General features: G+C 44.8%; 2 protein-coding genes and 1 non-coding gene across 3 annotated transcripts; 1 reads left to right on the top strand and 2 right to left on the bottom strand.

Annotated features, from left to right (window-relative positions):
- Nucleotides 1-5,915: 5,915 nt before the first annotated feature.
- On the bottom strand, nt 5,916-8,572 carry LOC123445141 (NEP1-interacting protein-like 1). Its single transcript, XM_045122083.1, has 5 exons — nt 8,230-8,572; nt 7,613-7,791; nt 7,222-7,305; nt 6,406-6,573; nt 5,916-6,305 (listed from the first exon to the last, which is right to left on the bottom strand). The coding sequence occupies exons 1-5, from the start codon at nt 8,399-8,401 to the stop codon at nt 6,162-6,164; spliced, it is 747 nt and encodes a 248-aa protein (XP_044978018.1). The 5' UTR covers nt 8,402-8,572; the 3' UTR covers nt 5,916-6,161.
- Nucleotides 8,573-16,866: 8,294 nt separating this feature from the next.
- LOC123440635 (mediator of RNA polymerase II transcription subunit 10b-like) lies at nt 16,867-18,949 on the top strand. Its single transcript, XM_045117199.1, has 5 exons — nt 16,867-17,081; nt 17,199-17,279; nt 17,376-17,478; nt 18,331-18,420; nt 18,878-18,949. Exons 1-5 carry the CDS (start codon nt 16,867-16,869, stop codon nt 18,947-18,949), a joined length of 561 nt encoding a protein of 186 aa, XP_044973134.1.
- A 41,194-nt stretch (nt 18,950-60,143) lies between these two features.
- TRNAY-GUA lies at nt 60,144-60,228 on the bottom strand. The gene is given in 2 exon segments: nt 60,144-60,179; nt 60,192-60,228. It is a non-coding gene; the product is annotated as a tRNA-Tyr (tRNA).
- Nucleotides 60,229-65,710: the final 5,482 nt, after the last annotated feature.

Below are 65,710 nucleotides of genomic sequence, written 5' to 3'. Positions count from 1 at the left end.
TTTCGCATAGATCGGCGAATAGGAAATTCCGTCTTCTTTGGGAAAGCTGCTACCTGTCAGAGTTCCTCGGACGCACAGTCTGGTCGTCCGACTGGATCGGCCTTGTTCTTTTTTTCTCTTTTTCTGATATTTTTCTTTTTCCGCTTAAGTCCTTTCTCTTTTTTTTCTTGGTTCGCTTAAGTCCCATTATTTTCTGAAAGCATGAACATTTTTTTTAAATGGAAAAAAAATTGAAAGGGTGAAAAAACATTAAAGCACAAAAAAAAAATTCAAATCGGAAGCTCGGACAATTTTCTAAAGCATCAATATTTTTTGAATCTTGAGACAAGAATATTAAAATGTAGAACAATTTTGAAGAACCCTGAAAAAAAATTGAAACCACGAAAAAATAATTAAAGCACAAACATTTTTTTAATCTTAAAAACTATTTTTGAAACTGAAAACAATTTTGAAAAATTCTGAACAAATTTGGAAGCGCGAAAAAAAAATAAAGCACGAACATTTTTTGAATCTTCACAACAAAATTCTGAAATGGAGAAGAATTTTGGAAAACCTCAAACAAATTTGGAAGGGCGGACAATTTTTTGACTCGCATACATATTTATGAACCTTGAGAACTAAATTTCGAAACGGAGAACAAATTTGAAAATCCTGAATAAATTTGAAAGAGCGAACATTTTTTGAATCTTGAGAACAAATTTTGAAATCAAGAAAATTTTGAAAATTAATGAACAAATTTGGAAGCACGAACAATTTTTAAATAACGGTTATTTTTTTAATCTTGAGAATAAAATTTTGAAACGGAAAACGATTTTGACAAACCAAGAAAACATCTGAAAGCGCAAACAACTTTTTAAAGCAAGAACACTTTTTGAATCTTGAAAGTTAATTTTGATACCGAGAATAATTTTCAAAATTCCTGAACAAATTTGGAAGCGCGAATAATTTCTTTAAACACGAACATTTTTTGAATCTTGAAAACAAATTTTTGAAACAAGGAACAATTTTAAGAACCCCGAACAAGTTTGGAACCGCAAACAATTTTTTAAAGTATGAAGTTTTTCTGAATCTTAAGGACAAATTTAGAAACTTAAAACAATTTCTTGAAAATATAGAACATTTTTTTACAATCAAGAACATTTTTTAAAATACTGAACATTTTTGGAAAATCCAAAATCATTTTTTGAAACAGAAAAGAAAAAGGAAAAATGAAAGAGAAAAGAATAAAGAAAAAAAGAAAATCGATTCCAGGAACCTTCTGGAAGTTTTCCAAAACCGAAAAACATCGATTCAGGAAACCTTCTAAGTTTTTTTAAACCGGACGCTGCAACCCGCTAAATGGGTCAGCCTATTTAAAATCGCTCCCTTTCTCGCTCTGTGCGAAGCCCCGACACTGTTTTGCACAGAGCGGCGAATAGATATTCACTTATTTGGACCCGCATTCGTTTTTACTTATGCTTTTTTTCCTTCAAATAATTCAAGATATGAAAAAAGCCTACCATTTTAAAAATTTCAAATTTTTCAAGAAACAAAGGTTCAAGAAATCATAAAATGTTCGCCGATTCAAAAAAGTAAGTGATTTAAAAAATCTCATATTAAGTAAACTGTTCGTGATTTTGGAAAAAGTATTGAGAAAATAAAAAACGTTCATGAAATTGAACAAATGTTCACAAATTCATAAAATGGTCAAAAAATTCAAAAATTCTTCGTGAATGACAAAAAAATAATCGATTCAAAAAATGTTTGTTGATTCCAAAAATATTCATGTATTAAAAAATTGTCAAAACAAAAAATATTCTTGAATTCCAAAAATTGTTTCTAATTTTCGAAAAATGTTCATCGATTAAAATTTTTATTCCCGATTTTGAGAAAAAATGTTTGCAATTTCATAAAATATTTTTGAATGTGTAAAGAAAAAACACGAATTTAAAATAATCACGATGAAAGATGTTCGCAAATTCATAAAAATTTCATGATTTAATAAAAATGTAAATAAAATAAAATTAAGAATAAAAGTGAGGAAAAACAAACATGAAAAAAGGAAAAGAAAAGAAAAAATGAAAATGAAAGAAAAGAATATAGTTGGAAAAAGGCAGGAAAATGAGAGATAGAAAAACCGGAAATAGCTAATGGGTCGGCCCAACTATACATGTGGAGGCATGGGGTACGCGCATGGTCTCTCTCATACACACACACATCCATGTACTTCTGATTCCTCCATCTCCATGCATGTTGTTTTAGGGGTATAACCAAGTTTTATTGCTCATAGTCCACATAAAACCTGGTCCGGGCAGGGTTAGGCTTTGTGTTCGGGCCAGGCTCGGGCTTTAATTTCCGGCCCATCATGCACGTTGGGCTGGGCTCGGGCCTGAGAAAATAGGTAGCTTACATGGAGGCCTGACCCGACCCAGTCCAAAACTGCTCTTTTAGTCCCTTCGGGTCGGGCTCGGGCCTAACTTTTTGTGTTTTCGCTCGGACCGGGCTCGGGCCTAGACTTTGACCGTCGGGCTTTTGCAAGCCCGGTCCAAAGAATGCCAAGGTCTGGTCCACATGAAGTCTACAAAGGATTCATTTGGTTGGGTCATCGAACTGTGCCTCCCCTGATCAAGGGAATTGAAAAACTTGGCTAACCTATCGATGTCGCTATTAGCATATCGGCCTTCAAAAGTAAACTTGCAATTGAAAATTAAAGCCTTATTCTCAATCTTAGCGATGATAATGACGTAAGCACCGTTGTTTCCATAAATGAATGTCGTTCACAATTTTCTTCAAGTCCGAGGCTATTAGGAAGCTTTGTATCATCAAATCATCCGCCAACGAAAAGGCTTCGCGACATGCGGTGGCTTCCATTGTTGCAACATCATCAATTCCATAATCACCAAGGAAGAACTTTCCATAAACTTTTCATCCTTGATCCCTCGATGGTGTATATTGAATTTTTGTGTGCCCCTCTAGAGATGACACAGGAGGATCCGCACGCCATTCACATTCGCCTTCCCGCGGAACACCAAGACCACACTGCTACATAGCTCTCTTGCTTTGGTATTTACCTAGCTTTCCCCTGCCTTGGCTAGATTGCACTATCTTTCGTTTCTTGCCTCTCCGACCATTTCAAGAAAATCTTGGAACTAAGAATACAATTGTGTATTTACTTTTTACATTAAGAATATAATTATGTATGTTCTTGTCGTTTACGGAGTCGTCTGTGGAGACTTTGTCAATATCAAGATGATGTGAATAGGGTGATCGTGCGTTCATTGGGGTAAGTGTATGTGCGTATGTATAAGTACTCCCTCCATCACAGTATATTGGGCGTATCTTCATAACGATAATTTTTCACAATCAAAAGAAAATAAGGCGCATGACATTAATTAGCCTATTAATTGGGTTTTTTAAAAACCGTCTCCATCAATGCATGCGAGGAAGTCGCTCGTTTAGTGGACGTAAGGTTACTAATGCGTCAGTTTTATGATTAATTATGTGCTTGTACAACTCGTCGTCTCGGTTTTTCTACCAATAAAAAAACATCTAAGTCCGAGAGCCCCATAAGATACGACTAATATACTATGATGGAGGGAGTATGTGTGTATTGTGTGCAATTATGTATGCGAGACATTCTAGGTCCTGCTCATAGTCCATATTGAGAATGGAATAAAGATGATTTATGAAACTCTTGTACATGAAGTAACGACAACGTCGACCTGTCACCTTACCATCAATAGCCATAAAACATGGTTATTAAAACCCTGATGCCTGTAGCTATCTTGTAGTAGTATCAATCAATTTCGCTGTTGCGAAGCATCTTATGTGAGAAGGGACGTCACTTTTCTCTCTATAAACAACATGATGGAGAGGTTTCGTTTGCTCCCGAGAAAAGAAAATGCCGCCACTTCCACTAGCAGCCTCACTTTCCGTTTTCTTTCTCAGAAACGTCATGAAGAAGCTCTCCCAATTCCAAGAGTTTTAAGAACATGGTATATTCATTTGGAACAACTGTCGTACCCCCTCGTCGCTCGCCCCACCAGGGGGGTAGGCCAACACTAGCCCCTAGCCGCCTCGATCCCATCCCTACTTCCCCTCCATCGTCGTCAGGGGACAATGTCGAGCAGAGCCCATGCGTTTGACGATGGCGGCTGAGGGTTGCTCCACCTTCCTGGAGTGTTCGACGGCGAGGGCGCCAGTTCCACGGAGGTCGGCCTCTTCCTCGATCCATGGCGGCACGGTGGCTCCTGCTGGAGGCGTTTGTGGTGATATGGGGTGAGATGGCCAGAGGATGGTGGTGGGGCTGGGCGTGGCCGGCGGCGGCCGACTCGGATCCTTCTTGGCCGGGGATGACGGGCCAGATGGTGGGTCCTCATGCTGGTGGCGGTGGATCTTGGGATCCCGCAACCGGGGACGTCGCAGGATGCGCGTGGCGGCTGGAGATTCCTTCAACGTCGACGGCGTGTGATGCGGGATCGCGACGGTGGTTGCTGTTGTATGGGCGACGACAACGGCTGGCGCGACAGTGGGTGCTCCCTGTAGCGCCCCGAAATCTGGGCAGCGACCCCTCTTCATCAACGATGGCGGACTCCAGGATCGTGTCGGCGATTCAGTGTCTGGATCTCGAGGTGGTGACGGCCTTATGAGGCTGGTGGCGGTATGGGACGTCTCTTCCATCAACATATCGGGTTTGATGCGGCTCGACGGGTGATACATGTGCCTCATTCGGAGTTGTCGGGCGATGTGTGTCGCTGGCAGGTGAAGCGACGTATGGATGTGCTACGGCGGATGCTACGCACGACGTTTTATATGAAGACGTCAAGTCATGCTTGCTACCGGCAGGTGATGCACGCTGGCTCTGGCGGTGGTGTCATGTTTAGCTCGTTGTTCTCGGATCGAAGGTGGTGCGACAGTAGTGGGAGGCAGGCGGTATGAGACGTCTTTATCTTTCGTTAGCTCCTCTAGAGGTATCCTGCTATCGAGGTGTCGGTAGACGGATAAGGGCGGATGGTACAGACGGCTTCAGCAACGAGTTTATGCGCTCCGGTGGAAGATCTTTGATCACACTATGTTGTCGTGCGCCTGTGTCGTGTCCTTGCTGAAGGTGGTGGATTGAAGCTTGGCTTTGAGGATGAGAATCCAGAGTTCAACCTTGTGGTGGACTCGCCATCTTCAGCGCACTGCGGCAATTCCTTCTTGACGGTGTAGCCCAGGAGTTGTGTATTTTTCGTTTATGTGGTGTCTTGTATCATAGGGATTAGTGGCTATCTAGGAGAGGTACCGTCGCGAGGTATATGGCCTCGGGGTTTATTTTCTGTTTTATTTCTGAATTGATGATGTTCGGCTGTTGTATTTTGCCTTATTAATAATATAAGACTGCATGTATCATTCTGATGCTGACGGTTATCTTTTTTTTTAAAGAGGTTTAAGAACATCTTTAGCAGATAACTCAAAACCGGTCCTGTAAAAATAACATAAAGATTCCTAAAACGAACTTGCGGTATCACAAGACATGGGATGAGACAAGATCCCATAAACTCATACCATAAAAGTTTTTTCTTTTTTCATTTTCTGCCCACGCTTCTTCTTTCTCGGGATGCACATATGGACAAACTCGAACTCCGACCGGCCAGAACGGTGCCGTTCCGGCCTGCCGCCTGCTCCGGCGCCGCAAAAACTCCATATATGAGGTATGCTTGCTCTAATACACGGGAACCTATAACAAATTACTGGCCTGCGGGATCTAATCGGTGCTTTTTTTTTCAACCCCTATTGTAAATTTAAAGGTTTGACCATTTTAACGGAAGCTGCTAGAGAAGCAGCCGTTGATTTCAAACACTTGCTGCCTGACCAACCAATGGCGGCACAGTACAATTAACACCAACCTTCAGTTGCAATGTAAGACTCACCACTACTTGCAGCAGTAGACAAGATTGCAAGCTAATTCACCTTTACAAAGTCAGTATCAGTAGCTATCAGCAGAGAAAAACATGGTCCATAATTCTGTAGCTTGTTAGTCATTTCCATTTCAGATAATGCACATATCACGTTATTGCTATGACAAAGAAACGTGCAGCCGGAAACGTTGCCCCACTCCACAGACTGGCAAAAGGAGGAAAGAAAACATCTATGTATACACGACTATTTCACGATTATGGAACGCGAGCTCGGGCATTCGACTATAAGCACATGTGGTCTATATGAACACCACCCCTGCACAGTGGGCAGGATGAGTTCCTCTGAAGCCAGTCGTCGATGCATCGCACGTGGAAAATGTGCTGGCACTGAGGCAAGGCTCTCACAAATTGCCGCGGTCCGAAATCCTGGTCAGTAGTTTAGCATGTCGTCAGCACAGGCAACTCATTTTTTGGCTTGTATTTACCGGGGGCCTGAGAATAGTGCATGTCAAGAACACTAACTAACCTGAAGGCATACTGAACAGCAGGTCCTGTCAGTTTCCTGAGCAGAATCGGTTGCAGCGCTGAACCTGATTGCTGGGATCTTGTTGATCAGAGCTGCTGACATACCGCCCGTACAGCCGGTTTCGAAAAGGTCATTGTTGTCAATGAAAGGTGTACTCATTAAACTCATCTGCATTAGACAAAACACTGAATCAAACGTAGCATGGTGCATTTTCACCTATCCTATAAAATCAGATAAGAGTATGTACACTGAACGAAACATTCTACGGTCCTAAATTACAGATGGTGTGAAATGATCCACTTACAAGTTTAATCTTGGATAACAATATTTTGTTTCTGAATTTACAAAGATCACTTACCTTGAGTATTTACCATTTATGCTGTTATATAAGATAGTTTGCTAAATAGCATGAGTGTTTATTTGTTTTATATTAAGATAATAGCACGCATACATATCTGAAGAATTCCGTACTTTAGATGGGAAAAAGAAAGACATTTATGATTTGATCTCTCTAGCCCCACAATCTAGTTCTAGATATTGCTATGACTAGAAACTTCCTTTGCAGGAGAGTACTGGAATGTTATTCTCCGTGCACCTAACCATTTTAATGCTAAGAATCTGCTACATCATAAATTCTAGGTTTGAAACTGTTTTACACTTTTACTTATATTAGATGAATATAAGATTTATTTTTCATAGAATCTGCCACGGTTACTAGGTATCCTACCATTTTAGCCATTAGAGAGCATGGATATCACCACTACCAAATACCAATCATTATGGTTTTACAACCAGCTTATATGAAGAGCTATATACCTGACTTTGTACTGCACGCTGCAGTGCTGGACTGACTTTCTCCCAAACAATTCGTCCACTGAAGAGGCTAGAGATGATGTCTAGCTGAAAGACCCAAACAGAAGATCAGAACAAGTAAAACATAATTCTGCTTATGAATTGCAGATACACCTATTCACAAACATGTCCATAACATAGTGCAACAACGAATGAAAGGCAACATTATTTCCTTGAGAAAACATTTACTTGTAGCAAATGTTTCCATGGTTTCCTAAGTTAGCAAACTTCATAATTTCTGCCAGTCAACATCGTAGTGAGGTACGTGCTTGGGTAGGTACACGAAAATGATCCTCCACCTTTCTTGATAGTACATAAAAGAAAAGATGTGGCCAGATGATTCTTTCATACTCACCACAAAGAGGAAGCTATATTTTCCGGATTCGGTAGATCTCCAAATCTCGATGCAGGATTCGACAGCCTCAATGGAGAAGACTGCGCCGGAGACTGCTCCCACGCCGGCGCCGCGGAGCATGCCGCTTTCGGTGGACATCCCCATGAAGGCACCGATGAAGATCCCGACCAGTGAACCCACTGAAAGACAGAAAACTTTCAGATAAAACTGTACCAACCATTACACGCTACATGGGCTGGCTACTCATGGAACAATTGCAATGCAAATATGCAATACAGCAGCGAATTAAACAACAGAGAGCGAAAACAGAGGACGCCAGGGTGATCGACCTAAACCTGTATAAAAATGATAAGTGTAAGGTTTTAAGATAAGCTGAGCATGTCTCGTGATCCAATAATCCTGCCTGCAGGATTGAATTGCTGCCCACATGGTCATCCAGAATACCTACACCGGCTACCGGGAAGCAAAGAAAATTTTGGCACAGGAACCCGAAATTGCACCAGAGAGGGTGCCGTTCCACCTAATACTGAATTGGTAATCGGACGCCAATGTTACGGGTAGCAAAACGTTGAGCAGAGAAGGAAGGGCGAGGAGCCAAAAACAGGGCGCGCACGCACCGACGGCGAAGGCGAACGTGAGCAGCGCGCCGAGCGCCCGCCCGAGCGCCGCCGCGACCGTGGCGCCGCCCCTCCCGAGCGCCCTCCACGCCGCGCCGAAGCGGCAGCGGGGGCTGGAGGACGCGCCGGAAAGCGAAGGAGGAGGAGGAGGGGGCGCCGCCCGACGATCCATCAGCCAGCGCCCTCGCAGGGGTACCCAAGGAGCAAGCGTGGAATGGTTCGGCGGGTCGGGGGGCGCGTATATATACCGGCCGGGGACGCGGGTGGAAGGGAAGGGAAGGGAGGGAGGAGGAAATCTTGAGGGGCAGGCAAGGGAGGGAGGAGGTGGGGGAGGGGAGGGGAGAGTCTTGGGGCGAGACGGAGCAGAGGAGGGGATGGCGGAGGAGATGGGGAAGGGCGAGGGATGGGGGCGCAATTAATGGGGAGCGGAGGGACGAAACCGCCGTTGTTGTTTGCTTGGAAGCGTGCGATGGATGGCGTTTTGGCTCCGGTTCGGTCGTGGTCTGGTCAGGGTTAGGGCTGCGGCACGCTGCCTGCCGAATGCCCATCAGGCTGAATCTTCCTTAGTTGAAAGATTGACTCGATTTTATCTTCATTTTGAAAAAACCATCACCTCAATATATCTGCATCTCCCCGCAAAACAAAACAAAAAACTGTAAATGTACCCTTATATACTGTACTCCCTCTGTAAATAACTTGAAATATTCGTCGGATGAGTTCGGTTCGACCGATCCAATTTGATAAATTCGAATGTTGTTGACCATTCAATCTCTTTCAGTGTCGGGGCTAGGTAGAAACTGTTGGGGGCCAAGGCTAAAACATGAGTGTCTAAGGTGTAAAATGCTAAAAAAAAATCCTCACCTAAGCCCTCTTTAAAAAAATCTTCACAATTTGATACAAAGTTGGGGGGGCCGCAGCCATCATGGCTTATAGATAGCACCGCCATTGATCCCCTTTTTGCTCTATTTCATCAAAATCTTCCCTGTCATATGATCTAGAAGTTTCTATGATTATGATTTTGTACATTACTTCTCATGGAAAATGTATTTAGCTTGTCCACTACATCCTCGGACTTCTCTTACATTCTAGACTCTTCCATACATGAAAGCAGATAATTTCTTCCTCGTGCACAGTTCATGTACTAGGCACACACAACTTACTCCCTTCGTAAAGAAATATATAAGCATTTAGATCACTAAAGCCGTGATCTAAATGTTTTTTTGCTTCTTTACACATGGAGTACTAGTTAAGACGAGGTACATGCCTCGTATCCACGTCCATGTTAGTTTAACTATGATTGTTTGATTATTATTTTTGGCTTATAAAACTAAGTAGAGCAATGTAGTACTATTGCGGAATGACACACATGTTATGTACATAGAACTTTTACCTTTGAGAAAATATTATAGGACAGTGGCGGAGGTATGTTGGGGGGGGGGGGGGGGGGGGCGGGGGCGCAAGCCTTGGATCAATTGTTGAAGATTTTTTTAGGGAGGCTTAGGTTTGAATATTTGTAGCATTTGCCCCCACCCCCCAAACGCTGGTGATTTGTTTTTCATCCGGCGCAAGCCTTGGATCAATTGTTGAAGATTTTTTTAGGGAGGCTTAGGTTTGAATATTTGTAGCATTTGCCCCCACCCCCCAAACGCTGGTGATTTGTTTTTCATCCTTCCTATTGATTTTCGGCTAGCTCCGCCACCGCTATAAAAGGTGGGGCTCTGCCATGCCCGACTATAATTACCTAGTTTAAAGGTGATTTTAAATCAACTGCATAGGCATTGGTTTTTTAGGGCTGTCAGGTCAACGTATGTTAAGGCTTGTGTACCTCTGTATATTACTTTTTTTTTGGATGGTCAACACGAGCCGCATACTAGTTTGTGGTTGTATTTGTACGAGAGCGAATGTTATTTGCTACTTACGACGGTTTCATGATTTTTCATGGGTAGTTTCAGTTTTCTCTGGTCTAATGTGGTTACTGGTAGTGTTCGGCCTTCAAATATAGAGTTTTGTAGGATACCCAAAAAAATTTCCCTCAAGTGAATGATCTATGGTTTATCAATCCGTGGAAGGTGTAGGATGAAGATGGTCTCTCTCAAACAATCCTGCAATCAAATACAAGAAATCTATTATGTCCCCAACACACCCAATATAATGGTAAATTATATAGGTACACTAGTTCAGCGAAGAGATGGTGATACAAGTGTAGTGTGGATAGTAGATATAGATTTTTTTAATCTGAAAATATAAAAATAGCAAGGTAACAAGTAACAAAGTGAGCATAAACGGTGTTGAAATGCTTGGAAATAAGGCATGGGATTCATACTTTCACTAGTGCAATCTCTCAACAATGATAGCATGATAGAATCATATGATCATCCCTCAACGTGTGATAAATAATCACTTCAAAGTTCATATCTAGCGGAGAACATAAGATGAATTGTTGTAGGTAGTAGAATCACCTCAAAGTTATTTTTCGATCAATCTATTGAGCTATTCCTATAAGTGTCACGAACGACCCTAGAGTTCGTACTAGAATAATAATGTGACACCCCTGCTTACCAGCTACAGTAATCCATGTAATCAAGCTACAGTGATCATCATGATTAAGCTAATCATGTTACAAAACAGTGCTTGATCACTTTGAATTTCATATCTCATTTCAAATTCCACCATTATATGCCATAGAATTTTATTGTGATAAAATAAAATTTCAAACACCAAGAGAAAATTGTTACATACTTGTCAAATATTTCAAAACAAATGGTGTTAAGGAAAATAACATCACCAACCTACTGGTGTGGACCCCTCCATTGAAAAAAGGGTCCAATCACATTTTGAAAGCACTTTAAATTCCATGAGAAATTCAAAATTATTCAACAACGTCTCAAACTAATTGTGGCAGTACAAAATATTGCATGCTATTTAATGGAGAGAGTCACATATTTTTGCTAAAACTAGTTGGTCCTAAAAATAAATGAAACATAAAATATTAAAAGAAAACAAAAACAAAAAATGAAATAAACAGAAGAAGACCTACTCGGCACAGAGGCCTAAGTGTTATAGGCTGGCCCGACCCAACAACGTCGGCCTTTCCCTAACATCTCAACAAATGCGGGGAAGGCAATAGTGCCAGCGCCGTCCAAGGACCTCCTATGCGCCGCTCGTTGCGGCCAACTGCCGAGCGGACACACAGGGGGTCGCCCGACTGGGCCGGCCTAGATATTTTTTCTATTTTTTCTATCCTTCTTTTCTTTTCTGCTTATTTTTTTTTCCTTTTTTGGTTCTTTTTTCCTTTTCTTTTCTAAATTGAAGCAAACCATTTTTAGGATTTAAAGAATAATATTTGAAAATTCAAAACATTTTTTGAAATAGCGAATATGTTTTAAATTTTTAACAAATTTTGAAATAAGAACAAATTTCAAATTCACGAACAAAATTGTGAACAAAATTTGAAACATGAATATTTTTTGAATCTGGAAAAATATTTTGAAACCATGAATAGTTTTCAAATTGTGAACAAAATTTGAAACATGAACAAATTTCGAAACCATAAAACATTTTTTTCAATTATAAAAAAAATTCAAAACCAGAAGAGATCCTATGCATATGCACCTTACATTCAGATGCTCATCAATGCCAAGCTAGGCAAGCATGCATATCTACTTGATCGTTCCCATCTACCTCTTCAGCCTGAATTTGAAGATAATGAGGTTGTGATGGATGACAATGATCCCAACTCAGCTGCGGCAAGAATGACATCATAGGTAGGAGAGGCTCAAGCTGCTAGAAATAGGCCACCTCCAGTTCCACAGCTCAGAACTCAAGCTGAGCAAATGTCATTTCTAGTGAGCACTATGCAAGGCATGGAGAAGAACATCCAAGAGATCATGCAAAATCGGAAGAGTCTTGAGAGAGTTGTGGAGACAAAATTCCACAACATGGATGTGAAGGTAATTGAGTTGAACACCATTGTCAGACAGCTTCAACATGAAGTTGACTCTGTGGAGATTCCATGCTCAGAGGATGAAGATGAAGATGAAGATGATGATGATGACGAGGATGAGTCTCCTCCCCCCACTACTACTAGGTTCATCACCAAGCCTCGGTCAGTTGTTGTTCCAGCTCAGGAGACACGACAGACATCTTCAACACAAGCTTCAGCACCTTCAGCACCAGCTCCAGCTCAAGATCCTACAGTATCAACTCCTCCGGCTCCAGGACATTCAACTGAAGCCTTTGCAGACGTTGTTCTATCGACTCCATCATCAGCTGCCTAGAGAGACGTACGAGTAGTTCTATACTTTTGAACTTTTTGCTAACTTGTTGTCAAAGGAGGGAAAATGTATAGATCATAGACTTTGTGTGAGAGAGAGCTTTTGACTTTATTTGCTCTCATTTGGTTTTAAAAACTTTGGCTGTTGGATGACTTTATCTAGTTCCCGTGTTTGATCATACGCTTTTATCCTGTGTGATGCTACATTATTATCTTTTAGCTATCCATGTGATGATCATTCACTTATCTTGTTGGTGTCATGTGCATTGCTACTATTTTCACACACCACCAAGATGTATGTGACATGGAAGAGTAAACCATGATCCTAATCGATTGTGCATTTGCATTCAAACGCAAATTTTAAATAATGCACAAATTTAGGGGGAGCTCTTGCTTTTCACATACTTCTCAAAGCGTCGATGCTAATCATTGATTATATCTTTTGTTGAAGCTTTGATCTACATGTTGTCATCAATTACCAAAAAGGGGAAGATTGAAAGCACAATTTCTCCCTAGGGTGGTTTTGATAATTAATCACAACATATGCATCATTGGACTAATGTGTTTTCCAAGTATATTTCAGAAAAGTTCAAAAGATGCTATGGCTTAAGGTTTTTGTGGAGATACCCCTTGATGCAAGAGAGGAACAATATTGGCTCAAGCTTCAAGCTAGAAGACTCTTCACTTTATATTTGTGAGAAATCACTTTTTGAGTCCATAGGAAAGCCAATACTATTAAAAGGGGGTGAGGTAGTAAAATGAATTGATTGCTCAAATGCTCAAAGTTAGCCATCAAAACACTCAGTCATTTTTCCCACATATCCACTCTGTCAAGTTCCACATTCACAAATTCGGTGTCACCAACATTTCCACATTGGACCCACCGAGTTTGAACCTCAGACGGAACCCTAGCCATTCCCACCAAATTGGTGCAACCGAAACTGCATCGGTGCTACCAAGTTTGGGTGACCAACATTCTGTAGTCAAGATACACAAAATCGGAATTTCCGAGTTTGAGTATCGGTGCCACCGAGTTTGGCCATCTGACCGTTAGTCACCTTTTTGGTGCCACCGAGTTGTATATATCGCTTTCACCGAAATTCAAAAGTTCACACCTTTAGTGCTAGTCGGTACCACCTAGTTTCCAACTTCGGTGTCACCGAGTTTGCTCTTTTGTGTGTAATGGTTGGGTTTTGGTTGCTGCCTATATATACCCCCTTCACCCACCTCTCATTCGTGGGAGAAGCACTCAGAACACATACTTTATTTCCAGATCCATTTTCTCAGAGAGAACCACATACTCATGTGTTGAGACCAAGATATTCCAATCCAATCATTTGAAACTTGATTCGTAGCCTCCCCAAATTGCTTTCCACCAAATCAACCTCTCCTACCCATCCATATTCTGTGAGAGAGTGATTTGTGTTGAGGAGACTATCTTTAGAAGCACAAGAGCAAGGAGTTCATTGATCTACCCCATCTATTACCTTTTGGAGGGTGGTGCCTCCTAGATTGGTTAGGTGTCGCTTGGGAGCCTCGTACTTCGTATTGTGGAGTTGAACCAAGATGTTTTTAAGGGTAAGGAGATCGTCTACTTCGTGAAGATCTAACGTGAGTAAGGCTAGTTCTCCGTAGACGGATGCCATGGTGGGATAGACAAGGCTGCTTCTTTGTGGACCATCCATCGGTGGAGCCCTTCGTGGACTCTCGCAGCTGTTACCCTCCGTGGGTTGAAGTCTTCATTAACATGAACGTACGATAGCGCCACCTATCAGAACCATGCCAAAAATCGTCATGTCAACCTCATGCGTTTGATCTCTCTACCTTACTCCCCTATTTACACTTGCTAGTTTACTTTCCGCTGCTATACTATTAGAACTGCATGTGTAAGGTGTACTTGACTTGTTATAACTATCGTAGCTGTCTCTCAAGTAAAATTGGGAAAAGGCAAAAAATTTATCTTGTCAAGTAGTCTAATCACCCCCTCTAGACATATTTTCGATCCTACAACTTAGCCTCTCCATTGCTCAATCTTCATGATCCTAGGTACTTGCAGGGATGTAGATCGCGAATGAAACAAGAGACAACTACGAATCAATTTTATTTAACACACATGAGCCGTTAATTCAATTTACTTCTATCAATCGCTCCAACAAATACATAGGGTTTTAGGGCTATGCATCAATTCATGGCCTTACCAAATTACTCACACATAGCAGTAGTATCATAAGAAGAATACATTCAAGAACACATCAAGAGTAATGGTTGATTGATAATATGTCTTACAGTAGCTGTTCGATGCAATGCACGATTACAAGGTGTGGCTAACTTGCATGAATGCTATGGTGACGATGAAGTAGGTGGCTATGACTATGAAGATGGAAATGGCGGTGGCCAGGGTTCCTTGATGCTCCTCGTGACAAAGATGGAGTTGCAGCGAATTCTCTAATTAGATTCTGGTGTTGTCCCTTTAATAATAGTTGTAGGGATGAACGAGACGGTGCCGTGACACCTCATATAACATCGCATTGCACTTTGTTTGTTCTCCTGCGCCTCCCATTTGATCCTCTTTATCTCATATTTTCTCCCTTTCATATATATGTTTGATTTAGTCTGTATATAGACCATTTTCCTGCGGAAACAAATAAAAGAGGATTTTGGAACCGTTTGCATTTATTAATCGTTCGTAGCAATGATAGAGTGGACATCTCGTTTTTTATTAAATAAATCGGGTTAAACTCAGGTGTGATGAGTGTAAAAATAACACTCATTAGAGTTCCCTCCCTCCTTTAGGGAGGTATTTCCTTGTTGAAGGGGTGTGGCGACACGATGCTAACCAAGCGCCTCAAATGACTCATCATATTCTTCTCGCGTCCTGGCACAATACAAGGTGCCACAATTTCACTATACGGTGTCCTTGAAGGCGGCAACCGGGACCTTCGCAAACAAGGTTGGGCCGAGCCCCACACCTTAATTGGAGCTCAACAACTCAAAATGCACGGACTTCTTTAGATTTGATGAACTTTGTTCAAATCGATGATTGTTTTTCAAATTCAATGAACAATTTTCAAATTTGATGAACTTTTGTTCAAAATCAATGATGTTTTCTTTTCATTTTTTTCAAATTCGGGGAACTTTTCTAAAATTGATGGTTTTTTTTATAAAAATCTGCGAACTTTATTAGTTTGTGATTTTCTTCAATACCCGTGAGCATTTTTGTTACATTTTTTGGATTTTTTTGGATTTGGAAATAGACATATTTGGTTTCAAAATTCAACGATTGAATGGTCGGAATTGTTACCTCATGCTCATTATCTATTTTCGCCCTGGTTAGTAATAATAGGAGCTATCCAAATAATCTATGCAGCTTCAACTTCTCTTGGTCAACGAAATTTCAAAAAAAGAATAGCTTATTCCTCTGTATCTCACATGGGTTTCATAATTATAGGAGTTGGTTCCATAACCAACATTGGACTCAGTGGAGCTATTTTACAAATATTATCCCATGGATTTATTGGTGCTACACTTTTTTTTGGCAGGAACCGCTTCTGATAGAATGCGTCTTAACTCGTCACATGTTGATCGGTGAACCGTTGAGCGACGAACCAAAGTGCCCTGATGACGGACTGCATTGCGAGTGGTGAAATGGACTGGCCCATTGTTGCAGCTAGTATGCCCCATAACTTTTAGCCGACGCATAAACTGGCTAGGAGCTCACCAAGAGCCCCATCATCCGGTTTTGCGAAAATACATGTGGATGCTAGTGTTGCGAGATCAATGCTAAGAGGTGCGGGAGCGGCAGTATACAGAGATGCAGGTGGTCGCTACCTAGGAAGCTCATAGTTGGTGGTGCCGGGAGTCATGAACGTCACAGAGATGCAGGTGGTCGCTACCTAGGAAGCTCATAGTTGGTGGTGCCGGGAGTCACGAACGTCGCAACATTGTAAGCAATAGCGTGTCGAGAGATCTTTTCATTGGCAGATGACTTGTTACTCCAGGACTTCATAGTTGCATCAGTTTCCAAACAAGTGATAGCGGACATTAATAGAGACACAGACAACTCCTACGAATGCATCATCAAAGAGATCAAGCATAGGACATCTTTTTTCAATTGTAATTTTAATTTTGAATGGAGAGAGACAAACAAGGAAGCAAATAGCTTAGCCAAGTTTTGAAATACAGTACTCTAGACCACAGAAGCACACTTAATTGGTCCATCCCCATGATATATTTTTTTATCCCACTCGAAATGGATTTTGACCAATAAAACTGAGCTTTACCCCCCAAAAAAAAGAACTCCCCGTCATATCATATTATCAAGAGAAAAAGAGGAGCTCCCAGTCATCTCCCCCTCCGACTTCGCCATGGACAGCACCGCCCCGAACTCTTCTTCCGCCGCCGCCGCTTCCGGTAACGGCGTACAAGGGGGAGCGGGAGGGGACCGTCCCGAGGACCCGTCGAAGCAGAACCTGGCGCAGGTCACGGGCTCGATCCAGAAGACTCTGGGCCTGCTCCACCAGCTCAACCTCAACGTCTCTTCCTTCAGCTCCGCGTCCCAGCTCCCCCTCCTCCAACGCCTGTAAGCTCCCTCGCTTCCCCGCACCACCCGCGACAGACCTCCTCGGCGACCCCCTTTAATCTCGCGGCTTTTCTGCGTGCGCGGATCCCTTAGGGTTTGGTGCATTGTACGGTGCAGGAACACGCTCGTGGCGGAGCTCGACACGATGCAGAAGCTCGCCGACGGGTGCAACATCCAGGTGCCCATGGAGGTCGTCAAGTGAGATCTTTAGTCTCTTCTCTTGCTCTGTTGCTCATTGCTGTTGACCCTCTCGCCTGAACTGTGTGTGTTCCTGATTGTTGCTTGCGTTGTTACTTTGATTGATGACGGGAAGAACCCCGATGAGTTCATCAGGGACGTGCTCAACAACTGCATCGCCAAGAACCAGATCACCAAGGGCAAGACCGATGCTTTGAAGGTAAATTGTGTTGGCCATGTGAAAAGGAACCATCATAGCCCTCTCACTCGATATAGTGGCATCCAAACTACAATCACGGGAATCCATCTCTGTTTTCATGAATTAAATTCCTTTATGCAATTTAGTTGCACTATAACAACTTATTCTCAGGAAGAACAGAATCACCCCCCCTTCCTATCCACCTTAAATTGGTAATGGTGTACAAACTACTGTCAATCAGTTCTTAAGGAGACTTTCCATATTCGAAGCTTTCTGGTGTTCCATGTTACCCCCATTTACTGCCAGTAATCTGCCCTAACTGAATGTGGAATTGTAGGACCAGTGTTCATTGTGTTGTTGATGCAGATTCCAGTCACTGTATTATCGAGCTTTATAAGAAGGGTAGATGCAATTTTATATCCAATACGTGTATAGAATTTACCTCAAACTCTAAGGCCTACCATTTTGTAGTGTTCGTTATGATTTATTGGTGCACGATAACCGTGAGTTCAGTTTGTGACAAGACTATCTTGGCCGTGATTAGGAGGGGCTACTTTTCATTTCACCGCCTCGTATCCTCATAGCTACGTTTGTACTACTTCTGATTATGATTCAAGTTGTGCATTCATTTCGCCAAGTTTGCCCTGTCATTTTTCTTCTGTGATGTTTTGCTTCCAACTCTAGGCGTTGAGTTCGTATGAATTTTGTACACTGATATATGTCCTGAACTCTTGATCAAAATAGACGCAAGAAGCTTTTATAATTGTTTCCTCTACGATTATGATACTTTTTGTCTGTGTTTTATACGATCTTCAAGAGGAGCTGGTTCACGATTACAATTGTGAAATAATATTGTCAGTATGTTTCTCTCAGAGCCTAAGGAAGCACCTTCTTGAAGAGCTGGAAGAAGCTTTTCCAGACGACGTTGAAGCGTACAGGCAGATACGTGCTACTTCTGCCGCTGTAAGTGGAAATACACCTGCATTCTTAGGATCAGGTGTTCCTTCACATGTTTATCTTCACTGAAAATTTTGTTTAACGCTCATCTTCCAGTCGACCAGTAACAGTGTAGTGATCATATTTTACCACTTTAGCAATCATATGCAGCTCCATGTTTTAGTTATCACATCGCTCAATGCATCTTTCACCCCCTTTCGGAAGTTGTGAGAGCAAGACCTGTATATATCTATGTTCTGTTCGAACCTGCTACTTAAGCCGATTTTGGTGTCAGGACTTAATCTAGGTGAGGTCAGAATTTACTTTTGTGTTGGTGATGCATTCTTTGTAGATTTACACAACTACGGTTTCGTCCTGCTAATTTTTAGCTTTCAGATTGGACTGTTAAATGAGCGTAAAATAATTCTTATTCATTCATTTGTATTTTGCTGCTTTAGCTTCTTATTGACTCATTTTTATGCAGGAGTCAAAGAGGTTGGCTCAGTCCCAAAGTGCTCTTCCTAATGGAGATGCCAAAGTGAAACCCGAGCATTGACAGAAGGACCCAAGTGCAAAGAGCAAGATCTTTCTTTATATTTGCTATAGTTTTTCTTAGGAAGGTTTTATGAACCAACAACTGATATAACCTTGTATTCTCTGCTGCCCCCTCATAGGAGTGATCAATATTTGTTGTGAATTACCTGTATTGAAGTGAATAATTTGTGCCTATGAAACTAGCTACTCAGCTAGATTTGCGTGTTTTTGTTTGTCTACGTAGTACCACCATCAAGAATTTCAAAGTGCCTGAGGAAGTTCAGTGATCTGATAAAACTGGGGGTGACTGACTGATTGTAAGTATTCCGAGGAACTCGAGAGCCAGGAATGGGATTCTTCGCTTAGTGAGTCTTATAGAGTTGGCCCCTCTTCTAAAAAAGCTTGTGTTAAATGTAAGCGTCCCTCTTTACTCTGTTGCATGTCTCTTGTTTATCTTCTGAGACAAACGATGTCTGCTTAGTGATTGTTGCATTTGGTTTGTCGTAGTTTGTACTGCACTATAACTACTTATACTAGATTGGACTACATGGAACTGTAATTTGGAATGTTAAATTTAATTTAAATAGGGGATAACTAAGGTTCAGTCTCCAATGCTGCTTGTGTATAGTTATCTAACTTTCGACAATCTTACATTTTCAGATGCTTCCACATGTGTTGGTAGGGTTTTCCAATGAGCCTGAAGCCTACTGGCATTTTCAGCCATGCGTCCATCGAACAATCAAGGTTTCAGGATTTATGGGTCTAAGAAGTCAACTTGAGATGGTATTGTGCATCCTCAACAACGCTGTGGCTCTGAGGCGGATGTCCATAGAACTAAGGGTGACAGCACATGATCTTGTCTTTGGATACTAGGGGGAGTTTAAGCTTGATATAAGGAGATGCAGGGAATATGCCCTGCACTTTTTTCTGCCTAAAGACTACCCCGGCATGCAGAATGAGATCTTCTGAAGGACCTTGGGGTTTGTTTGGCTTCAGGTGCTGAATCCCTGAAGGGCTATGGAGGTGGCGCCTCTCAATAGGCAAGTGCGACTTCCGGTACAAATGTGTTGCATCTTTGTTGATTTCTGTACATTCTGGTGGCTTGCTGAGGTAATAATATTTAAGAAAATATAAGGAAAAACATCATACTTGTTTACTTATTGTGTCAAGAAAGAAGCTAATAAGGAAATAGGCAAGGCACCATTTGTTGTCTGGAGCAAACTTGTAAGTTCTGATTCCTACGAACCAAAATGAAGCAACTTTAACTTCAGAGCTTCCTTTTGATCTCATTGAGAGTACATAACCAGAATTATTGTGCCCCTCGAGCTCAACTTCCTCGCTAAGTTGTCTCATCCGGATTGTGTGTGGATGGATAATCATGCGCGACACGTCTTCTTACGAGCTTCTCTGAAGTTTCAAGCTTTCTAGCACCATGAAGACACCTAGCACGTGATTTTTCGTTCATTCTGTTTTCAGTGTTGACCTACACACCTCATGACAATCTAGAGAATTGTACACGGCATCAAAAGTTTGAAGAGTGTTGTCTGTGCGCGAATGAATGATGGCGCTTGTGCTGCCATCTATATATATGCAGCCAGGAAGCGGAGGCAACCCAACCAACATCAGCCGAGGCTGGCAGGCCATTCATTACCGGCAACTTCAACGCATATCCTGCACAAATGTCCATCATCTGGAGTTATTAATCGATCTTCTTTCCTGATCCCCTTCCATGTTTTACAAGTGCTTTCAGAAAAATGCATGTGATATATGTAAACAACATCGCTCCAAATTTGTTGTTACTGCACATATGGCAAACTGCGGACTCTACCCAAAGAAGCTTACATCACCACTGAACACTGCCAATTAAAATCCTCCGATTATAGCAGAATTCCTGGGTGCATCACTCTTGCAGTCAACCGAACAACAACACATGGCTGCATCCTAACAAACTTTCTCCTGATCAGATGATATAGACCAGTGACACAAGAAATATATCACTTATTTTTCTCGTTTCTCAGATAGTTGGCGCAATCACAAAGAAGGAACTTCCTTGGGGCATCTTTCGCCCCCTTCTGGAAGTTGTGAGAGCAATACCTGTATATATCTGTGTTCTATCGGAACCTGCTACTTTAGCAGATCTTGGTGTCAGGACTTGATTTAGGCGAGGTCAGAATTTACTTTTGTGCTGGTGATGCATTCTTTGTACATCTACACAACTACATTTTGTCCTGCTAATTTTTAGCTTTAAAATTGGACTGTTAAATGGGCTTACAATAATTCTTTAATCATTCATTTGCATTTTGCTGCTTTGATTTCTTATTTACTCATTTTATCCAGGAGTCAATGAGGTTGGCTCAGTCCCAAAGCGCTTTGCCTAATGGAGATGCCAAACTGAAACCTGAGCATTGACATAAGGACCCACATGATGTATCATCAACTATCACACTTGTGCCTGTGAGACTAGCTACTCATCTAGATTTACCGTGTTTTTGTTTGTCTATGCATGACCACCATCAAGAATTTTTGAAGCGTCTGATGAAGTTCGCTCATCTGATAAAACATGAGGTGACTGTAAGTATTCTTGGGAACTCGAGAGCCAAAATGGGGTTCTTCGTTTAGTGAGTCTTCTAGAGGTGGCTCCCCTGGCGTGCAGATTGAGATCTTCTGAAGGACCTTGGGGTTTGTTTGGCTTCAGGTGTTGAATGCCTAAACCCTGAAGGGCTATGAAAGTGGCGACCGTCAAGTGTGAGTTCCGCTACATTTTTGTTTTTTTGTGTACATATGTTGGGGGCTAGCTGATCTAAGGGCCAGTTCTTTTGAGGCATGTTGTGGAAATAAGCTCCTGTGAAAATAAGTTGTGAATAAGCTCCTGTAAAAATAAGCTCTAGATAATAAGCTAGCCAGTTCTTTTCAATGCCTGTTTTTTTAGCTTGTGTGTGCTATGGTATGTGAAAAGTCTGTAATGCCCTTGCCATGGGTAGCTCGACCTGGATGCAAATGACAAATTGGGAGGCGGCGAACTGCGACGAGATGACCGGGGCGCCGGAGCGAAGGGCCGGAAACGGCAGTGCCAGAGGGAAGGGCGGGGAGCGGCGACACCGGAGGGAATGGCGGGGAGCGGCGACGCCGAAGGGAAGGGTCGAGAGCGGCAGTGCTAGAGGAAAGGGAGCAGGCAACGTGATAGGGAGGAGCAGGGCGGGAGATGGGGGCTACCCGCTGGTCGTGGACCTTCGCCGGAGAGAGTCGCGGCGAGGAGCCGCGCAGAAAGGGAACGGCGGCGGGAAGCAGAGGAGGCCGGGATCGGCGACGGGGGACCAAAGGAGGCCTGGACCGGCGGCGGAGGAGCAGAGGAGGCCTGGACCGGTGGCGGGGGAGCAGAGGAGGCCGGGGCTGGTGGCGGAGGAGAGGGCCTCGTCGAGGAGGAGCTGGAGCCGGGGGCCGGCGGCGTGGAGAGAAACCCTAGCGAGCGCGATGGGAGTCGAGCGGGCGGGGTGGGGGTCGAGCGAGCGGGCGGTGCGGGGTGGCTGGCCAATGGCAGTTTTATCATAATTTCTGTAAAAAAATAGGGTCCCTTTGCTATACCCCTTCGGTTGTAAGTGGGCTTCTGCGGGAAGCTGCCCTCCCCCAACTTTTTTCCATTGTGAAGGAAGTGAGGATGAAAATAAGCTGAGCTAGCTTCTTTAAACGAGTTTTTGTGGGCTTCTAGCTTATTTCTGCAATAAGCTGCTAGAAGCCGCAAAAGAACTGATCCCTAATTATGCATGGTAAGAAAAAAGAAATAAGGGTAGATCGAGCAAACTTTTCAGTTCTATTCCTACACACTAAATAAAGCAGCATCAACCTCAGATCTTATGAATGCATGTTCGGTAACACACATATAATTCTTGCCCTCTTTTCAGTAGCAACAACCCTATCTCCTTTAGTTTCTCTCTGCAGGAATCGTTATTCCCACTAGCTGATCACATGACAACGATTAGTGTGCCACTCGACCTCGACTTGCTCGCTAATTTGTGCCATCAAGACCCCTCGTGGGTGGACAATTGTGTGCAATACGCCTGATGATGGAACTTCTTGATGTTTCAAGCTACCTAGATCCGTCATTCGTGAAGTCACCTGTAGGCACGTGATCTTTTCCCGATGCCTCCTATTTCTATGTGTTTCTCATTAATATTTTTGTTTTTGGTATCGACCTACACAGAGCTCATGCCATTGTAAAGAGTTGCACAGCGTGTTAAAGTTTGGTGAGTGTTGTCCGCTCGTCAATGGAACTATGGCGCTTGTGCTGCTTTCTAAATATATGCAGGAGGAGGGAACCCAACATGAGTTGAGGGTTGGTGTGCCATTCATTTGATGCTACTTAAGCACATGTCCTGCACACATGTGAGATCATATAGTAAAAGGCGCTGGTGGTCTGAGAACTTGTCTTGCGGGTGTACTTAAGTCCCATTATTTGCAAACCGAAAAAACCCGTCACAGAACTTGCTTTGCGGGCTTATTTAGGTCACAACCGTCATTTGGGCCGTCGGCTGCCCGGTTTTCTCCGTTCGAGGTCACGCGAGGCGCACGTGTGGGGTTATTTTTGCACAAAAGACCTTGCTCCGTGTGCTAATCAGTTGGGGACGTCGCTGCCTGCCTTTGTTGACCTGTTTCCCGATGCGGGAGGCGACTGGCGGCGGCGCTGCGGGTGCGTCGAGCTCGTCGGCGGCAAGTGTACCGATGGAGGTGATGGAGATGCTGCCGATGTTGAGGACAAAAGAGGGGGAGGGGCGATCTACGGTTAGTTCTCGTTCTCCTCCCCCTCCCCTCCCGCACGGTTAGCGATCCTCCCCCTCACCGGCCGATTTAGGGTTAATGTATCATGTTTTTCACAATGTAGGTTCGGATTCAGTAAAGTTCAGTATAGACATGCATCATGGTGGGTTTTTCATTGGAAAAGGAATTAATTTGGCATATTTGGATAGAAAAGTATCATGATTTGATAACCTTGATAGGAACACTTTCTGCAATGATATGATTGACTATATGTTGGGTTAGTTGAATTATCCACCTGGTGATTTGGATATTGTTTTCTGGTGCCCACCTGGTAAAACAATTTCAGAAATTATGGCAGTTGGTTTTGAAGTGGATTGTTTGAAGATGGCAGAAGCTTCTGTTATTTCAAAGATGTTTGTTTTGTTTGTCAAACATGTGAAAACAATAGAGATTGAAAAATTGGAGGAGGAGGAAGATGACATTGCTTATAGGGTTGTGCCTGAATTGCCTGAAGTAATACTTAGCCCTATTAGCAAGGATAAAATGAGGCCTGTGAAATCAGATAGCAACAAAGCTAGTGCGGAGAGTGGTGAAAATTCTGAAATACCAGATGCATGTAATGTGCAGGATGCAGAGAGTTCTGACAGGTGATCAGATGTAGAAGAGGAATGGGAATGTGATTCAGAGACTGATCCAACATGGTATGATAGTGATTATGCAGTGGATGAAGATGATGAGTTGTATGATAAAAATGTAGATGATGCTGTGCAGGATGCATTGGTTGAGAAGGGGAAGAAAGTAGGAGCTGAGTACAAACATGTTCCAGGCATAGATGATGTCACTGAAGAGGAACGTCAGCTACTAGAAGAAGATGATTTTGAGAAGATGCACGAGAGTGACTCTGATGATGAGGAGTACAAGAAGAAGAAAAAGAAAGAGAAACCCATATATAGGTTCAAAACATTTAACCCACTAGTGAAGATGGAAAATCCTCAATTCAAACTAGGTATGGTTTTTGATTCAGTGGAGTCGTTGAGAAAGGCAGTAGCACATTATGCAGTTAAGAACAGAGTGCAGAGCAGCAGATCATGAACAAATAGAATTCCAGTCCAACTTTCATCTTTATTTGTTGCAACAGATCATGAACAAATATGACATTTCAGAACATGATATAGCACATAATATGATGCAACATACATTTCTTAACATAACTTAACAAGGTCTGCCAGGAAACAAATAAGACAGCTATTATAATGCCAGGTCTTACAATCACAACCTCACAACATATTATAACTAGTACTGATAGAACAACCAAACCACAACTAGGCACTCTCCGGCTCAACTTAGTTTCTTCGCTCCGCTCTTAAGCTTTGCCATTTGGCCCAGGGCCAGTGCCATCTATCTTGCCTCGCCAGGTTGCAAATGTGTGCTTCCGTGTTAGATCAACGCCTTCGTCGGGGAGGAATTCATCAGCCAACCCTTCAGTTAGCAATGGCCCACGGTCAATGACCTCCTTCACATGCATGATCACCGTAAAATCAATGCATCCACGATAAGTTGGAGATAGCGGACGCGGCGGTGAATGAGCATTCTCGTCATCGGAGTCTGGCATCAAAGGTTGCAAAGGAGGTGCCATCACTGACACAGTAAGCGCCTTCGGCACTGCACTAGGATTGCGTAGCCACGCCGTGCAATGAAGCAACCACTTGTCTGTAGAAGGGAGCATGTCGGTGAGCTCGCCGTCGACACCTGCGAGCACCAGGTTTACGGTGTCTTGATCCCACGCCTCTTCCGGTAGCCCCTCCAAACTAAGCGTCGTCTTGTACGGCAGCTCCGACGGCTTGCCACGCGACCACCTCGACCACCTCTGAAAACAAATTCTACTGCCGCCGCAGCGCAAATGTTCCGATGCGTGTACCACACGAGTGCAATCCACCAGTGAATGGAACCGCACAAAAAATGGAATGGTGGGCCGGTTACCTCCACTTTCATCTCCGATGACAGGATGCCACATTCAAACTCTAGCGCTGCGGCGAGGGCCTCTGGCGTCACCTTGCTTCGTGGCTGCCCAATGATGACGGCATACAATGCGCGCCCGAGGAATGCGTGCTTGAGCGCCGCCATGCCAGAAGTGTGAGCGATGAGAATGCGGCCGTGCTCGGGCCGCATCTCCGGCTCACCGCGCTGCCACACCTCTTGGGGGAAGATCCACGAGTCCGGGATGCGAGACGCGGATGAACTCCCTGAAGTTGCAGCGCCGCCTCCACCTCCAACAAAGGCGGGGACTTGCACGTTGTCCTCGCTGACGCCGCCGCTCGCCACACTGCCCGTCACATCGAGGGCGACACGGCTACTCCCGACGGGAGAGCTAGCGGTGCTCCAAACAGAAGGGACACCACCAAAGCTTGAGGTCTCACTGCCACCCACGCCGCCTCCCATCTCGCCGGCGATGATTTCGGATCTGGAAGGAAGGAACTACCGATTTCGGATTTGAGAACTACCAAACAGAGGAAGGAAGGGACTGATTTATCCAATGTAAAATGTGCAATACGCCCCTCATAGTTAATCACCAGGGTCTTTTATGCAAAAATAGCCCCACACGTGCGCCTCGCGTGACCTCGAGCGGAGAAAACCGGGCAACCGACCGGTCCAAATGGAGGTTGTGACCTAGATAAGCCCGCAAGACAAGTTCTGTGACGGGTTTTTCCGGTTTGCAAGTACTTGGACTTAAGTGCACCCGCAACGCAAGTTATCAGACCGCCAACGCCTTTTACTCGAGATCTTACTACTTTATTGTCCATCATCTTGGATGAGTAATTGATAGATTTCCTGCAAAAAAAGAGAGTAACTGGTCGATCTTCTTCCCTGATCCTCCTCCATGTTCTCCAAATGTTTTTTCCTTTGTGGCTGATTAGGTTTTTGGTTGCTGACAGACTCAGGTGGCGCGCAGTACTGTAAAGTTTTGTGAAAATTTACTTTGAAAAAACACACGTGCCAATATAAACTCTAAATTTGTTGTTTCAGCATGGTTGGCAAACTGTGCATTTTCCTAAAGGAAGATGCAATAAAAAAATCCTCCTAATATAGTAGGATTCCTGGGGTTGCATCACTCTTGTAGGACCTTGCATTTTCGCTTGAGTTGCTGAATGCGTGAAGAGATATGGAATATGGGGGCCAAATTCAGCGTTTTGACCTTTTCGTGAATGTTAAGTCGGATATGATCCCGATTGAGATTTTTTTTTCGAATCTGACCCTTTTGCTACCATCGGAGTCCTTGGTGGTAGGATATAACAACCTACCGTCGAGGTCCCTGACGGTAGGGTTGCACGCCTATCGTAAAAAGAATTCTAAGTTGCAGGCACAGTGCGCGTGTGCCTACCGCCAGACCCCTTGGCAGTAGGGTTACATGTGCTACCGCCAGCCCCTCCGGCGGTAGGCCATTTTCCTACCGCCAAGTTCTGCGACGGTAGGTTGTTATCCCTACCGCCAAGGTCTTTGGCGGTAGCAGAAGTGTTAGATTCAATTTTTTTCCAACAGGGGTCAGATCTGGCTTAACATTCGTGAAAAGGTCAAAACACTGAATTTGGCCGAATCTGGGTTGTGGTACAACATTTGTTGCATCTTTGTTGATTTCTCTACATAATCTGGTGGCTTGCTCAACTAATAATGTTAAGAAAAGAAGAAGAAGAATTATGCCATGAAAGAAACTAGTAAGAAAACAAACAAGGTATCATTTGTTGTTTCGAGCAAACTTTTCATTTCAGATTCGTACAGAACAAAACAAAACAAAACGACAACAACCTATAGATTACTTCTGATCACCTTTAGAGTACATGACCACAATTAATGTGCTTCTCAACCTTATTAGAGATATATCACGCCAGCTATATGGGGCCATAGTGCCTTGGTATGGTAGAATTCTATTGTATGGTTAGGATAGTTTAAGATATTGTCTATCCCTAATTTGTTCTCCAATCTACCTATCAATATAGTCTACTTGTCTAGGAGATTGAGACGCTTCCCTATTATCTTACATGATATACAGAGCAGGATCTTCCGATTGCATCTAGCTCGTATCCTCTATCTCGTCGACCATCTCACCATCGCCGCTGAATACTCAAGCTTCTTCGCCCGCCACCCAACCCCTCATCGCCATGTACACCTCCTCCGCTGTACCCTCATCCAGCCTCCACTACAATACCTCCTAGCCGCTTACCCGGACGAACTATGTTCTCTGGAAATACTGGGCTTTGGTTTGTACCGCTACATCGACAACACCATTGAGGAGCATCCCAAGATGATCACCGTCAAAGACAAAGATGGCAAGGATCAGGTTATCTCTAACCCTGCCTATGCCCCTAGCTTATCCAGGTTCAACAAATTGTTGACTATCTCCTGCGCAATCTGTCCAAGGAGGTCCTCGTCCAAGTCGCGTCTCTTGAGACCTCTCATGCGATCTGGACTGCCTTGGCCACCATGTTCTCGGTGGTGTCGTTGTCCCGTGTCAACAACCTTAGCGCCGCCCTCACGAACGCTCAGAAGGGTTCACTCTCGGCCTCGGCGTACTTCGGCCACATGTGCTCCCTCTCCGATGAGCTCGCGGCGGCGGGCAAGCCGCTCGGGGATGGGGAGCTCATCTTCTTCAACGTCGTCGGCCTCGACATGGACTATCAACCCATGATCTTCGCGGTTGACGTCCGCGCCGAGCCCATCACCGTCGACGCCCTCTTCTCTCTCGTGGCCAACTTTGACCAGCGAGTTGAGATGTTCCATGGCAACTCCGGCTTCAAGTCGTCCGCTAACGCCACCTTGCGCGACCGTGGTGGTGGCGGAAGAGGTGGCTACCGCAAGGGTGGCAGTCGCAGTGGAGGTGGTAGCTCTAGCCCAGGCGGCGGTGGCCAGGGCGCTCGTGGTGGCAATGGCCACGGTGCTGGCAACGGCTATGGTGGTGGCAGTAGCTACCAGAACCTCACCCTAACTCTGGTGGGGGCTATGGCCTCCAACAGAACCAGGGAGGAGGCTACCAAGGTGGTGGTGATGGTGGTGGCCACTACCATCAGAACAACCATGGTGGTGGCAACAACAACAATCGGCGCCCCCCCCCGACAACAACAATCGGGGTCGCCCCTTCCAAGGGTATGAAGGTTATGACAACAAGTGCCAAATCTGTAAGAAAACAAATCACATTGCAAATGATTGTGATTGGCGCTATGCTGATGACAACAATACCCATAAAAAGAAAATTGTAGCTACAACTAATGCCTCATATGGTGTCGATATCGATTGGTATATGGACACCGGCGCCACAAATCACATCACGAGTGAACTGGAGAAGCTGACCATACATGATAAATATCATGGGCATGATGAAGTCTACACCGTCGCAAATGGTGCAGGTATGGAGATAAGTCATATTGGTCATTCAATTATTAAAACCCCACACAAAAACCTTGAGCTCAATGACATATTGCATGTACCAATGCTTCCAAAACCTTGTTATCTAATCATCGCATTGCCCTTGATAACAATGTCTTTCTAGAATTTCATCCTTTCTTATTTTTGATCAAGGATCAGGTCACGAAGAAAATTCTTCATAAAGGTGTCTGCCTGCAAGGCCTCTATGCATTTCTTCCCCAGTATTGCCAGTACAATAAACAAGTCTATGGGGCCATCAAGCTTTCTGCTGAAAGGTGGCACAATCGCTTAGGTCATTCTTCGTTTGCAACTGTTCATCAAATTCTTAGTAAAAATAATCTCCCGGTTGTTGGTGAGAGAAATTCTGAAACCATTTGTCATTCATGTCAAAAGGCTAAAAGTCATCATTTGCCTTATCCACTGTCCACTAGTGTGTCTACAAAACCTTTGCAACTCATTTTTTTCTGATGTATGGGGTCCAACACTCTCTTCTGTTGGTCGACATACTTATTATGTGAGCTTTATTGATGAATTTAGCAAATACACTTGGATATACCTTCTTAAGAAACGTTTTGATGTGTTTCAAGTGCTTCATAATTTTCAAGCACTTGTTGAGCGCTAATTTGGTAGCAAAATTCTGGCCATGCAGTCAGATTGGGGTGGTCAATATGAGAGACTGAACTTTTTTTCTCAAAAGATAGGTATCTCTCACCACGTATCCTGCCCCCATGCTCATCAACATAATGGTTCTGCAGAACACAAACATCGTCACATTGTTGAAGTAGGACTATCTCTCCAAGCTGCGGCATCCATGCCACTGAAATTTTGGGATGAAGCCTTCTTAACTGCGGTTCATCTTATAAACATGTGGCCAAGTCGTACTATATTCAATGAAACTCCCACTGAACGTCTTTTTCATGTCTTGCCAGATTACACCAATCTTCGAGTCTTTGGCTGCGCTTGTTGGCCAAATCTTCGTCCATGCAACACTTGCAAACTCATGTTTCGGTCAAGCCAACGTGTCTTCCTTGGATATGGTGCGCAACAAAGGTGTAAAATGCCTTGATGTTTCCACCAGCCGCGTGTATATTCCCCGCAATGTCGTTTTCGATGAAACTCAATTCCCTTTTGAAAAACTTCATCCTAATGCCGGTGCTCTCCTTAGGAAAGAATTCCTCCTTCTTCCTCCACACCTTTACGGCGTTCCACATGTGGGTGATGATGATTGTGCTAACCAAGATTTGACTAATATCTCTCCTGCTACTTGTGAGTTTGCTGTTTCAGGGAACACCCGTGATGAACATGGCAAACACAACCCTAGCGATGTCTCTGTTGTAGACCAGGTGCAATCCTCCTCGGGTTCGGCGCTCCCAACTGGGTCGTCCTGGATCGACTCCACCTTGGGATCTGCGGCTATCCAGGCTGCTCGAGCTCCTCCAGCCTCGCCAGCTCCACACCTTTCACTACGTGTCGCGCCATGCTCCATGACCGCTCTAGGTGATGCAGTTTCTCTGCTGCAACCAGGTGCGGGCGATCAGCCGGCCGAGTGGTATGGCCATGTCTACGCTCGCCGTCGCCCAGGTGATTCTGCCCCCATGCCTGGTGCTACCGGTGCGGGATCCGCGCAGGATCTGCTCTCCAGTCCTGACTCTTCCGTGGCTACACCTAGAGCTTCACCAAGAATCTCCATCAGAGATGATTCGGCACCCTCTGGTGTGTCTAGCGTCTCTGGCAGCTCGGGATCGCTGCCTCCTGTTCACCCAACCGCCGACGTTGCTGAACCTTCTGCGTCTGCATCAACGCCTCCTCGTACACGTATGCATGCCGGCGTTTTTCAACCAGTCAATTATAAAACTAAATATGGCTTGGTTTCCACTACTCCTACAAGTGAACCACGCACTGCCAATGATGCTTTGGCTGATCCCAAGTGGAAGCAGGCCATGGATGAAGAATTTTGAGCTCTTCAGCAGAATCAGACCTAGCATCTTGTTCCTTCTGAACCAGGTAAAAATGTCATTGGTTGTAAATGGGTGTTCCGAATAAAGAGGATATCATATGATACTATGGATCGCTATAAAGCCAGACTTGTTGCAAAGGGGTTTAAGCAGAGGTATGGCCTGGATTATGAGGACACCTTTAGCCCTGTTGTTAAAGTTGCTACTATTCGCCTTGTTTTGTCCATTGCTGTGTCTAGAGGATGGAGTCTCTGACAGCTAGATGTGCAGAATGCGTTCCTTCATGGTGTTCTGGAAGAGGAAGTATATATGCAGTAGCCTCCTGAGTTTGAGGATATCCATCACCCGTCTCATATATGCTGACTTGATAAATCTCTCTATGGACTATAAAACAAGCTCCGAGGGCATGGTATTCTTGCTTGAGCTCCAAGTTGCAACTGCTTGGCTTTGTTCCTTCCAAGTCTGATACATCACTATTCATTTACAATAAGTCATATACTATCATATTTGTACTTATTTATGTTGATGATATCATTGTTACTAGCTCCTCCAGTGAGACAGTGACAACTCTTTTGAAAGATTTGCACTCAGAATTTGCCCTAAAGGATCTAGGAGATCTTCATTATTTCCTTGGTATTGAGGTAAAAATAAATACAGAAGGTGAACTTCACCTCTCTCAAGAAAAATATGCAACAGATCTTTTGAGCAAGGCCGAGCTGCAGGGTTGTAAACCTTCTCCAACACCCCTCTCCAGTTCTTAAAAGTTGTCTCTTGCCGATGGTGTACCCTTGAGTCAAGAGGATGGTACTAAGTACAGAAGCTTGGTAGGAGCACTTCAGTATTTAACACTCACGAGGCTTGATATCTCTTTTGCTGTAAATAAAATGTGTCAATATCTTCATGCACCTACTTCTGTACATTGGACGGCTGCTAAACGTATCTTGAGATATGTGAAGCATACTCTTGGTGTGGGTCTAACCTTCAGCAAGTCATCATCTATTTTAGTCAGTGCATTCTCTGACTCCAATTGGGCAGGAGACTTGGATAACAGAAGGTCCATAGGTGGCTTTGCGATTTTCTTTGGGCCTAATTTGATTTCATGGTGTGCAAAGAAGCAAGCTATTGTATCAAGATCAAGTACTAAAGTAGAATATAAGGCACCAGCTAATGCAACGGCAGAAATCATATGGGTTAAGTCTGTTCTCAAGGAACTAGGGATATACCATACAGACACTCCATGCCTTTGATGTGACAATCTTGGCGTCACTCATCTTTCTGCTAATCATGTGTTCCATGCCAGAACTAAACATATTAAAATTGATTATCACTTTGTCGTCTCCTTGTCTTACAAACCTCAACTTACTTCCTAAGTCGTTTCAGATGGATATGAAGTGGATGGATAATCATGCACAATACATTTTCTTACGAAGTTTCCTGAGGTTCCCAACCTTGTAGCTCCCTAAAGTCACATGTATGCATGTGATTTTTTCCCGACGCCTTGTAGTCCTATGTGTGTTCTCATTCCTTTTTGTTTTCGGTGTCGACCTAGCTCATGCCAATCTAGAGAATTGTATATGGTGTCAAAATTTGGAGGAGTGTTCCGTGCGCGAATGAACATGAATGGCGCTTGTGCGACCATCTATATATGCATGAGGAGGGAACCCAACCAATATCAGCTGAGGGTTGGCATGCCATTCATCACCGGTGACTTAAAACACATATCCTGCACGCATGTGAGATATCTTACTACTTTATTGTGCATCTTGATTGAGTTTTTATCGATCTTCTTTCGTTGCTCTCTTTCATTTTTTTCCAAGCGCTTTCCAAAAAAATAAAATGTGCTAATGTAATCTACGTTGTTCCAATTTTTTTGTTTCCACATAGATGGCCAACTCTGTATTTTTTCAATGAAACTTGCAACACCATTTTGATACTGCCAATCAAAATTCTCCTAATTAGCAGGATTCCTGGGTGCATCACTCATTGACTCTTGCAGCCAACCAAACAACACCACATGGCTGCATGCTAAAGTCTATCTCATGAATTAGATGATATATACAAGCGATGCCAGAAACATATCGGACGCCTTTGGTTGTCTGCATGAGGCCCAACCAGGCCCGCGCGGGAAGAAAACAGTCTGTTTGGTTGGCTGCATACATTGTTGGGCCTACATGACATGATGTTTAAATCACTCCTGGGCCTGGCTCCCTGAGAACGCTCGAATCGGCAGTTTCTCCAGAGCCAGGCCCGAGCGGTGCACGTGGGCGGCGACGGCTGCACGCGCGCGGCCACTCTCGAGAAGCCGCGTTGCTTCCTGAAGCGCCGGTAGTTATTAGCCTCACCACCCCTCACCTCTCCCTCTCCCCACTCTCCCACACTCTCCCAACTCCCATCGATGGCAGCGGATTGGAGGAGGGCAAGAAGACCACCAGACTCCATCATCGACGAGCGGATCATCACCTGGCCCGCGACAATGGTGGTAAGCACTTTTCTGGTCGTCATGCACTACTTTTTCGTGTTCGATCCGGCGGTAGATTCGATCCATGGCGGAGAGGGGAATGGGGAATAGAGGCAGATAAGCATGGCACTTCATACTAGTTCATACGAGTTCATACTAGTTCATGCAAGATCGAAATAGATGTAGATGTGGATGGAGTAGAAGGGGGTTTGGGGGATTGGGGGTACACAACAGACACTGACTAACCGCGCCGCTGAGGCATACAGAGCGGCGGGTCGAGTGGCTAACCTTCATCTTCTTGTCCATCGCCGTCGGGGCAGTGGGTCGTCGTCGTCCTCGGCGGAGTCGAGGTCGATCTGCCAGCTACGCCGGCCTGCCTCCGGCGCCCTCACTGGCATCTGCACCGGTTCTTCCTCCTCCTTAGGCTCCCCACCGATGACCGCCGGTGGCACGATTGCCGTCTCCCAGTACATTGCGGCACGACGGTCATTAGGAGCCCAGTAGTTCTTGTACTTGGACCACCTCTTCCTCTGTTTAGCGTTGTCGGAGACGACCTGATTTATGGCCCGGCGAATGATGTCACTGCCATCGCGCCCTTCGATGGGTTAGGAATCAGCGTCTTCAACCCTTGTGCAGTGTGGCCCTCGTGAGCACTCCATCAGATTCCTTCTGCATGTCAGGCATGGAGCCGAAGTTCGAGCACAACTCCATGGTGTTCTCAAACTTGGTTCGGTCACCAGTCGACCACCCGAGGAAGAAGGCCCTCCAGCCAATACCCCAAGGGAAGGGGTTGACGTTGGAGCTGGAGCTGGAGCTCATGACGATGGATAGGAGGAAGGTTGATAGTGAGGGAAGAGAGGGGGTTGGCGTTGGAGCTGGAGCCGGAGCTCATGGCGATGGAGAGGAGGAAGAATGACAGTCATGCCGTTTTAACTACATGCTCTTTAATGAGCCATGAACTCTTTTTGTGCCTGACTCCATGAATTGTGTACAGATCGAGGAGAGCAATGAGATGGGCACGGAAGTGCTCCCGGCTATTGATAAGAAGGGCAAGGAGGCGGTTCATCCAATGCCCGAGGTGGTGCTGCCGCCCACCGCCGAGAAAGAACCGAAGACGCCAGCGGTTGGCGACGACGAGCGCATGGAGGATCTCCCCAGTAGCAAGCGCCGCAACTACGACCACTACCATGAGGAGGGTGGCCCAACTCACTTCTGCAAGGTCATCCTTGCACCGAAGCTTGAGTGCATCCCCATGCCCCTGGACTTCACGAAGCACTTCGCCGTGGTGCCGACGGAGTTCAAGCTGAAGAACAACACCGGCTGCTCCTGGAGGGTGACGGTCAAGCTGATGAATGACAGACTGACCCTGGATCAGGGTTGGGCCACCTTCGCCGCCGTTCATCAGATCAATATCGGCTACATGGTGACGTTCAATCTCCTGACTCCCGACACCCTCAAGGTCATCATCTTCGACGACGATGGCATTGAGGTGGTCAACAAGTGCGGGAAGCACGACGAAGCCTTCACCGCTAGGGATTAGGGTCGGGGCACCTCCTTCCTAAGTACTATCGAGTCTGCTTGAACTATGTTTTATGCGTTGAACTGTTTGAACTATCGTTGTGAACTATGCTGTTAAGTAGCTGAAGATTTGTTTATGCTCTGCCCTGCTTATGATGTGTGGTACATGGTTGTGCCTAAATGTGCTGGTAACCTCATCAACTAGCCAAAGAGGTTACCACACACCAGGCGTTGCATACAACCAAACATCATGCCTTGGGTTTGTTCACTAACATGCAGGCAACCAAACACCAGGCAGTGTGGTTCAACCCATGCAGCCAAGAGGGCATGCAGGCAACCAAACAACTTGCAGATGGTGCATTTGATGCTATTTTTGCTCAACCAGAGTGAGTTGAGAAGGCTATGCAATGCAGCTACTGTAGACTAAAGGAACCAAACACGTCAATCACTTCTTTTTGTCTTTGAAAAGCAGTTGGTGCAATCACAAAGGCATAGCTTCCTTGGAGCAAATTTCAATTTGCATAACGCGATGAACTACTGGTGCCCATTTGCTAACTGTCAACGCATCACCTGGCAGAGTTGAGCTAGGTTGACTCCTAGAGGTAGCAACAACTGATTTCTATTGTATCACCAGTGAGCACCAACACAACGTTGCTAGCCTACAATCACAAGAACAGAGAAGGGCGATCATTCGGGCAATAAATCACTGCTTGATTCAGCTAATAGCTACAAAAAAAATTCTCTCAGAAACAAATACCAAAAGACAAACTGTTAAAACATATAAACCCAAAAAATACATTGTCTCAACAATAACAACGACCTGTCACAAACACCCCAACTTTTTTTTAGAGTCACAGCGAGCTGTGGAACAAAATTACAGGGGCACATTACAATGTGCAGAGAGGAATAGCTGCCAAGAGGAGACGGCCTCCTTGTCACAAGGTTTGGAGACCCTATGTAACCAAATGTCCAAGTCTGAGATTATTAATCTAACAGAGGTAGATGAGCGTCTATCTATGGCCCTAAATGCCATATCGTTTATGGCATCCCAGATCTTCCAGAGGATCGTTTGTAGCACGAACGTCCAGCCACGAGCAGGAACAGTATGGAGAAGCGAATTGAAGCGTCCCAGAGGTCGTCGATGGAGCACTATCATAACATGATCAGCACTATCTCAATCTAACTTTAAATAGTACACAACGCTATTCAACAACAATAACTACCATCTGAGAAATCAGGGAAAATGCTTGTTGTACACTAAAAAAAATATCATAGGTCAACAATCATCATCTTTGTTCCTATGTCTTTGGCTGTGGAAGTAGCTGAGAAGAGCCTGCGCCTGTATCAAATTAAAATTCGTAGCAAAAAGATTTCACAACAATTTTTGTTCTAGTTGTAAAGTTTACGGAAAAGGCTTTTACGTTCAAGTTCCATCCACAACGGGCATCTCCACCGTCCAAACCTTTCCATGATCGGAGATGCATGTGAGAAAGCTGACATAGACACCTGCAGATCCCGTACTTCTCTTTCGTAGGCATGTGATGTAGTGGGCAAATAGCTTCTGTGCGACATCGTTGAGGTGAATTGGATGGACAACGACATCGTTGGCTGAAATGGCTCACGTGCAACGTTTTCACGAGTGGCAATAGCTCAGACATGAATAATAAATAAAACGGTTGTCTGGCTGTTAACGGACGACGAGGTTAGGTTAGGACAACCCGTTAGGACAGGGGTTATGTGCTCCGCCAAGTGGTACCTACTTTAATTAATACGCCCACGAGTTGACCCCTTCCGCTTGACTCTCCCCTGCTCGACGCCGCCCGTCGCCCTATGCCTCTTCTTCGGCGGCGGCCGCGATTTTCTTCTGGGGCAGTGGATAGCCTTTCTCGGCGGCGGGGGAGCTTTCTCTAGTGAGTAATTTCGCAACCTAGTGTCACGCCCAAGATGCGACCCTATCCTCAATTTGGCACGAGGGCCTCGTCAGGGATAGAAGCGCATCTCGTCGTGTCGCAAGAATGGATATCGTTACAAGTACATGTACTGAAAAGGAGAGATATATAAATAGAGTTGGCTTACACTCGCCACAAGCTACATCAGAGTCACATCAGTACATTAGATAATCATCAAGAGTAAGAGCAGGGTCCGACTACGGACGAAAACAAACGAGAAAAATAAGAACGACGTCCATCCTTGCTATCCCAGGCTGCCGGCCTGGAACCCATCCTAGATCGATGAAGAAGAAGAAGCAACTCCAAATGAACAATCAACGCACTCGTGTAAGTAATCTTTACCTGGACCTGCAACTGATGTTGTAGTAATCTGTGAGCCACAGGGGACTCAGCAATCTCATTTTCAAAGGTATCAAGACTAGCAAAGCTTAATGGGTGAGACATGGTTAAGTGGTGAGGCTGTAGCAGTGGCTAAGCATTATTTGGTGGCTAACTTACGAGTACAAGAAAATAAGAGGGGGAAGATCTACACATAGCGGACATAAACTACAGATGATCAAATGAATGATCCTGAACACCTACCTACGTCAGACATAACCCCACCGTGTCCTCGATCGGAGAAAGAACTCACGAAAGAGACAGTCACGGTTACGCACACAGTTGGCATATTTTAATTAAGTTAACTTCGAGTTATCTAGAACCAGTGTTAAACAAAGTTTCCACGTTGCCACATAACCGCGGGCACGGCTTTCCGAAAGATTTAACCCTGCAGGGGTGCTCCAACTAGTCCATCACAAATTATCACAAGCCGCATAGAAATCCTCAATCACGAAGCTCGCGATCTCGTCGGATTCCCTAGTGGAAAACCTCAACTCTGAGATTACCCAAAGCATCACCGGAATCCCGATGCACAAGATATCTCGTCAAAGGTAAAACTAATCCAGCAAGGCCGCCCGGCGTGTCGACGATCCCGATAGGAGCCGCGTATCTCGTTCTCACGACACGACGGATGGAACTAGCTACGGGTGCCAAACCTCGAGTTTCCTCGCGGTGGCCCCGCAGGCAGACCGTTTGGGACCAACACCATCAGCACTGGCCCCCCTGTTTATGTAAAATTACTCCTGGGTTCATGACGCCCTATGCATTTCAATATTAACAAAATTATTATGTTGGGAAAATGTAGAACCAATGTTGGGCCTTGCCGGACCAGCTTTAATCTAAAACGAATTATCAAGGGGGTCCCCATAACAACCCCGATCGTGTTAGGAGCGCTCGTTTATGGAACATAACACCGGTAGCCGAAACTAAGGGGGCAAAGGTGGAACAAAACACTAGGCTAGAAAGGCCGAGCCTTCCACCTTTTACCAAGTATATAGGTCCACTAAATTAAATAACATTAATATGGTGATATGACAAGGAACCCATGTTATCACATGGAAGCAACTGTACCTGCAACTAGCAACGCTAACAACATGGATAAGCAAGCGGTAACATAGCCAATCAGTGGTTTGCTAGGTCCAACGGGTTGATGGTTAACATGGCATTGTTGAGAGGTTGATATTTAACATGTGGTAGGCAACGAGGCATAAACGATAGAAGCGATAAAACTAGCATGACAATGATAGTAATGGTATCTAGGGAAATGATCATCTTGCCTGAGATCCCGCTTGGAAGAAGAATGACTCCGTGAAGCAGACGAACCGATGTAGTCGAACGGGTCCTCACAATCCGGCACGCCGCGGAACTCTAACGAGATGAAGCAAACCGGAAATACAAATCAACACACGGAATTCACCACACGATGCACAACGCATATGATGCATGAGCAGTTGAATACATGCAAGACACGGCATGTCAATTCACGCAATCAAATACTACACATTAAGTGAAGTCCACGAAACTCCACATATGAGTTATTTAGTTCACTCCCGGTTAATTACACGGCAATATTAATGTTGTCAAACATGCAAGAGGTGATTCGGTAATTAAACTACATATCTAGACATTTTAAATGAGGTCGGAAATGTCATATAGCACCTCCGAAACGACCTCACAAGTTAATTTACAATTCTGTCCAGATCTGAACTAATGCATTTAATTGGTTGTTAAACAGAAAAAAAAAGGTTCACGTGATTCTACGCGTCAAGGCAAGCAATCTACACATAAAGAACATCTCCAACGGAGCTACGGATCAAAAGTTACAAGCATCGCAAGATATGATGGCATGAATGCAATATGTGTGCAACGACGGCCACGAGCACTTCAAAACATACAAACAGCAAGAGAACATGAAACTACACGAGATTCTAAGAAAGTTTCATATAGGACACGATCAAATCGGAGCTACGGTTCAACAACTACGAGCAAAACAAAAAATGACTACAATCTGCCAGAATCAGCCACATAGCATATTCCGCGCCCCACAACTACGAGCTACACAACTCCGATATGCTCAAGCAAGGCATGACACAGAAGAGGGCAAGAAGCACTACTACAAACAACTAACAATATCTAGCATGGCATCATGGAACACTAGGAAAAAAAGTCACAAAATGACATCTCACTCACTATTTCAGACTTAGTGAAAATTACACCTCATGAAGGTGCAGTTTTCGATCTGAAGCTATATTAACAGCAGCAAAACCTATAGCTACAGGGCTCCAAATGGCATGAAAATTTACAGCATACTAGAGAAACACAAGGGGTACAACTAACTCCATTGGACCAACCTCAAAAGAGCTACAGATCACAAGCTAGAAGCAAAACAAAACAGCAACAAAATATAACAGATTCCAGTCTTAGAAATATTTCAGCACCTCCAGATCAGCACTATTTCTAGCAATTTGAGAGTAAGCAAATCACACCTAAACATGCATTTATATTGCAACTAAAAATACCAGAGGCTAGTCTAAACACCCAAGAACAATTCCCTAGTTGACAACTCATTCAAACGAGGCACGGAATAAATCCTACGAATTAAACAAAAGGGCAACATAGCAAAAAAAATCTCGCGAACTAACTTGCTCTAATGCTAAAACTAATTGCACAGAAAAATCCAATGGATTTTTCTACCCCGGAAACATATAAAATATGTGGGGTTGCAACACAAAATAAAGCCACACATTAATGCGGGAAAAATAACCTATATACGGGAAAATAAACTACCGCAAATCACTACGCGCAAAAATACCAACGGCTACTCTAAAATACATGGAATAATGGCCCCTAAAACATAGGCATTTTACCTAAGGCATACGGGCAATCTGGACTTGCACGAAAACATAAATACGGAACGATACAATATAGGACAGCACGTTAAACTAGACGTTCGGCACGTAAAACTACACCAAACAAAATGCAAGTTATAAATCCGCAATCTACGCGAAATTCTACCCGAGATACATATCTAATTCATCGCGATCCGACTTACGGATTAAAAGTTACGGTCGAAAGAATATACGCTAACTTTCTGGAATTTATCTAATTTCGAAAATTCTAAAAAAAAACCTATCGGGCCGAATCCTGTGGCGCACCTCAGCTAAGACACGCCTAAGCAAAAGATAGAGGGCAGGGGTACCTTGGGCCGGCCTGGCTCGGCGCTGGAGAAGGGAGTGGGCCGGCTCGGCTGGAGGTGCTGGCTTGGGCGAGCGGTGCAGCTGGGCCCCGAGGGCGGAGCAGACTGGGCCGGCCCGGCTGGCCGTCTGGGCCGCGACGGTTGGTGGTGCTGGCGAGCAGCAGGACGCTCGTCCCCGTCCCCGATCCAGATCGGGATCGAGGGAGCTGCGGCGGCGGCGGTTGCCTGGCAGGGCTCGAGGCAACGGGAGGCCGGCCTGGCCAGGAACGGACGGCGGCGGCCGGAGGCAGGCGACGGCGGGGACGACCGGATCTGGCGGCGGCGGCTCCCTGAAGTGGTCGGCGCCGAGGCTAGCGGCGGAACGAAGCCCCAGCAAGCGGCTCATGGCGAGGTGGGGACCGGCAACGACGCTTCGGTCGACGATGATGCTCCGGCGAGCCGCTGCGGGGGCCGGCAGCACCGAGGTGGCCTGAGGATGGAGGCGCCGCGGCCCTCGGGTCAGGAGGCGCGCGCGGGAGGAGCTCGGGGCACGGAGCTCGGGCCACGACGGCGCTCGGGCCCAGATGGGTTTTTGGGCGGGCCTGGCGGCCGGTGGGAGAGAGAGAGCGCTGGGTGGCGGCTAGGGCTAGGTGGGCGGTGCGGAAATCGAGGTGGAGGGGTGTTTGTCTGAAAATAAGCACGGGGGACTATATATAGACAAATGGGGGGGCTAGGTTAGCCGGAATCGCGTTCCGGATCCAACCGCGGGGTCGGATTCGGACGATTCCGAACGCGGGTATGGGTACGCGGCCGTGTAAAGGGGATATCCGGAGACGAGAGGGAGAACGGGCGGCGCGGCACGAATTTTAAAACACCGACAGACGTTCGACGGTAGACCGAATACGGTGCCGCTACGGTCGACCGTTCGGGTACCAGACGGTCTCCGATCGCGACGAAATTCGACAAGCGGCCTACCTATATATAAATAATACCGCACGACAAATTCCAGCTCAATCGGAGAAAGTTTTACGCACACTTTAAAAACAGGGTTTCGACGGTGCCGCGGGCGCGTGCGTGTGCGGTTAGGCTCGGAACGAACAACGACGTTAACCGACAACTAACAACGGATGCAACGTTTGAAAACTGGCGGCAACGGAGATACCGATGCAATGCAGATGATGCGAATGATGCGATGATGATGCGACAAAATAAAACAGACACACGACGAAAACGGAAAGGAAAGGGAATGTTCTGGAACGTCGGCACCGGGTTGTCACACCTAGCCCCATTCCTCACAATTTTGCAAGTATTTGTGGCCTCACGCTCTGTTTCTCCCGCCGATTTGGAATGTAGATTCGTGTGTCGTGGACGGATTGAATGAGATGGAGGGAGGAGAGAATAGTTCTAATCGGTAATGCACCCTTCTTTAGCTGTTCTTGAACTCGATTTGTGCGTCGTGCCCTACAGTACCTCACTCAACTACCGCTTGGGCACCCCTACCGCTTCCCCCTTCCCGCCATTGACAAACAGGGGCAGGGGAGATTCTGCGCCTACCTTGTAGAGATATTGATCCACAGGAGTTGCAGAGCATGGAGGAGAAGGCCGTGAAGAATTTGGTGGAGAGAATTGGGAAGAGTATTGCTTTGAACTCTGGTGATGCACTTCAATGGTTGTAAAATATATTTGTACACGGTTTTCTTATCGTATCCTTGCACCTTACAAGGTTTTAAAAAGAAAAATGATATTCCTCTGGTCTTGATTTGTAATCTAGTTGGATGGCGGAGGTGCCCACAAAATGATTCAGTTTTCAGTTTTTTTTTCTGATCTCAATTGGTCTCTAATATGAACGATATCATACTATGCACATCGTATTTTGAACTGCATCTCTTTATTCTTAGGTGTTAGAATAATGTGAAGAAATGTACAATACATCAACCATACAAGATGGCCATAAGTTTGAACATGGTTTTATTATGTACTTAGCAGTAAGATACATGCTAATATGTTGCATTGGTTCAGCAATATAAGTACAAGTTTATATTTTCAACAAGCTATTGTTGGAAAATATGCCAATCAATTTGAGTTGAGCATAAGTAATTCAAAAAAAATCAAAAAACTCCTGGGGTCCAGGCCAGGGTTGCTTGGTTGAACTTGTTTTCATTTGCGAGTTGGTTGATCTGAGCCCAATTCCGAGGACCTTTCCTTGTTGTTGTGCCTGCTTTGAGGGTTTTTAGCTTTTTTAGCTGTTGGTAGTTTATGTGAGATGTAAATCGAATGATGTGTGCTTTCTTAAAAAAAGACTGATTTCTCTGAACAAGATGCCTTCCGGTGCATAGATATATAATAGAGTTGCTTGAGGAAAGGAAAGCTTTGTGCTGTGCTGCATTGGTGTTTTAAGTCTTTGAGCAGTCAAATGAGCTAAGCTCCTGTGAATGAAACGCCTGTCCTGCTAAGCCCAAACTCTAATGTGCTTACTTGGAAGTAGGCCACTCTTTCACTATGAGGATCTTCTTTTAGTCTGTAGCCACCCCTTGCCCACTAATGACATGACCCAGGCATTCTATCTGTGGTTGAGCAAATGAACATTTATTCAACTTCACATATAGTTGATTCTGCTTCAGAAGGTCAAATACTTGCTGCAAATGGGTGACATGATCTTGCAAGGATTTGCTGTAGATTAACAAAAACAAGTACACAAACCCTAGTCAGATCAGTCAGAATTGTGTTCATAGCACTCTGGAGGGTGGGTCTTGAATGTCGTTTTGTATTCGTCTGCTTCATGTAATCTTATTTGATGGTAACCAGCTCTCAGATCAGATCCAACTTAGTAAACCGAACAACACAAGATAACTCATCCAACAATTCTTCAACTACAGGCATTGGGTATTTTATTAGACGAATCCATCTTATTTCCTTATTTCTCTGTTTTGCTAGCAGGAGAAGTAGTTTGTTCAGCCCGGACTTTAAAGTAGTCTCCCCCTGCGTCCCCTCACTCTTGTCGCATGGAATTGACGTCCTTGAGCCCTCCCCCTCGTCCGCGACCTTGGCCACAGCAACGCTGCACTCTCTGGTAGCGCAACAATTCTTCAGTTAACATAGTGCAACAATTCCTCAGTTAATCGGTGTGGAGGAGCGTAACGTTTCGGTGGAGCTGGGCCGACCAATGAAAGCGCAACCCGCGGATCGCTGATGTAGCACTACTTCCTGATCTAGACAGTCCATTCACGGCGATCCAATGGTCCGTACAGGTGCGGAGTTTTGATGGGGTTTTGAGGGGGTTTTGATGGGGTTTTGAGAGGTTTTCAAACGTTAGGGTTGAGCATAAGTAATTAAAAAAAATCAAAAAATAGGAAACTGGTGGCAATCATCATTCTATGTGACTAACTCCATAGAAAAAATAAGAAATCTGGACTATGGAGTTTTTCATGACAAAACCTTCACAAACTTGGCTATCACGAACAAGGTTGTAGGGTTTTCAAAGGTTAGGGTTGAGCATAAGTAATTCAAAAAAAAAATCAAAAAAATAAGAAACTGGTGCCAACCATCATTCTATGTGACTAACTCCATAGGAAAAATAAGAAATCTGGACTATGGAGTTTTTCATGAAAAAACCTTCACAAACATGGCTATCACGAATGAGGTTGTAGGGTTTTCAAAGGTTAGGCTTGAGCATAAGTAATTCAAAAAAAAATAAAAAAAATAGAAAACTGGTGCCAATCAATTTGAGTTGTTAGTATATGACAAAGTAAGAACATGTGTATTGGTTTTCCAATATTTTGATTTTTTTAAATTTTTTATGCTCATTTCAAACTTGGTCAAACATAAGTTTGACAAACATTTAAACAAGTTTCAAACATGAAAATGACAAACCAAGACTGGATCCTTCTTAGTCACTCCAAAATGAAGCTTTTGTGAGGTTTTTGAAAGTTTGAAGTTCAACACGCAAAACCACTTGTCTTCACACATGAGTTTCAAATTAGCTCCAAAGGGGGTAAATACCCCATTTTGAAATAAGTTTTTTTGTCCACCATGTCTAAAACAGCCAAATCAATTTGAGTTGTTAGTATATGACAAAGTAAGAACATGTGCACTGGTTTTCCAATATTTTTATTTTTATTTTATTTTTTATGCTCATTTCAAACTTGGTCAAACCTAAGTTTGACAAACATTTAAACAAGTTTCAAACATGAAAATGACAAACCAAGCCTCGATCCTTCTTAGTCACTCCAAAATGAAGCTTTTGTGAGGTTTTTGAAAGTTCGAAGTTCAACATCCAAAACCATTTGTCTTCACACATGAGTTTCAAATTAGCTCCAAAGGGGGTAAATACCCCATTTCTAAACAAGTTTTTTTGTCCACCATGTCTAAAACAGCCAAATCAATTTGAGTTGTTAGTATATGACAAAGTAAGAACACGTGCACTAGTTTTCCAATATTTTTAATTTTTATTTTATTTTCTATGCTCATTTCAAACTTGGTCAAACCTAAGTTTGACAAATATTTAAACAAGTTTCAAACATGAAAATTACAAACCAAGCTTGGATCCTTCTTAGTCACTCCAAAATGAAGCTTTTGTGAGGTTTTTGAAAGTTTGAAGTTCAACACCCAAAACCACTTGTCTTCACGCATGAGTTTCAAATTAGCTCCAAAGGGGGTAAATACCCCATTTCTAAACAAGTTTTTTTGTCCACCATGTCTAAAACAGGCAAATCAATTTGAGTTGTTAGTATATGACAAAGTAAGAACATGTGCACTGTTATACATGTATGTCTATATCAACAAGTTTTTTCTGGAATGACCAAAGAACAAGAGAAGTTCAGTGAGGTGCAAACGCAAGAATTAAAGCAACGAGGACAAGTGCTAGGATAGGATCCCGAAGGATGGCATGCCTATTCAGCAACGTGCAAAAAAGATGATGGCTCAAGTGAAAACAACGTCCGAAACAGAGCACTAGCTGACGTGGGGGGCTGACCGGTCAATCTGACCCGTGGGCCAGGGAAGTCAGCGGGCGTCACCTCAGTGTCGCACCCGAGCTACTTATACAGTGAAATGTGTCGTACCCTAGCTATTTTCACATCCAGATCTGCGCCGCTCTCGCCCCCTCCCGCCGTCGGCGACCACCAAAACCACGCAATCCAGCCCCGCCGCCGCAGATCAAGTGCCACCGTGCGACGATCATGAGGCCCGAATCTTCCAGCTCGCGCGGCGGCCATTCCGGCGGCGTAAACCGAAATGGGGCGAAGCGGCCAGCACCTAACTCTGACCGCGAATGGGCGGCGCGGGTTGCTTCCGACGCTGCTCGGAAGCGCGGCGCGCGCAAGTACACCAACTGGGGGCTCGCGCCACCGCGTGCGTTCGCTCGGCGCGAGGTGGAGGAGTACGACCGCCAGATGGTGGCAGCGGTGCGAGGTTGCTCCTCTGCCGCGGGCGGCGCGGGGAGCTCCGCCATTGCACCCGCACCGCTGCAGCTTCCGAACAGGGAGGGGGAGGAGCAGGGCTTTCTACCGGGAGACTATGTCGACGACGGCGACCTCGACGGCGTCATCGCCGAGGTTATGGAGCGCACCAAGGACGAGGCCCCGCAGGTCGTCGCGCGCCGGCAGAGGGAAGAGGAGCTCGACGAGATCCGCCTTTGCCAAGCCATCGAGGAATCCCGCGCCGACAGGGGGTGGGGCGCCTCCGACTCCGACTCCGACTGACCGGCGCCGCCGCCTTGTCGGGGCCGCGCCCCTGGGGTTCAGGTGAGCCCAATTTTGGAGATCTAACTAGGGGTGAGGTAGGAGCTTAGGAGCCTGTGTAATCAAACCCTGTATGTCTGGAATATTGCTCCGACGAGCCCGTGTAATCGAACCACTACTATCTATGTTGCTCCGAAGATTACTGTAATCGAACCACTATATTTGCTAAAATGGATCTATGTGGTTTGAATTCGGTCGATTTGCTTTTAAATGTTTGTAAATTTGCTTTTCTGAATTGGAGCTCGCCGGCGTTGCCGTGCTTCGTCGGCGGAGAAGAAGAAGAGGGAGGATGCGCGCGCAGGGGAAAACTGTTTGACCATAGTCGCCACCATCTGGGTCCCATGCCGACGTGGATAAGCTGTGGGTCCCGCCCGGCTCCACCTAATCCTGATAGAGATGAATCCTGATAGAGATTGTGCTTAAGGGCCATGTCGTGCCTAGGCTATTTGTACGCACAAAGATGTCGCATCAGAGCTATTCTTGCGAACGATGCCGGTTTGCAGCTAGTTCGTAGAAATACATGAGTAATTTTCATGATTATGCATGATGGTGTATGCAGACCAAGACACAACACGATTTAAATGACATAAAATTTAAATCTCTGTCATAACTCATAACTTTGGAAAAATAGTTGGAGAACTTTATTAACTCTTTTTTTTGAACTTTATCTTTGAAACTCAAAGAACTCCTAGTGTTGGCATCTTGAAGTTTATAGCCCCAGAATCATCAATGGCAATCATATTCTCCATGTTCTGCTCAGCTTGAAGGTGAATCTCTGATGTTGCTGATCTCTGAACTTCTATGGATTTGGTTCACAAATCATTGATGAGCTCACTTACCTGATTCTCAATGACAGATAAATCAACCCGGGCATCTATGGATGACGGCGATATTATTCTGGGGAATCCCATGTCAGATATTTGCCGCCGAACAAATGGCCCTTCCATGCAGACATCACCCATTCTTGGTAGGATTACATTTTCCCTTTGATGGATAGAAGAGATAGAAAACACACGGTCAGCAGCCTCTCCAGACGCATCACTACTGTAATTTGTCCTATCACTTGGAACTTGTATCGTCCCATTGTCTCACACTCCCCATCAAGATAACCGGTATTAGGAAGACTACCATTAACCGCAGAGCTGCCTAGACGAACCTGTGAATCGCTGTTAAATGAGATCCTTGAAATGCTTCCTATGTTGATTGTTGTGAAGCTTGTTCATCAGAACTAGCATGTCTTTCTTCCAAACTATACTCTCTTGCTTCAGAACTTGCAAGAGATAGCCTTGCTAGCAGAGCCATTTGCATAATCTAAAGACCGATCAGTGGAGGCCTCATGATCAGAACGGTTCACATGTGCATCAGAGCTCTGGTGGACTGTATGTCTATCTCGTCGAGAGGAGATGCTCCATTCAAGCTTCTCATATACAGTTCAGCTTTCGGGGACCATGGGAATTACCCTACCAAGTACCAACACTAGGATGTACTTCCTCCGTTCCTAAATATAAATCTTTTTAGACATTCCAATAAAGGATTACATACGAAGTAAAATGAATGAACCTACCCTCTAAAATATGTCTATATACATCCGTATGTAGTTCCCTATTAGAATGTCTAAAAAGACTTAATTATATTTAGGAACAGAGGAGTAGAAGGCTGTTGCATGTGGTTTTTTGAAGAGTTGCACTTGCTGTCAAAGTTTGACGAGTATTGTTCGCTCACGAATGAACGATGGCGCTTGTGCTTCCTTCTATATATATATACATGATGAGGGAACTCGACATTGTCTGAGGGTTGGCGTGCCATTCTTTTCCGGCGACTTAATCATATGTCCTGCACGCATGTGAAATCTTACTACTTTATTGTCCAATCATCATTGGTGAGTAATTGATTGATTGCCGTGAAAAAGAGAGTAATTGGTCGATCTTCTTTCCTGATCCCCCTCCATGTTTTCCAAGTGTCTTTTTCCTTCATGGCTGGTTAGATTTTTCGTTAGTGAGTTGTTGACAGACGTATAGCAGTACTGCAAAGTTTTGTGAAAATTGGCTTCGAAAGAGAACATGTGCCAATATAAACTCCAAATTCATTGTTTCCGCTTGATTGATAAACTGTTGATTTTCTCAAGAAATATACCGCACAAAATCCTGCCAATATAGCAGGATCCATGGGTGCATCACTCTTGCAGGACCTTGGGGTTTGGTTTCAGTTGCTGTATGTCTGAAGGGGTATGGAATGGAAGTGGCACCTGTAAATAGGCAAGTGCGAGTTCCAGTACAGCCTTTGTTGCATTTTTGTCTACATATCCTGGTGGCTTGTTGAGCTGATAATGTTTAAGAAAAAGAGAAAACAGGGAAAACACAACATACTCATTTACTTGTTATGTTGAGAAACAAGCTAATAAGGAAATGGGAAAAGTAGTATTTGTTGCATCGAACATGCTTTTCAGCTCCGATTCGTGCACAATACGAGAAGCAACAATATCCCCTGAGAGCTTACTTCTTATCTCCTTTAGCTTTTCCCTGCATCTTTTCTTCCCGCTTATTAGCTTGTGCATAGTTTTTCCTACTAGCTGAGTACATGACTGTTGGTGCCGCCTCCTTGCAGCGCCGCTTCTTCTTCCTCCTCGAGCTGCCTCTCATAGTTCTCTCTCTATCTCTCTGGTTGTTTCTCTCAAACACACAAGGACACACTCACGCAGGGGAAAGACTCAACAGATACACGCACACGCCAAGGGAGAAACCAGCCACTAGCTTTGCCGGAGGCTCTCCTCCTTGGTGACACAAACACTACATTTTGCTCTCAGCCCTCACGGCCTCGCAGCCGAATACACTTTATATAGCAGACCCACGCACACAAGCCAGTGGCCACACTCACCACTACCTCACGCACGCTTGCACCACACGGGCCACTACCACATGACGCGGCCACTAACCAGCTAACTAGCCTACATGCATGCACTAACAGACTAGGCATTTATCATAACAACCTCAACGAAAAGACACTTTTGTAGCTAACTCAACGTAGTGCTCGTGGAGCTTCCTTGATTTTTAGAAAAGGAGGCGTTGCCCCGGCCTCTGCATCGAGTGATGCATACAGCCATATATTAATCAAAATAAGTATCCAGTAAGTACATGGTATATAAAAAGGAAAAAAAGGGATACATGGCGAACATCGCGCCGCAGCCTGGAATGGCTAAAAGATAAAGATGACTAAACACCTATCCTATTAATATGCCGCCATCCAAACCGGTTGAAGATACCCTGTGCTACCATCTCCCAGCGGGCACACCCAGTAACCATAAGCTCCCTGGCTGCCACAGGAGTTAGTAACGACCATGTGCGGATCAGTGCGGTAATTCGGTAGATAACCTGCAAGAATTGGATATCACGAGTTCTGTTAAAAACCAAATCATTTCTGCTATTCCATAAAGCCCAAAGAAGAGCACGTGCTCCGACACGAATAGATTTAGCGAATTGAACGTCAATTCCCTATAACCACGTTCCAAATAACGAGTTCAAGTCAACAGGAGGAGCGATGTTAAAAGCAACGTGAATTGATCGCCAAACAAGCTTAGCCAAAGGACAGTCTAGAAATAGGTGGTGAATACTTTCTAGGCTTGGACAGAAAGAACATCTGGAACTTCCTTTCCAATTTCGTTTGGCCAAATTATCCTTAGTTAAAATAACTCCCTTGTGAACAAACCACAAGAAAACTTTTATTCGAAGAGGAACCCTAACCTTCCAAATATGTATTGATTTTGGAATTGGTGCGGAATCAATGAGATCAGAATACATGGATTTAACCGTAAACAACCCATTTGGTGTTAATCTCCAGGAGATACGATCACACCTATCAGAAAGATTAACCTCCATTAACCTTCTAACTAGATGCAACCAGGAAACCCATCTATCCCCAACTAAAGATCTGCGGAATTGAATATTAAGGGGAATCTCCCGCAATACAGCCGCAACTGTCACTTGTCGACGTTGGGCGATATGGTACAACCGCGGGTATTGAACAGCCAGAGGCGATTCTCCTAACCAGGTGTCTTCCCAGAATCTAATCAATTCCCCATTTCCAATGATGAACCTCGATCTATGGTAGAATGAGCTTCCTTGATGATCCGGTCAATAGTGAGCACATCCGCTCGTTCGCATGACCTGGCTTTCCCGCTGCTCGGCACGTTCACGTTCTTCAGTTTCCGACTCGCCGCGACGACTCAAGAAATAAACACCATGAACACCTATACAACAAGATTAATTCTAACAATGACAACAACTAGTGTGCTCCTGGACCTCAAGTTGTCCTCAAACTCAAAGTCGTTTAATCTGCACAGCACGTGGATGGATAATTACGTGCGACCCGTCTTCTTACACACTCTTCCGAGTTTCACTGCGCTCAAGCTTGGTGAAGTCACATCGAAGCATGTAATTTTTTCCCGACGCCTCGCAGTCCTATGTGTTTCTCGTTGATTTTTTTTTTCTCAGCATCGACCTACACACGCTTATACCGTATGAGTTTAGCGAGTGTTGCTGTGAATAAATGATGGTGCTTGTGCTTCCATGTGCCATCTAAGTACTCTATACGTACAAGAAGGAGGGAACCCAGCCAACATCAACCGAGGGTTGGCATGCCATTCAATACTGGCGACTTAAGTACATGGTATATATCCTATACCCATGTGAGATACCTTTCTACTCTATTGTCCATCTTGAGTGAGTTGTCAATCGATCTCCTTTCCTGACCCTCTTCCATGTATTCCAAGGGCTTTCCAAAAAATACCACATTACTCCCAACTGAGAAGCTAGGGAAAGCATGCAGATGCAGGCAACACATCAGTTTGGTTCAGTTAACAACATGCACAAAACACCCAATAATCAATGGAAAAGTTGTACTCCAAAAATATATAAAATTAATAAATATACCATCTCATCTCACTAACAATCACGACAACAAACGCCCACACATCCATACTCAACAAGTAGCATGACATGATGAGCACGGTCTCAATCTGACTATAAAACATTACACAACGCCAGTCAGCAACAATGACAAGTCCAGGGAAATGCATGCATGATGCATATTGTCAGATCAGCATAAGCAGAGCTACCCAGTCTCGGGCTGCGGAAGTAGCTCAGAAGAGCCTCAGCCTGCAGCAAATTCAAATACACTTCTTCTAGTTGTACATTTCGTTATAGGAAGTGGCAAAGGTTCTCTCTTGCTCGCGGTGTTCCTGACCGTGACAGTGTGAATTGTGGGTTGTATCTTTCATGGGGTCCTATTTCCCAGCACCACGAGAGGCTTGACGGCACCAGATGGTTCAACTCTCACTTGTTTTCTTCTACTCCCTCTGTTCCTAAATATAAATATTTTTAAAGATTTCACTAGGGACTACATACATACAAAGCAAAATGAATGAATCTATACTTTAACTATGTGTCTATACATACATTTGTATGTACTTTTCTAAAGGAACCTCTAAAAAAACTTATATTTAGAACGGAGGAGACTAAACAAAATGGCTGCTGAATTATCTCTGGAGCAAATTTCAGCTTGCAGAATGTGGTAAACTACTGAACTGTACAGTGCCAAATTGGTACTGCCTCCGTAAGTCAATATAAAAGTGTTTAGATCACTATTTTAGTTATCTAAACATTTTTATATTAGTTTACAGAGGATGTAACTGTTCACGCATCACAAAAGCCACCTGGAGGAGTTGAGGTAGGTTGGCTCCTACAGCTAGCAACAACTGATTTCTGTTGTATCACCGGTGAGCACCATGACAACGACCATGTCACACCCTGAATGAATGCAGAAGAGTCGTTGGGAGAAGCGTATATCTCATGCCATGGTTAGACATGCAGATTGCAGAAGCAGAACAACGTAAGATGAGACAAACTGTCGAAACTGAAGCAGCTCAATTGCAGGACAATATACAGAATGAAGCTACTAATGTCGAAGTTGAACCTGCAAAAGTGCAGAGCAACATTCAGACTAATCCACCAAGTACTGTTGGTACCCGCAAGTCAGCTCGACGCCTTGTCCTGACTGGTGGTACCTGACTGGTGGTACCCGCAAGTGTAGAGCAAAAGTGCAGAGCAACATTCAGACTAATCACAAAAGCTGCTATTGGTGACCTGACTGGTGGTACCCGCAAGTCAGCTCGACGCCTCGACCCCCAGCCCAATCCACCAAGTACTCCAAAGATCGACTGGGTAGCGGCCTGTTGCTAGGAGGATTACTTGTGCCCCTCGACACATGTGTCTGGATAATTGCGTGCAACACGTCTTTTTATAAACTTTCTCGAGGTGTCAAGCAGTCTAGCTCCGTGAAGTCACCAGTAGGAACGTGATTTTTCCCCGATGCCTCCTAGTTCTATGTGTTTCTCGCTAGTTTTTGTTTCTGGTATCGACCTACACACGCTCATGCCAATGTAAATAAATAGTTGCACATGGCGTCAAAGTTTGAGAGTGTTGCCTGCTGGCGAATTAACGATGGCGCTTGTGCGGCCTTCTGTATATATATGCAGGAGGGACCCCAACATTGGCTGAGGGTTGGCGTGTCATTCATACCGGCGACTTAGAGCAACTCTAGCAGACCACGCAAAAAAGTTGATCCGCAAAATGCGTTTGCGGTTTCACGAAGATCGCGTTTGCGGGTTAAAAACTAGCGTGGCCGAACAGAAACCGTATCTAGAATTGCATAATTTGAAAAAACACTTTCGCGGAAGAACATAGATCATGATCAACACACTACAAACATGGTTCATACTACATACTACGTTAATACTAGTACTAGAGGGGGTCGGATCTGACGGCGGCGAGGTCGCGGCAAATGGACGACGCCGTGGAGGAGAAGGACGCTCAATCCTCTGCGCCGGAGCTGCAGAGGTCGATGTACTTCGTCGTCTGCTCCTCGCGGATGCGGCGCCACTCCTCGTACTTCTCCTTGGTGGTGAGGTTGGCGCCGACCGCCTGCCGCCACTCGATGTCTTCGAGCTCCTCGGCGTGATGTCGGCGCTCCGCCTCCTCGCGCACGCTCCGCTCGGCGATGGCGGCCGCAACGGCGTCTACGTCGGCGACGTAGTCTTCCAGTCCGACGACTCCGTGGCGGCCGAGCGAAGCAGGCTCCTCGGGCTCCTCCTTGACGGGGACGAAGTCGAACTCTTCCGGCTCCTCCGGCTCCTCCTCGTCCTCTAACCACTCCCTCTTCACGGGGAGAAGGCCCGCGCCGGAGGAGTAGGAGCTCCCGATGTACGAACATCTCGCGGAGGAGAAGGACGTGCGCCGTCGGTCGTACTCCTCCGTCTCGCTCCGCCAAAAGCTCGCCGGCGGCGACATGCCGTGGTTGGTCCACCTCCGGGCCCCGCGTTTCCTCGCGGCGTTCGAGCGGACGCGCCGCTCGCGCTCCGAGTCGCTTTCACCGCCGGATCTGCTGCCGGAGCCGCGTCCAGAGCTCTACATGCGGCCCCACATGGCGGCTGGAGGCGGGGGAGGTGGTCGCCGGCGGCGAGAAATATGGAGAAGGGGTGGGGAATCGTGGGGGCTCGGCGGCGGCAGGGGATAGGGTTTCGACCCGCAAACGAGTCGCCGAACCGTAGATATAGTGGTCGGGGCGTGCTGTTTGCGGGCCGCGGTAAATTTTTTTACAGGCCGGACGAGTATGCGGGCTCTGTTCTGGCCAAAATTAGACCGAGCCCGCATATTCGTCAGAATTTTTATGGATCTACGTGTTTTGCGGGGTCTGCTAGAGTTGCTCTTAAGCACATATCCTGCACACATGTGAGATCTTTCTACTTTATTATTGTCCATCATCTTGGGTGAGTAATTGATCGATATTCTTTCCTGATCCTCCTCCATGTTTTCCAAGGTGTTTTTTTTTCTTTTCTTTGTGGATGAATAGGTTTGGGCCAGGGCCGGCCCCCCCCAGGGATCGAGGGCCTCCCTCCCAGGTAATTGCGTGAGGTAAAGCAGCCCATAAGAGACATAGCTTCTCGTAGGAAAAGAAGTAGCTCAAATCCAAATAGTAAGAGACGGCAATAGCAGCTTATACGCATATAAATCACTTCAATCAACGTACAAACAGGATGGAAATTAAGAAGACAGGTATGCACGTAAATCACACCGGGCTGTTATTATTACGAGACCGAGAAAGAAACGATAGTGGGACATGAAGAGGCCGAAGGTATTTCTCCTTTTCTAAAGAAAAAATCAGTTCATTCCTAATTTCCCATTCTATGTTCCCTCGTTTCAAACTCCGGATCACAAGTCACACAGGACAGACCGGTCTCCGGGCGCTCAACGCAGCGAGGACACAACACATACATCATCTAGCCCCTAAAATCTGACACCGCCGAAGTGGAAGCACACGTAAATCACCGAGCGCCTGCCACTAGACAACACCATCGCATCATCGCCGAGCGTCCAACCACAGAGGCTGATGTAATCAATTTGTGCATAGAAGAATTCTACAAGAAAATTTGCAGGTAATATGTATAAGTTATTTTGTATAAATATTTTCTTTTGAACCTATTTAGTAATTATTATTGAAAACATTTTGTAGATGCATATATCATTTTATCATTGCTATGGTGTTTATATTAAGGGACTTCAATTTTACTTTTGCCCCGCGCCCTCAAAATCTCAGGACCGGTCCTGGTTTGTGTTTGTGTTTGCTGACAGACTCAAGTAGCGCTCGGTATTGCAATGTTTTGTGAAAATTCATGTCTTGTGATTTTTCTTGGCGAAAATGCTAGATTGGCTTTCCATTCATGAAGAAGAGGTAGTACCGAAAATCCTACATCTACGTACACCTACACATGTTTACGTAATCTTCCAACTCATCTTGACATCCCCCCCCCCCCATTTTCACCAGGGTGGGGGCCCTCCTTTTTCCCAACTCCAATCATAAACTCCCACGTTGCTTGATATGTAAGTTTACGTAAGAAAATTACGTAGGTGTAGCAAAGCTCAGGTAGTACATGGTGTAACTAAAAGAAGAAAAAAAGCTGCAGAGAAACTATATGCACGCAATGAGCCACAAAGGGCGTGTTTGGTTGCTTTTGGCTACAATACCTACGTTGCATACCCATGTCCAGCCAGCCTGGTTCTTCATATGCAGCCTCATATGCATCAGATGCAACCTGTTTGGTTGCCTGCATCGCATGAAGGGGCACTTACCCGCCTGCTGTTTGGTTGCCATTTTTGTGTTTAGGGTCTGAGCAGATGCAAACTTCAGCTGTTTAATTACAAACATCGTTTGTGTTCTGCTCATCACATTCAAATGTGTTGTCCTTACCACCACATGATCAACACAAAGCAAGCAACGGAAATCAAAACAAACTACTTAGATTAACAACAAACAACTTAGATTAAACAAAGCAAGCAACGGAAATGACAACAACATCGAACTTAGATTAACAGCAGGGGCATCCTCCTTCCCTGCTCCATGCGAGGGTGCCGCTCCTGGCCAAAATATTAACAAGTTCACACCACAAGTACCATAAGTTCTAGCCAGACAACACAACAAGTTCAACACTAACACCTAAGTTAACTACATTGCATGCTCAATGTTACCAACACAGTTGTGCTTGCTGCAACGAAACCTGCACATGATCGAGGAGTCGTGGTTGTAGATTTGGACCTTCAGGCCGAGTCTTGAGATGCGCAGAACGAGGAGGTCGTCGGGGACGATCCGGTGACGGTGATGAAAGTAGTTACAGCCCCACCATGTGCCCCTCAAAGTTCTGGACCTGCACCCAGAACTCGCACCACTTGTTCGCCGAGAGCCTGACCACGCGAGTGAGCCGCCTAATGACCAACCACTCGTTCATCACCTGCACGAACTTGCGAGGGATGACGAGCATGTCGAGGTCTTCGGTGCATAAACTCTTCGCCAAATGCCACTTATCAATGGCACTTGCTCTTGAGCAAATGCCACTGATGAGCGGCATCTGGTATTCTGCAACTGCCACTCACTAGTGCACTATCCTAAGCATGAAAACATCTAAAAATAGCACCCATGTGCACCCATGCACATTTGGCAGCATCCTAAAATGGTCCTACTACAGGCACATATAACAATCTAGAGCATGCAACACAAACCCTAGCTTGAACATGTATGTAACAATATGAATAGGAACATGAACATGATCCTAGCTTTAACATGAACATGACATTTGAATGAACATAGATCCCAGCAAGATCCTAGAAAGACCCTAGCACTAGCAGAAGAACAATATCCTAGAACACACACTGTAGCAAACAAGAACAAATCGGTCGGATTCGATTCGATTGGGATCGAATCGAATCAGATCTACTCGAATCCTACAAAAGTAGTAGCACATGCCTAAGAAAGAAACCCCTAATCTACATCTACGAGCAAGCATTGGGGATTCTTTGACTCACTGAAGCTTGCGCAGTCGCAGCGAACCGTGACCGGGGTGAAAACCCCAGCGGGAAGGAGAGAGGAGGCAGAGCAGAGGAGGAGCCGGCCCTGGCGACGACCGTCGACATCGGCCCCGTGCTCATGGCCACGCCGGAGGTCGAGGAGGATGGCCCGCCAACTAGAGAAAACCATTGGACGGGGGTCAAGAAACCTCCCTGCCCAATGGGATCCCAAGAAGTGGCGGCTCCGTGGACGGTGATGGTGCCGAGCCCAAGACCACGAGGTCCGAAACCAGCGGCGGAGCAGGGACGGTCGGCACCGCATTGGCTGTCCATCGTGGTGGCCGACACAGATAGGGGACGTCGCTCGCAGCGCCGACGCTAGGTCCCTGCCAAAGTTCTAGACCCCGGCCACCCAGTGGTTTTGGATGCTGGAGATGCACTTGTCGACGGGGGTCAGAGGACGGCGCGACAGTGGGCGAGGTGGAGCCATCGAAGGAGAGGAGAGGGAGGGGCGGTGAGGCAGAGAGGTGGGAACAGTGCGGAGGCGGTAACAGGAGAATGAGAGGGAAGTTATGAGACGTCCCCTCCGTATCCGGCACTACCCGAGGCATCCAACCTCCCGGCACGCGTGGCCGCGCCGAGTCAGGCTCGTGAGAAACTGCCTATTCGGCAGTTTCTGCCGGGCCAGGCTCAGACCTGCTTTAATGTTCGTGCGGGCCACGAATCGCATTCAGCCCAGCCAACCAAACAAGCCACACACATCTCGCGCAGGCTTGGTTGGGCTGCATGCGGGGAACCAAACGCGCCCAAAGGCTGAAACATCACTCATGTGGCTCTCGCATTCATTGTGAAAATTCATGTCTTATGGAAATAAATGTGGCAATATAAACTATATTGCTCCAAATTTGTTTTCCTAACTATGCATTCTCACAAAGAAATATACTCGCTCCGTTTCAAAATAAATGTCGTTGCCTTAATACTATAGTTGTACTACCTTAATACTGAATTTACGATACTTATTTTGTGACAAAGGAAGTACATCACAAAATCCTCCTAATATAGCAGGATTCCTGGGTGCATTACTCTTTCAGGAGTTTGGGGTTTGGCTTCAGGTGCTAAATACCTGAAGGCTATGGAATGGAAGTGGCGCCTGTAAGAGCATCTACAATCGTACTTTTTTCTAGAATGATTTACAAACAGACTTTTTTCTAGAATGATTTACACACAGACTTAGCAAATATGATCACTTAAGCATCCGTGGACGCGTCCTGTCAGTAACCGGGTGTGTCCTTTATTTGTCCGTTCACGCAGCTACACTTTTTATTTTCTTCCTCATATGTTAGATCACTTGCACAAGAGAAAGAGAAAAAAAAGGAATAAATAAAGAAAAAGAAAAACTGGTCCGGGGTGGGGCCGCTTCTGCGTGGCGGACTGATCGGACGCGTCCGCGAGCCCTCATATCCTCCCTATATTTGTCCTTAATATGAGTGTTCACGGACAACACGGACATATAGGGATGATATTTGGGTCCGATTGGATCACTTTTTTCTCTCTCTCTCTCTCATGTTCGGTCATTGACCGGATGCGTCCGCGGGTGTATGAGAGATCGTTTGAGACTTCTGGTTGTAGATATCTAAATAGGCAAGTGCAAGTTCACGTACAACATTTGTTGCATCTTTGTTTAGTTGTGTGCATATTTTGCCGGCTTGCTTTAAAAAAAGGATGACCCCTGCAACCACTTTATTAATTATTCATAATGACCCTACAAAGTAATACATCAATATGTTTGAAGCCGTCATCTGGCAACATATGTCGCTATCCATTATTGAAGGGTGTTGAATGTCTGAACCGAATACCAAAGACACATCGCACCAAAGCCTAACATCAAAAGCCGGATGCCTCGACCAAGCCACATACCGGGTGTGGGGCCCAAACCGGCTGACGCACTCTCATAGGTCATTGTCGTCGTCTTCCATCAATCCATGTTCAGAACAGGTACCGACGCATCGACCTTGTCAGGCCTACCGTCGATGCCCCACGGCGCCAAACAACGCCTCCTCCTTAGCTACGCACATTTATCATCATGCATCCGCCGCCGAGACTTTGTTGTGCCTCACCACCCAGACTCCACGACGTCGATGCATCACAAGGAACATCGCTCCACCATAGATGCCGTCCACTGGTCCCTCGATCCTATGCACACCCCCAAGAATGACGCCCTCAAGAATGGTACGACACATGAGTGTCGCCGTGATCCATAAATTGCTCAAATCAACAGAGAATCTGACAAAATCTCCTTTCTTCTGTTTATGTGCTTTCTAGAGAGAGAGAGAGGGAGGGAGGGAGAGGGAGGGAGATAGAGGGAGGGAGGGAGAGGGAGAGGGAGAGGGAGAGAGAGATGGAGAGGGAGAGGGAGAGAGAGATGGAGATGGAGAGGGAGAGGGAGAGAGAGAGAAATGTTAATGGCAAAAAATGTAAATTCACAAATTCTGGAAAAAATCTTGACATTAAAAACATGTTTATACAATGTAAATAATGTCCGCGCAACGGGTTAAAGTTTGGCGTTGAATCTGGAAAATACAGTGCTAAAAATCTTGACATTAAAAACATGTTTATACAGTGCTAAAAAATCTGGAAAATATTAATTGCGTTGACGGGTTAAAAAAATCTGCGTGACATTTTATAAAAATGTTTGTGTAGTTAAAAATTTATTTTGTACCATTCAAAAATGAAATCTTGCGTTTAAAAAATATGTTTTACATTTAAAAGTATTTATACAATACAAAACAACTTCCACCTATTTTTAGAGTGTATCATTCGAAAAAACGTTTCAATATATTTAAATATCATCAACACATATTTAAAAGATCAAACATATGTATTTGAAATAATATAAATTATGTTTTTGACAAATATGTATATTTAAAAATCATTAACACATATTTTAAAAATGTCAACTTGTATAAAAAAATGTACATATATATAAGAAAAATATATAATATGTATTAGAAAAGTTTGGATGTGATGAAGACAAATGAAAGAACAAACCCGTTGAGAACACACACAACGGGAAATAAACGTGAAAGAAACACATAAACTACCAAAAACAAAACAGGAAAAAGCATGCGAAAACCAGATCAAAACCACATAAAAAACAAATACAAGAAAACCACGTGAAAACCAGCGAAAATCACCCAAATAAAACAGGAAAACCCGTATGAAAATTCGTTCAAAAACTTTCTTGCTAGTAATAATTGTTGTGCTAAATTTGACCCACCCAAATTAAACAGGAAAACCCGTATGGAAATTCGTTCAAAAACTTTCTTGAAAAAACGATCTTGTTAGTAATAATTGTTGTGCTAAATTTGACCCAGGACGGGCTTTCGACACAATTAAAATTGGGCAACATCCCAGTCAAGCGGGCCATCATCGTCATCAGGATGATAAAAAATGGAAGAGATTTTATGTACGAACAAAAGTACAGATAGAGTCCGACCTGCCGGATTCGAACCAGCGACCTAAGGATTTATCTGCGACACTACAGTCCTCCGCTCTACCAACTGAGCTAAGGTCGGTTTTTGTTGAAACGAAATGTCTCAAAAATATACCTAAAAGGAGCTGTGAAAAAGATTCATACCGTACAGGACATGCGCAATTTGTTGGTCAACAGTACTTGAGGAAAACAAAGAGTGAAGAAATGATTGGTGGTGTTATTTGGAATTATAGGGGACTCAGGGACATTGAGAGAAGAAATATATTAATTAGGAACCTCCCCCACGAGTGATTCTTAGGCGTATAGGGTTTTCATGCCTCCCCGGCACCACTATCGATCTAGTGTTCTCTTGTGGCCTTAGGGCCATAAAGGCGTGGTGGATCCTCGCCCTTGACCGATGGCGGTGGCTCCCTGGAGATCTCATAAAGTTTTCCCCGTCGGAATGCATGTGGAGGTGTGTCTCCGACGGACCTTGCGGGATCCACTCAGTGTTTATCTTTAATGGATCTGTGTGGATTCAATTTTTGCTCGTGTGTTTATATGTCGGATCCTTTCGATCTGCGATTCTATTTATCGGGAATGATTGCCGCTCTGGTGCGCCGGTCCTTTCAAGGCTTAGCACGACGACTTTTCGACTGTCTACTATAATAAGGTTTGCGTCATTCCGATGAGGGAGGAACCATGAAGAAGGCGCACCTTCAGCTCGCTTTAGTGATTGTAGTGCTCCCTAGGCGGTTTACAAACATGGATTTAATTTTTATCACTTCTGGTGTTTTTGTACTACCACGATGTTTGATAAATAGGTTAGAAGTTTCTCCTGCAAAGAAAGGAATGTATTCTACATTTTGCGGGCCTACGCGGAACCATGAACACATGAGTACATGACTACCCCACCAGCTATGCTGTATGTATGCAATGAAGGGAGGCCATGATTTCGGCCGAATATCTTCTCCTTCTAAAGGAGGACATGTGTATAGCCGAGTAGAGGTCAAAAAGGATTCTTGTGAAATTTGAAAAATGAAAAAGGGTAGTATTGCACTAGGGTTTTAGAGCATTTCTAGCCGATTCCAAATAATTTATTTTCTTTTATGCCTCTTTGTACTTATAATTCCTTAATAATTTTATATGTTAAATTTGGTGGAACCTAGCCGAATCCTCAAATTTAACTCCTCAAATGAATTAACCCCATATGTAAGTATATTTCCATCTTATTCTTTTTCCCTTCTCCTTTCTTCCGACGACTAGTCTGGACGATGACAAGGGAGGGGCGATAGAGGTGGTTGGAAAGGCGGGGGGAGGCTGGACGCACACTCGGAGCATGCACATGACTAGCACACATGCATCAACATCACCCCCCCCCCACACACACACCACCACCACCACCACCATCACCACCACCACCACCACCAACAACAACAACAACAATGCTGGCGTCAGTCACTCGAGTTGCGAGGCCATTGAAGGGTTCCATTTTTCCGATTACCGGGTCGATGGATCACTATCAGCGACGGACAAGAGGAGGAGGCGTCGCACATGATAGAGGGGAAGGATTTTTTTTCTCATAAGGGGCACCGAAGGTGTAAAATTAAGAGACTTGGACTGCTTTGGGGGAGGGGGTCAACTCTTAGTTCTTTTACTCCTCTAACCATTTAATAGTTTGGCTAGGTGCGGCTAGCTCTCAAATTGAATGCTCTAAAGGTTTTTAAGGGAACGGTTAGAGATGCTCTTACTTAACAACATAGGGGAGAATTTTGTATAGAATCTTGTGATTGTGTATGGGGGTTCATAAGTTGCAGGCAAAAATAGATTCCTAGGAAAGCTAGTAGATTTATTAATAACTGACGGATTTCACTACCGGTACCTCGTGATGTTAACATTAATAGAAAATCTAGTGAAAAGAACTAGTGGGTCAAGTCTGTCATATCTTTGGGAGAGTATGGATATCAGGCTGACTCGTAGCAAGCAAAGTGGATTTTGAGCTCCTAGATAGGATTTTGGTCTTTCCTTAGAAGGACAATTTGCCGCTAGTTTTCTATCAATGCTCTTACCAAAGATATATCATACTCTCGTGTTCTTGAAACCGAGACAATACGAAGAAGGAATGGTGCAGTTTAAAGATTCCAAATAGTTGGTTTCTAAGACATGGGTTAGTCGAAATTATAATTTCTTTATGACGTGGAGACTTTCTTGGACACCCGGGGCCGCAGAAGGTCGCAGTAAGTATACCTGGGCATATGTCGGGTTGGGCCGAAAAAAGCCCGACGCTAAAAATCTAGGCCCGAACCCGGCCCGACACGATCGCCAGGCCTAACAAATCGGACCCAAGCCTGGCTCGAGCCCAAAAAAGCCTGACATGATGCGATTGGCCCAACCCGACTGCGGCTGAAATCACGTTTTTCACAAACCCATCCCAACCCAACCACCGAGCTCATTTTCCAGAGCCCCAAGTCGGGTCAAGTCGGACCCCAGGCCGGGCTGCCCATAGCGAGGTCTAGCAGTAAGGCTTTAGGGCAATTATTTGGGATGTCCAAGACCACCACATCTTCGTACTGAGCGGTAAAAAACTGGTTCTAGAAACTGACTAAGACATGCCCATTTATTTTGTGTTTTGCATGTATAGCAAAGGAAAGTATACATAGACATCATAAATATAACTTTCCTAAGGGCATGTACACTGATTGATAAGACAATCTTATAATAAGCTTTGCATATAATTTAGAGATGACAATAAAAGCGAGCCTACAATAGTTAGTCCTTAGCCTTATCTTAAATAACTAGGTATTTCTAAAATTCTGGCAACACATATTTTGCTAAGAGATTATCTCTTACCCCCTCCGTTCCAAAATATAAGACCATTTAAAAATTTGACTATAGACTACATACAAAGTAAAATGAGTGAATCTACACTCTAAAATATGACTAATACATTCATATATAGTATATAGTGGAATCTTTAAAATGTCTTATATTTAGGAACAAAGGGAGTAGAAGACAAGCCTTTTCTTGTGATTTCTTTGTCCTCCCCCCCGACATTTATCCTATGTGACACTCACATGCCCTAATCAGTTTATTTTTAGATCCCGTGATTACTCTTTCTACTGCCACTTCTCTCCTTTTCACATTCCCATGTAATCTGGACGAGAGCACAACACCGACAGGGAGGAGCACACACGGATGCACATCTTGCACACCAAGCGTTGATGCCACCCTCCGCCGGCAAAATCGACAAATTTGACCCTAGGATGCAAAAATTTCACAAACTGGACTGCTTTCGAAAACAATCGCTCAGCTGACCCTTTTGTGTGATGCCCGACAGTAAGGCGCCACACTACACTGTGACACTTTAGTCGAAGGCGCCACACCCCCGACCACGCTGGCGTCCGACCCCACCCCCCTTTGACGAAGGCAAGCAAAGAACCACACTTTGCTCGAACATGGTGACATATTTCTTATGATTCTTATTCCAATCCTTGATCTTTCGCTGCCTCCTCCTATCCAACCTACTTTTTACATACCTCATTATCACCTCGCTCCACACTTAGCTCAAACATAGTTCTTTATTGTGCATGCTTTGTTACCTGTGAAGTTGTGTGTCCGTGTCCACCCACTCCGGCGAGTGACCCTGAAACAACCCAAATTGATGCGACACACTATGCGGGAGATGAAATTCAACTGCCCGATTACATATCAACGGGCACCGCATTAGCCAAAGATGTTTCTCCTCTAAGCATATTGGATTTAGTTGGAATGTGTGTGCATCACCAAAGCTTGACCCGACACCATATGGCTACCATTCCACCTACAACACAACACAAAAAGGCACCATTGATTTTTTTCCTTTCATTTAGGGAGTCAGGTAAATGATGTTTACCTGCTCGGCGGTAAGCGAATCCATCTCCTTCGTGCATTACTTGTACAAGATATTCACATCGCTCGACACCTCCGATACCACGTCCCACTTGTAAGCCCAGGTGGGAAGCCGTACATGGTTGTCGTGGTCATCCCAGTCCTTGAACGTTACCTCTCTAGGGCGTCCAACAGGAAGGCGTTCCCAGCTCCATACCAAAAGTAGGAACATACAACCACCAATTCTGCCGTCTCTTGTGGACCTATGACAAGCTTCGTCCAACTACAAGTAAAGCTAAACATGGATCAGTCAAGGGCAAAAGTATAAGCCAAACAAAAACTTATTATGAACAATTTATTACTTGCCGATACAAGTAGGCCAATCCTGCCGACCCAGAGCTGAACTTGTGATCGAAAACTGTCAACGCCTTCACCCACATCCATTGAGCATTCTTGCCACTACCGTCAGCGAATATAGTTCTAGAGATAACATACCACATGTACACGCGAGTGTAAGTCTGGATCACACCTTCATTGGCGTCCTTAGGACAATTCACAAAGTTGGTTGCAAACCAAGTGAAAGGAGCGCCAACCGGGACTCTATTTTTCTTTCCTCCATCTTCTGCCTCCGGCTCAGGAGGTGACATGCCAATAAGGGTCTCCATTTGTTGCCACCATCCCTCATAATCAGTGCTCATACAAAAGGCTTCCCCTCGATTGGAAGTGCGGTGATCATGGAAACATCTTGAGGAGTCACGGTCATCTCTCCGGTCCGGAGGTGAAAACTATGGGTCTCCGGCCTCTACCGATCAGTAAGTGCACTGATTGCCACTGCATTCAGGTTGGATGTTGACCGACTCACAAGCTGAATGAATGGAAGGAGTCATGTCATCTCGATTAGGTGTGTATCGCTCATCGTACGACATGACAGTCGATGCTCCGTGAGATCGAATCTTCAAGGGCATAAGCTTGTTCAAACATAGAAGTGATATGATTACGGTTTGATCTTTTTAAATAAATACAATATGTTGAAGATAATAGTATGTTGTAGTTACCATCCCCTTCTCCAACATCAAGTAGGCCCGGTGTTCAACGTCATAGGCATCATTCAAAAGCCACACCATCCTACATATCACAGGGGTTGTGGAAAATTACAAACAATGCCTACTTCCAGCATGTTTACCCTGCTGATCCTAATAGTTTGGTAATAGTCATATCTCAACTATCATTTTCTTCATCTATTCTGCAGAGGAAAAAGCTCAAAAAAATCCTTTGCTATGGAGCCAGTTTTCTGCTGGTAGTGGAGCCCGATTCAATAGGAATAAGGCCGAGCTCCATTGACAAGGACTGGAACGAAAAAAAGCAACAAGTTGAAGTGGTGAAAAAAGAAGGTGATGCAAACTATCAGGATGTTGTTGCGTGCTCTGGTTTTGCTTTCTTAGGTGTTATCCTTGTTCCTAGTATGTTTTCTTAGGTGCTACCCTGGTTCCTGGTATGCTTTGTTAGAGATATACGTTGCTTCAGTTTCTTTTACAGCAGTTTTGTGTACTTCCCAAGTTCCAAGAGTAGAGGACTTGTCAATAGGCTCTTGGTATTAAAAAGATCTCTCTTACTTTAGTTGTGTTATCAACTTCTTAATTGAAGTTTGGGATGTTGCCTCTTAAGTCAAATAACTAAATAAATAAGACGTCTTTCCTCAATTTCATCAACTAATCAAT

This window comes from Hordeum vulgare, chromosome 3H, assembly GCF_904849725.1.
Source record: "Hordeum vulgare subsp. vulgare chromosome 3H, MorexV3_pseudomolecules_assembly, whole genome shotgun sequence".
Lineage (NCBI taxonomy): Eukaryota > Viridiplantae > Streptophyta > Magnoliopsida > Poales > Poaceae > Hordeum > Hordeum vulgare.
This window is presented reverse-complemented; position numbering and strand designations above follow the sequence as displayed.

What these genes read in the sequence shown, in the direction of transcription:
- LOC123440635 (XM_045117199.1), top strand. Translation starts at nt 16,867, where the DNA reads ATGGACAGCACCGCCCCGAACTCTTCTTCCGCCGCCGCCGCTTCCGGT. An exon ending in GTGCCCATGGAGGTCGTCAA is followed by an intron (nt 17,280 to 17,375) that starts GTGAGATCTTTA and finishes TTGCGTTGTTAC; the next exon opens with TTTGATTGATGACGGGAAGA. An exon ending in TACGTGCTACTTCTGCCGCT is followed by an intron (nt 18,421 to 18,877) that starts GTAAGTGGAAAT and finishes ATTTTTATGCAG; the next exon opens with GAGTCAAAGAGGTTGGCTCA.
- LOC123445141 (XM_045122083.1), bottom strand. Translation starts at nt 8,401, where the DNA reads ATGGATCGTCGGGCGGCGCCCCCTCCTCCTCCTCCTTCGCTTTCCGGC. An exon ending in AATATAGCTTCCTCTTTGTG is followed by an intron (nt 7,306 to 7,612) that starts GTGAGTATGAAA and finishes TGGGTCTTTCAG; the next exon opens with CTAGACATCATCTCTAGCCT. An exon ending in AGCGTGCAGTACAAAGTCAG is followed by an intron (nt 6,574 to 7,221) that starts GTATATAGCTCT and finishes TGTCTAATGCAG; the next exon opens with ATGAGTTTAATGAGTACACC.